This window comes from Coffea arabica, chromosome 8e, assembly GCF_036785885.1.
Source record: "Coffea arabica cultivar ET-39 chromosome 8e, Coffea Arabica ET-39 HiFi, whole genome shotgun sequence".
In the NCBI taxonomy this organism is placed as follows: domain Eukaryota; kingdom Viridiplantae; phylum Streptophyta; class Magnoliopsida; order Gentianales; family Rubiaceae; genus Coffea; species Coffea arabica.
Genome location: NC_092324.1, coordinates 36894021 through 36966109, shown reverse-complemented (window position 1 = coordinate 36966109; position 72089 = coordinate 36894021). Strand labels below are relative to the sequence as shown.

Sequence of the window (72089 nt, the reverse complement as noted above, 5' to 3'; positions counted from 1 at the left end):
AGGAGGAACAGTACCGGGCAGAATGAGGTTAATTGAAACCCTAACTCCCTAAATTTCTTTTCAATGCGGAAATTTTCCGCAAATAGCCATAACTTACACCCTCTAGCTTCATTTTAGATCATTTCCAACCATCATCCATGGCCACACCATAATAATCATATTAAAACAGAAAAATCATGAATAAATATAAAACTTCAACAATTTCAACCAAAATCATGATATAACCCACAAAATCACCTCTTAGGCTACCACAAGCCATTAATTAAACATCATTAGATAGAAAAGATAGGTTCCTTAACTACTCACCTTAGCAACCAAGGAAAAGAGACAACTTAGCACCTTAGCCTTCCAAACCACTTCACTAATCACCTCACAATCACTAACTTAAGGGTTTTTATGGAGCAAATACAATATTAAACGGTTGGTTTGTTGGATTTGAGCAAGATTGGAGCAAGAAATTTGGAGAGGTTTTCCTTTCTTTTTCCTTGAAGATGGCCGGCCACAAGAGGCTTAGAAATGAAGAGATTTTTGGTCAATTTTTTATTTATTTGGTAAAATGGTAAAAGGGTGAATAGTGGTCAAAAAGTAAGAATTAATCTCTAAGTGACACTTGTCACTTCATTAAATGCATGGCTATCTCTTTGTTCCTCTCACACCAATCCACTTGGTACCTCTAATTATCTCATAACACCTGGTAAATTAAACCCAGTATCCAAAACTTAACCTAACTGGTCGAATTTTTCCGAACTTTCCGCACTAGTGGGTCCCACGTCCGGTATACGTTCTTAATTTCTCAAAAACCACCCGATACTAGAAAAATCATCTAAAAACTATATTTACTCATAAAAATAATTTAGAAAATTTTCCTAATAAAGAAAATGCAGAAAAGCATGCCATTACATAGAATAAATCTTAGAAAATGAGAAAATTTACGGGGTCTCACAAAATAGGCATCTTGGTTCCTCTCATATGGCTTAGTGCGGCGGAACCACATTTGTGTTATTGTTCCTCTCTTGGTCCTGTGGCTTATTTGGAAGGCAAGAAATCAGGCTCAGTTTGAGGGTTTGCCTTTGTCGGCGGATCAAATCATTTATTAGGTCTGCAACTTCACTGATCAAATATGCGTGGGTTAGCTTCTACAGCCGCAATGAGTCAAAGGTGATGCAGATTGTGTATGGGCAAAGAGTATCCAGGCAAGGGGAGGAGGCCTCAACCGTAGGTGGTCACTTGGGTTAAGTCTCCACGAGACTCTTATAAATTGAACACGGATGCGAGTGTCTCATCCACAGGTGCCTCTGGTCGAGGAATCCTTTGGCTGGCCAAGAGGGATCTAATTTTTGCTTTCTACAAAGAATTTGGGCATTAGGATGTCCTCATGGTGAAGGCATTAGCATTGCTAGAAGGCTTGCTGCTTTGTCAACAAAGAAACCTTCGAAATTATGTGGCGGAGATGGACTCTAGTGTACTTGTTAGCTTGGTTTCGTTTGATGCTTCCTCTCGTTGGCCCTTATGTAACTTTATTCGGCATATTAAAGCAATGGTAACAGCCTTGGGAGCATCTATGGCCCATATTTTTTGGGAAGCAAACTCGGTGGCAGGCGCGATGGCCTCTTTGAAACTCCCTTCAGATGTTGTTTTCTTTTTTGAGGCATTTCTGCTGCCTAGGGCCTGCTTGGCCCTTCACTTGGATAGGCTCTAAGTTCATTATATCCGATTTCGTCAGGTGCGGTAGTAGTAGTATAGCTAGGGGTAACTCTTGCTTTCATCCTACACTCATTGTATCTTTCTCTTGTGTTCTCCATGATGAATAAAGAGTAATAGTCATTATTTAAAAAAAAATTAAAAAAAGTGATGATCAGTTCGCAAAACGGTAGTGACGATATTGGTGAAGTCAATTTCTTGAAACTGTTTTTGAGAAGAGGCGAATTTGAATTTTGAAAATGAAGGAAAGTGAAAGGGTGCGTTGAAGACAACGATTATTTTTGAACTAAATGAAGGAGAAAACTTCTTTGAGTATTGGACGGACGAACGAAGAGAAGCGTCTGACACTATCGTCCAATACAAGGTTTTTCTGGAAAATGGCTAGAACACTGTCAGACGTCCGTTCATCTAGTATCGAATGTCCGATAAAGTTTGACCAGAGAAATTTTAGAGATTCTTTTCCAAAATGTCTATCTTTGTTCTAAAAAATACAAACTGATCCAGTGGTAAGACTTTTATAAGTATATTAGCAATTTGATCTTTTGAACAAATATATTGTACACAAACTTCACCATTTTGGACAAAATCACGAATGAAATGATACTTTATGTCTATACGTTTTGTCCTAGAATGTTGAATGAATTTTTTTTTAAAATTTGTGCACTAGTATTATCACAATACATAGGCACACAATCATACACTAATTCAAAATCATTCAAAATATTTTTCATCCATAACAATTGAGCACAACATGCACCGGCAGCAATATATTCCGTTTCGGCTGTAGGTGACCACTCAATGAAACAATTTGTAAGAGAGCAAGATTGTTTAAGAGTAGAAGAGATAACCAATTAAGATTCACAAGATAGTAAATAATAAGGAAGGAATGGCAAACCAATTTAATTTCCAAACTCATCTTGAGTTTGAATATCACTTTATAAAATAAACTTCTTCAAGTTAATGAAATACAGCTAATCTTTGTGTACAAAGGAAGAATCACCTACTGTGACGCCCCCACTTCTCCCTAAGGCGAACCAAATGGTATCCGCGAAACACTTGCCCAACTCTCGTCAGGACTCACTACAATCCACAATTCAAAAGCTCGGAATACTTCAATAATACTTCAATAATACTTCAAATAACTTCAATACATAATAAAAGTACTCCAAAATATTTCACACTTACAATTAATCAGCTCTCAAACTTAATACAACCCAAAAGAATATTTACTACAGCCATCTGCTGTAATACAATTTAAAATCTTCAAAAGAAAGCAATCTAGTACTATTCACGAGCACTCTCGGTCTCGAACCCTGTTAAGGAAAACAAAATCGTGGAATGAGCTACACAGCCCAGTAAGGTTCCACGACACTCTATCAGTTCTAATAAATCAAGTAATTGAGCATACCACATGTATGGTTCAGGGTTGCACGTTGACATATGAACATGAGATAATTATTATTCTATGGATAATTTAAGCATATTATAGGTATAGCACATTTCCAGGAAACGGTTATCATTATGTAAAATAAACACACATTGAAGGATACGGTGTTCCACTGGAACTATGTCGGTCAATTGCACCTTATAACTTCCGAATCTCCTCGGTTTGTCTAGCCATCACCTTATCCCTCCAGTGGTAATACTCAAGTATACCGAAACGATGGTCCAGGGCTCCAACCTACCCGACCGAGCCCAGTCCTGGCTCGAGTAGGTCAGTAACCAAGGGCAGGGCCCAAGTTCAGCTTAGAACTTACAACATGCACAAGTAATCAAATAACTTGGCGAACGGTAAAAATTTATTATTTTGGTGGGTCGAGTGAGATAAAGTACACACTCGCCTTAAAATAGTGGACAATTTCATATGAGCAATTACTAGCAACAATTAACACATAAACACGTAAGCAATATTTGATAATTTCATGTGAACATGTAATTTACGGTAACCGAATAATCAAGTACCAGGTAATCAAGTAGATAGGAAAACGGTAAGTAATTACGGTAAATGATTAATGGTTGACGGTTAACGGTAGTAATCACGGTTAATTGGTAGACATTAGTCATTTTAATAGGCCGCCATTGGCCGTTTCTCACTTTTACTACTTAAGAGTTGAGGAGCTTCACTCCAACCGACTTATGCAGCCATAGCATAATTAATCATTTAAACACTTCACAAAAATATACAATTGAAGTATTTCATGTCGCGTAATTGAAGTATATGCACTTCAAGTATTTCATATCGAGTAATTCAAGTAGTCACGTAAACATGCTCTTCAAGCATTTCATGTCGAGTAATTCAAGTAGTCATGTAAATATGCTTTTCAAGCATTTCATGTCGAATAATTCAAATATACCCTACTTAAATATGCACGAGTGGTAAATACTTAACATGTAGCACTTAACACTTGACGATCATGGAATAAGCATGTCATAGACTTATTCAAATTACGTACTCCTATATGGAACACTCACCTAGTCAACACAAGAGAGTAAAGCACAATCGGGTGTCTAGGCATCTCCTGTGAGATCCTCTTGAAGGTCTCCTTGAATGACTGAGCAAATAATAACTAACTATCACACACTATCACTTAAAAACTCCTAATTATCAAGGAAGATTGTACACTTGTACAATCTAAGAAAATATCACGAGAATGAGCCTTAATTTTCTTGTAAATCGAGACTCAAGAGTGGGGGTTTTAAAACACAAGAGAAATCTGATTTTTGCCTTTGAAGTCAAATGTAAAACGGTCTAGCAATATCGGAGGAAAATGGAGAGTTCGAAACCCTCAATTTCCTTTAAGTTTGGAAATTTCAGATTTGGCAAGCAAAGTTTGAAAAATCAGATTTCACTCTTTATGAGTCCAAAATTGGAAAATTTGGTACTGTTAGAAATGTATTTCAAAGTATTAAAGTTACTAGAAGACACCTTTCCATGAATCCAAGTGGAAGACATTCAAATTTTGGCTCAAAGTTGATAACTTGAGTTATCAAAACAGATTTAGGTTGGTTTTTGGCCAACTTTGAAATTTTGGCAAAATTCGTTCAATTTGAACTAGCCTTTGAAATTTGGTACTCTAATAAAGTTACAATCCAAGTTTAAAACAAAATAATTGGAATGAGAATTAAAGTTTTGAGTACCAAGATATGGTGACCCAAAGTTACCAAAATTTCCTTGTTAAACAAGGGTTTTCAAAACTCAAATCATGAACTTTGGAAGTTTAGTTGAACCACAAAACGGGCTCGTAATAGCACCAAATTTGGTATAATTATACTACCATATAATGAATATTCCTCTGCCAATTTTCATAGAAAAATACGTACGGAAAGTTGGTTAACCAAATCACTAAAATTTCAAAGATTCCAAGGCAAATCTGCCTTGTACTTCAATTTTCCTTTTCTAAAACATTTGGCCAATGAAAACATCTCAAATATGGTTCATTTGTGTATACAAAGTCTAGGAAACATCCAAAATACATTTGGTAGGTAATTAACACCAAGAATTTCAAAACAACAAGTCCCAATCAAGATTTAGGCATTTACTAGTCAAAGAGGGTTTTTACTCACTGCATCAGTTTCAAAATATGGTCACAACTCACTCAATTCATATTGGAATTGAGCATGGTTGGTGGAGTTGAAAACTATATTCATAAAGCTACAATTTCTCAGAAGAAATTATTCTCAAAATCTGTCCACAACTAGCTCATATTTGAGCATCAATTTGCTGCTCAAAACAGAGCTTCCAGTGAACTAGTGAAACAGGACAGCCATGCTCAAATGATTGGTACGGTTTACTTGGGTGGAATCAGGATGTGCCTTTTACACCAATGGAAAGATGGGAATGTCTAGTTTCCAGTGCCAAAAACGGCACTCGATTTTGACATCGGAGCAAAACGTTATGGCCGAAACAAAAAGACTGCCTGAGCAATCCGGGAACAATTTCTAGTTTTGCTAAACTTTTGAAATCACTACATTTGGCCAACCAAATTGTAGACACCAAATTTTTTATTTTTTAACTTTATTTGTTTAATTAAATTTAATAGGTTTATTTGTTTCAATTCTAGGGTTTTTATTTTTTATTTTATTTTATTTTATTTTGTTCTAGTTCATTTTATTTTATTATTTATTTTTGTCTTCGTACTAAAAAAAAAGAGAAAAAGAAAAAGTAAAAAAAATGATGACAAGTGGGGGTCATGGATAGGGACAAGTGTCCCTTTTTGCATTTTGACAACACCTCACCTAGATGGTGAGGTGTCTAGACACTTGTAGGATAGATATTTTGAAAAGAAAAAGAAAGAGAAAAAAGGGGACGGAGCTTGAAAAAAAGGAAGACAAAGAGGGGGGCTTCGGTGGAAAGAAAAAAAAAAGGAGAGTGCTTCATAGGAAGCGGAAAAAACGCAGCCAAACTGCAAGAAAAAGGGAGAAGAAAAGGAAAAGCTCACGGCAAAGGAACCAGGGATGGCGGGGGGGAGAAAACAGAAAGAAAGAAAGAAACAAGAACGAGAAAAGAAAAGGCAACCAGGGGGAGGCAAAAGACGCAGGAGGTTTCTGGTCTGGAAGCTTGGTGGAGAGAAAAAAACAGAGGAAAGGAAGAAAGCTGCTGCAAGAAGCCGAAACCAAGTTGCGGCAAGAAATAGAAGAACCAAGTTGCGGGAAAAACATAGAGGGAAGATTCGTCTGAAAACCACCGGTTCGCATTCGCCGTTGCTGCTGTCCGCCGTCGCCGCCACCACGCGCAACCTCCATAACGGCCACCAGGCAACTGCAATCTTTCTTCTCCAGCGTGATCGACAAGTGGTCAACCGCCTGCCCAAGAACCGAAGCCGCCACCACCACTGGAACCCACCGTCATCGTTTGCAGAATTTCACTAAAACAAGAGCTCTGTAAGTCATTTTTCTTTTTCTCTTCAAGTGCAAACACTAGAAATCCCAACCCCAAGTATGTTTTTGTGGATTGGTTATTGCCATTTTTCTGTGATTGTCCACAATTGTTGAACACATATGCTTTATGTGCTGATTGGGGCTGCCTTCGTCTTTTCTTTTTTGATAATTTTTGGGGCTGATTGTTACCTTGATTGAGCACAGATTTGCTGATTTTTTTTACGCTCATGTGTTGTTTGATAAAATGCCTAACCGAAAGTCCCCCTTGAAAATGATTTTTGCTTGCGTTGTGCGTGTGAGGAAGGATGAACAGTCAGGAGGTTTCATGCTTGTCGAAATGGTTAATTTCATAAACATAGGTTTGGGAAATTTTCAGAGCACATCTGCCATGCATTTGTTCAGTGGAAGTTTCATGTTGTTTGTTCATAATTTTATATTATATGTGCCTTATGTGTTAATTTGGACTAAAAGCTTTTGCTTATTGAACAATTTTGGGGCCGATTAACTTCAATTGGAGCAAAAATCGGTAAAACTCTTTAATGCCCCTTACCTGCTCAATAAAATGCCCGGCTAAAAAATTCTGCATGAGGGATGATTGACTTGCTGAATTTTTGTCTGAACAAAAATGGTTGATTTTTCACGAAAGAAAGCAAATTTTTTGAAAGATACTGATGGGTTTGTTTTTGCATCTTTTCAGATTCTTTCTCTTAGTATTCCTTTGGAATGAATCCGAATTAATGTTTGTAATTTTCGTTGTCTGATGGGAATGGCTAGAGTTGTGGTATCACTCTGATAAGAAAAACAAAAATGCTAACTGATGTTAGCTCGTTGGAGAAGACAATTACTTGTCTAAAAATTACATTCTCAGCCCATCCATTGTCGTTTTGTTCGGTGATTTCGCCCCAAAGCTTTTAGAACTTCATGATTCGACCCCCCAAACCTTCATAATTCATTCAATTAGGTCCCTACTTTTGTTGCATTTTAATCCCTCAAGTCTCCCCCTTGTTCACCGTGGCCTCAAAGTTTGGAAAAATCAAATCCATTTTGCCTTTCTTGAGCTTAATCCTATGTTTGCCTATTTTATGTGACTTTTTTTGGGATAAATTAATTTTGGGATTTAGATCATAATTGTGGCTTAATAATTTCAGTTGATTTACTAATCTTGTTGGGTTCAGTTTTGGTTTAGGTTGGGCAATAATTTTTGCTTGAATTTGTAAAAGTGGATTTATTTTATTTTTGTTGTTGGGTTTCTGACTTGGGCTTAGGAAGATAGAGCCCAACACTTTTGGTTGGGTTTTAGGATTGGCTTTGTGATTAATTTAGTTGGATTCAATTGGTAAGAGCAATCAGGCTAGCCCATCTATTTTGCTTGGTTTTCGGTTGGGCTGGGGGAAGGTTTTGGCCCAAGTAAATAAATAAAACAGCCCATTGGCTTGATCCATTAAGAAACCAGAGAATGAATTTGCAGATCAGTCCCTGTACTTTTCTTTAATTTCACTATGGCCCTACAAACTTTCAATGCTTTCAATTAGGTTCCTAATTTAATTGCAAATAGGTCCCTAAACTTTATTTTTCTTTAATTTTGACCCCAAAGCTTTGTTAATTTTTGCAATCAAGTCCTTTCATCTTTTGACTTCTTAAATGTGGGTTGTCTACATGATTTAATTGATTCAATTTCATGTTTATTTTTATCTTTTGTGATTACTTATTAATTAAAGTGGTGCCTTGACCCCTTTCTTTGTTTTTTGGAGGCTAAATAAGTAGTTTCACTCCATTAGGGCTCCAACTCAAGGGAGGTACACTCCATCCCTTATCTTCACTTTATTTGACCCTATGTTTTTATGTGATTTATGTGCTCAATTGCATGCCCTTTTGAATGTTTTCATTCTATTTATTTATTTATCCACTTTTATTTGTTTTAGTTATTTTCAATTTCGATCATTTGAAAGGCGCTTGAATGCCAAAGTTGTAATAGCTAGGTTATTATTTTATTTATATTATTCCGTTTCCCCTCTTAGATTGTAGTAGGCTTCCCCCCGAATGTAATAGTTAGGGCTTTATTTGTTTTACTTGCCCTATGTGTGTTTTGCATGCTTACGTGCTATGTGTTACCGCTTTCTTAGGGCGTTGTATCTAGATAAGCATGCTTATGTGCTATGTGCTACGTGAAACTATGTGCTTTGCATATCTATTCGCTTTTATTATTATATCTGCTTATGTGGATGAATGCACGTTACCGTGGCTAGTCCAATGCTAGTCATGGTCTTCCCCTCGAGTCCTCACAAGTCCAATGCTTGTGAGAAAACGTTAATAAAGGGCTAGTCCAATGCTAGACCCAATAGGGCCGTCCCCTTCCTCGCTAGTTCATACTCGCATGCCTTCACTACATCTTCATTCATTTTTCTTCCTTTTTAGTTTTACATTTTTGTATGACCCTTCACTCCCTTTCCCTTGCACATTGAGGATTGCATTTTCATTTAGACTAGCTCATTTGCTTGTGTAGGTTAGGGAGTCACTCTTTTGGTAAGGGGGATGGACGAGTTTGGCTACACATAGCCTTAGCACGCTCATTCTTTTTCTAACTAAAAGAAAAAATTGAAAGTCACAATTTAGGGTCTCCCCGTACCCATCTTGCTTGCATTCCTCTAGGGTTCATGCATTTCATTTATCAACTATCACTTTGTACTCTCGCTTCATATTCTATCCCTTTTTGCACATTTTCACTTCACACAAACTCTTATTTTGCACATTTTCACTTTACCACTTGCACTTTATATACTACCACTGAGCACACATACACTTCACACTATCACTCTACATACCTCACCTTGCACACCCATTTGCACACTCCCACTTTCACACTATTGTCTTTTATTACTTTTTTCACTTCACACAAGTTCATGTTTTCACATTGCACACATTCATTCCACTCATTTTTACGTTATTAGCATTATTCGTGACCTCTTGGAGGGCTTATCCTTGGCTATCACAATTCATGTGATTTAGTCCAATCGAGCCTCTAAGAGATATTTGTCCCATTCGATCCATCATTAGCTTTAGGATTGCATTCATATTAGACGCATCCAAATGCAATACATCTTTTTGGTTAGAAATTAAGGAAAATTATGACTAAATCACGCAACTAGCTTAAGCTAGGGTAAAAGGGTGCCTTAGACTTTGTCTTTGCCTTCCTTTTTATCAACCGTGATCCCCCGAACTCGTCTCTTTGATTTTCGTAGACTAGGAGTCATCTAAAAAGGTTTTCACTTCATTTTTCAAACTACTTTTTGGGTGACTTGGTACACCCTAACTCAATACCAAGTGGCGACTCTTACTTTTTTCCAAACCTTTTTAGATTATTATTTTGGCCAAACCGTCGCATTTAAAAGTCCCATGGCCTTTTTCCTTTATTTCTCACATTCACACGCTTCACATATTTCACACACTACACATTATGATTTCAAACGACTTCCTTTTCTGATTTTCTCAAAAAATGGGGCGCGACAGATTGGTGACTCCACTGGGGACCTCCTAAGTGGGTCCGAGCACTTGATTTAGTTATTCTTTTCCTTTTCTATCCTTTTCATGTATCGCATTTTGGATGTTTAGGGTTGTATTTTTTCCTTTTTAGGATTTTTTGCATTTCGCGCGTATCAATTCACTCCTTCACCTATTGGCGTACGATTGATTTTGATGGATGGATGGTTTATTTATGTTTATCCCGCTCTTTGCATTGCATTTGGGTGGGGATACTACCCTAGAGCCTCGCATTGGTTCTCGATCCCTCCCCTCTAAACGAGCACTAGCATACGTGCATACGCTTTATTATTTATCCCTCCTTTATTTTTCTTTTAGTGGCTTGTCACGCCACTCCACCCTATTAGGATTAGGCGACCCACTTGGACATGTGATCGCGACACGACGTGTGCGTAGCATGATCCGAGGGGTCACTCAATCTTCCGCTTTTAGCTTTGGATTAATAGTCTTTACCTTTTAGTCGAAGGTTGAGGATTTTTTTAGATTCACCCAGACATGTAGCCGTGACACGACGTGTGCGTAGCAATGTCTGGGGAATCGCTCGAGCCACCGACAAGGGACCTTGGGAGTGATGACCTTTGGTCTCCAAGTCTGAAGGCTCGGGGACCTGAGTTTATCAAGTCTAGATGCATTAGTGAACCAAACCTCATGCATCCATATTAGAATTGCCTAGGGTAGGGTCGACCTTATCCTGAACTAGGGACACTAGGCATGAGGGGAGGGATCCCACCTCTTTCCTTTCTTGTTTTTTTTATCATTTGATTGCCCAAAATGGTATGTGATTATATGTTGAACTAACGTTTCTTTGTTTCTTGTCTGTTGCATTCACAAACGTTAGGAAATAAAAGGTCTGGCATGATCTTCTTTTAGAGCCTACCCTTGTAGATAAGTTATTGCACGTTTAGAAATTTTGGTATATATCATTCATAAATTAATGGCATATCATTTTAGGCCTATCCTGGCATATAAAGGGATTCCTTTAGGTCACGTTTCATTTGTGTACTGCATATTTACGCGCTTTGATAAAATGGCATCATGCATAAACCCTAGAAAGGGAATGCCATTTAGGGGATCCCGTGTTAGGAATAAGCCACCTCGTGTCTCGGATATATAATCCAATGAGACTTGCACGTTTATATTTCATGTACCATCCAAAGGGGTAGTGTACGAGGTAAGGTAGGATCCGATCTTTTCAAAAATGGCAAAGCAATTTTTGCACATTAGAATATGAGCATCTAACAATCACTTTTTGGTCATTCTATCAAAATTTGGTAAAAATCCCTTGCGTAAAGGACATTAATTTGAAGAAATTCACAAATAATTCCTCACTATCGAGACGATAAATAAATTGAGGCCAAAATTTGATTTTAGAAGGCTCATAGACTAATGCATCGCAATAAAATTTTGAAACTACCAGTGGATAGATTAAAGCTGTCAATTCCATTTAATCCATTGGACCATTTTATTCATCAATTTCATCCAGTCCATTTTATCAATTTGTTCATTTTTAGGGCATCCTAGTCGATTTTGAATTTATTTGACTAGTTTACCTATTTTAGGATAACCTAGTCGATTTTGAATAGATCACCAAATTCATTCAATTCATTTGATTAGTTTACCCATTCTTAGGGCAATCTTATCGATTTTGAATAAATCATCAATTTCGTCCGATCCACTTGACCAATTTACCTATTTTTAGGGCAATTCGGTCGTTTTTGAATAAATCATCAATTTTATCCAATCCATTTGACTCATTTATTTTCTTTTAGGGTTTGATCTAAGGTTCGCTGAATACATTAATTGAGACATGTAATCCTTTTAAGAGTAGACTCTTTCACGCGTCATTTTATGTGTTGATCAAAGCAAGCAATCTATTCGGACTTCGTCCTCGTTTTTTAGGACAAATATCTCTTCTCAATTGGCCAAAGTTTTCAAATCATTTTCACTCAATCAGTTGATCGGATTCATCAGGTATTGTATGGTGCCTACCCTAGAGGATTGCATTTTCATGCTAGGCTTACCCTTGGCATAAAAGTGTTCCCCCATAGGACATGCATACCGATTTTATGGTCTTGCTTACTAACTCATGATATTTTTTCTTTTGTTTTCCCCTTCCCCTGCATTCATAAAAAAAAATGTTTTAATAAGGCGAAAACATTTTTCTATATCTGATGATAATTTTGATCTAATAAAATTTGAAAATTACAAGTATTACTTGATTCTTGGGCAGGCCTTGCAATGAAAATATGAAAGATCTATCTGGAAGCGTTAGGCTAAAGCCTTTAAGAGATTTCATAATTGTTTTTCAAAGAAAAATTCTGTATATTTGCCTTGTTAATACATTTTTGTCCCAAAAGAAAGGAAGAAAAAAGGTGTATATATGTGGAGGTCTTTAGAAGTTTTTCTCTTCTCATTTGTATTATAATTGAACGAGAAATTTTGTTTTGTATATTCATGTACATTTCATTCTTTATTATTGCTCATTGAAGATTTCATGATGAATTTTAAGAAATAAGACCAAATTGAGATTTTTTCAACATCTAGCCTGAAAATTCACAAAGTGTATGCTTTCTAAAATCTTTGCGTACACTAGATTGGTGATCCGAACTGTACAATAAGAGTGCTCAAAAAGAAAAAGAAAAAAGAGGTGAACGGTCACTCAAAAGACCCAATGAGATACCTTTTTTCCTTCATTTAACCCCAAAATAAAATCAGTCATATTGATTGATAAATTACAAATTTGGGCAATTTTTTGCTTGAAAAATGTCCACTGCGTCTAATTATATTCAATTCACATCTAAGTGAAAGCGAAAATGTGTATTATTCTTGTTTGTTTTGAAAATTTGGAATGATACTTCGAGCGTTCGTTTCTATACCCATATAGATTTTATCATTTGCTCTCCCATTTGAGCCGATGAAAGAATAATTTTGTTTCAAATGAAAGCCTTGATGATCAATACCTTACATTGGAAAATTTTTAAATATCAAAAGGGAATGGATTCTCAATGAGCATTTCGTTATTTTGGTTGTCATGAAGTGTAAGAATGATGTTTTGGCCATCGTTTCTACAACCTAAACACTATTTATCCCTTGCATCCTCATTTGAGCTAAAATGGGTGTTTCTTTTCAAAAGCACTTACGATCGCAACCTACATTGGGGAAGGAGATTGGAGAATTTTCCAAAAAGGAGAAAAAACAAAAATGCAAAGAAAAGAGGGAATCACAAGTTGGAGAAATTTGATTCTACCTGGGCTTCAATTTTGAAAAAAAAAAAAGAAAAGAGAGAAAGAGAAAATAAGAAGGAAGAGTGTCCGGCAAATCACCTATGCTTCACGGATATGGATGAACCTGAGTCATCCTCAGTTAATTAACTCAGGTACATGCAAGAAATTTCGCATTAATGAAAGTTTCCTTTCAGAGTTAATGTAAGGAACGGAATGAAAAGTCAGGCCCTCTTCTTTTTCAGTCAAACATTCTATCCCTAGTTATCCTTTTTGAGCCTTCAGAATAAAATACTTCGTTTGGCAACCCCTGAGGATCGCAAACCCCACACTAGGGTAACTTTGAGTTGAAAAGGAAAGAAAAGTCCCAAGAGGTGAAAAGTGATAAAACAACAAAATCAAAAGACAGAAAAGAAAAAAAGAGAACCTCGGTTAAGTATAAACTGGGGCAAATTTTGAAATTTTCAAAGGAATGGCAAAAAGTCGAAGAAAAAATCAATCAAAAAGAGAAGAAATGGAAAAAGAAAAGAACCTCAGTTGAGAATAAACTGGGGCAAGTTCTGATTTAACCCTAAAAGAGGGTTGATACAATAATGCGATCTCAGATCATTTAAACCATTTTGAAAAATCCGCTTTCAAGCCTTAACTTTTCTAAGCACCCCACCAGACCCCATTACAATAGCCAAAAGTCCTGACTTTTGTTCTTTGCAATATCTTTGTCAAGAAATTTTCTAATTGGCAGGTGATGCTCCTATACTGATGCCAAGAAATTGTTTTAATGTGTTTCTGAATTGATTAGCTGTGTGGTCGACGGTGTTCATCATCTGAAAATCTGCCAGAGCACCTTTGAAAAGAAAAGAAAAGAGAAAAGCAAAAATAGATGCAAAGAAAAATGCAAAAAGATTCGATGCTGAAAGTCACTGTTGAGTGATAAAAGTCAAACAAAATTCAGGATCTTCGAGTTCAAAATAGGGGCAATTTTGGAAAAATGCGATTTTCGGTGCAATGTCCTTGAAAGTTTTATTCTTTAACTATCGTTTTCAAGTCACATTACAAGCTCATAAAGTCCATCGTTGACTTGTTGTTCATGACAAGTCAAAATGAGGATTATGCTCATAAGGAACCCATCAATCACTCAAGACCATAAGGTCATAACCAGTTTCACCTGTTCAGCTATCGTTTCTGCCTATACGTTGCAAGCCTAGAAAGCTTATATGTTGACTAAATTTTCTTAAGAAATAAAGGTGACAAACTCTTTGCTTTCACTAAGATGTGATGTTGAATGGATTACATACAATTTAGGCACAAGAGTAAGACAGACCCTAACTTCTCATTTTTCCTAGTCACCTCAAAATCAGGAATGATACACACTTGATCGATCCTGAAAGACAAGCCAATAAGGAGAGGTAACCTACTACCCTAAGCATCGACGCCAAAGTGAGGAAGAAATCTTCTGTAATTTGGGATTATTTAAGAAAATTCATCATGAAATGTTCTGTATGAGTTTAAGCAAGATATTCAATTTTTTTCACATTGTACGAGATTGTTTCTTAAATTTTAGAGAACGCAGTTTCTTATTTTGTTCAAATAAATGAAGAATCATCCAAACAATTTTTTGCAATCAAATGGGCCTATACTAGGGCAAATTTTTAATTTGTGAGATTTCGTAAAAATAAGCCTACACTGGGGCAAAATTTTTTGTGCTCAGTTGAGGATTTCGTCCAAGAGTCAAGCAAGACATTTTTAAATCAATCATGCTGCTCTTTTCATGAGTAATAGATGCATCAATAAATGTAAGCACATTTTGTACTTTGGTAAGCCCCCTGTGCAGGTACTCATGGCTGAAATCGACAAGGAAGCGTCTTGTGACGTAGAAGGTTGATACTGGAGAAGCAAAAAGAAAAAGGAAAAAGGACCTGACACTGGGGCAAATTATTTTTGAAAAGTTTCTCTCAAAAATTCAGAAAAAAAAAGAAAAAAAGTGTCAAAAATCAAATCAAATCAAATTTAATTTCTTTTTGACCGATGTCATGGCAGGCTTGGGTATGTCCCACTGACCATTAACATCCCGTTGCGCTTGGACTTTGTGCCGCCAACATCACAAACATCCCGTTGGGCCTGGATTTTGTGCCGCGAACATCACCTCGTCATGGCAGGCTCGGGTTTAATCCCACTGACCAATTCATCACACTGGGGCAAATCTTTGGATAATTTTTCAAATAAATCTTATATAGTTTCTTCATGCATACCAGCATTTCATTTGTTGCCACTAGCCGTTTGGGTCAGTCCCACTAGTGAGCATTTCATTTGCATCGCCACTAGCCGTTGGATCAGTCCCACTAGTGAACCTTTCATTTACTCTGCCACTAGCCGTTGGGTCAGTCCCACTAGTGAGCATTTCATTTGCAATCGCCACTAGCCGTTGGGTCAGTCCCACTAGTGAGCCTTTCATTTACTCTGCCACTAGCCGTTGGGTCAGTCCCACTAGTGAGCATTTTATTTGCATCGCTACTAGCCGTTGGGTCAGTCCCACTAGCGTGCCTTTCATTTACTTTGCCACTAGCCGTTGGGTCAGTCCCACTAGTGAGCATTTCATTTCCACTGCCACTACACATGGGTCAGTCCCACTAGTGTGCATTTCATTTTCATTGCCACTACACATGGGTTAATCCCACTAGTGTGCATTTTATTTTTCACCGCCACTGAACATGGGTCAGTCCCACCAGTGAGCATTTCATCATCATTGCCGCTAAACATGGGTCAGTCCCACTAGCGTGCATTTCATTTTCATCGCCGCCAAACATAGGTCAGTCCCACTAGCGTGCATTTCATTTTCATCGCCGCTAAACATGGGTGGGTCAGTCCCACTAGCGTGCATTTCATTTTCATTGCCACTAAACATGGGTCAGTCCCACTAGTGTGCATGATTTTAATTTTATTCGGGTCAGTCCCATGATTTAAATTTTATTCGGGTCAGTCCCATGATTTTAAATTTTATTCGGGTCAATCCTATGATTTTAAATTTTATTCGGGTCAGTCCCATGATTTTAAATTTTGTTTGTTCGGGTAAGTCCCATGATCTAAAGTTTGTTCGGGTCAGTCCCATGATTTAAATTTTATTCGGGTCAGTCCCCATGATTTAAATTTTATTCGGGTAAGTCTCATGATTCAAAGTTTGTTCAGGTCAGTCCCATGATTTTAAATTTTATTCGGGTCATTCCCATGATTTTAAATTTTGTTCGGGTCTGTCCCATGATTTTAATTTTATTCGGGTCAGTCCCATGATTTTAAATTTTGTTCGGGTTAGTCCCATGATCTAAAGTTTGTTCGGGTCAGTTCCATGATTTTAAATTTTGTTCGGGTCAGTCCCATGATTTTAAATTTTATTCGAGTCAGTCCCATGATTTTAAATTTTGTTCGGGTCAGTCCCATGATTTTAATTTTTGTTCGGATCAGTCCCATGATTTTAATTTTATCTGGGTCAGTCACATGATTTTAAATTTGTTCGGGTCAGTCCCATGATTTTAAATTTTGTTCGGGTCAGTCCCGATTTAAATTTCCTGTTGGGGTCAGTCCCCTTTTAAGTTTTTTGTTCGGGTCAGTCCCGTTTTAAAGTTTTTTTCGTTAAAGAGGTCAGTCCTCATTTCCTCATTTCAAAAGCGTCAGTCGTTTGAGTAGTTTGCACCGAATGACACAGGTAAGTATTTGGTGTCTATTTCTTTGTCTCAAGTTTTTCCAAAACTCAGACAAAGAGGGGCAAACTGTAGACAGCAAATTTTTGATTTTTTAACTTTATTTGTTTAATTAAATTTAATAGGTTTATTTGTTTCAATTCTAGGATTTTTATTTTTTATTTTATTTTATTTTATTTTGTTCTAGTTCATTTTATTTTATTATTTATTTTTGTCTTCGTACTAAAAAAAAGAGAAAAAGAAAAAGCAAAAAAAAATGATGACAATGGGTGTTATGGATAGGGACAAGTGTCCCTTTTTGCATTTTGACAACACCTCACCTAGATGGTGAGGTGTCTAGACACTTGTAGGATAGATATTTTGAAAAGAAAAAGAAAGAGAAAAAAGGGGACTGAGCTTGAAAAAAAGGAAGACAAAAAGGGGGGCTTCGGTGGAAAGAAAAAAAAAAGGAGAGTGCTTCATAGGAAGCGGAAAAAACGCAGCCAAACTGCAAGAAAAAGGGAGAAGAAAAGGAAAAGCTCACGGCGAAGGAACCAGGGACGGCGGGGGGAGAAAACAGAAAGAAAGAAAGAAAAAAGAACGAGAAAAGAAAAGGCAACCAGGGGGAGGCAAAAGACGCAGGAGGTTTCTGGTCTGGAAGCTTGGTGGAGAGAAAAAAACAGAGGAAAGGAAGAAAGCTGCTGCAAGAAGCCGAAGCCAAGTTGCGGCAAGAAACAGAAGAACCAAGTTGCGGGAAAAACATAGAGGGAAGATTCGTCTGAAAACCACCGGTTCGCATTCGCCGTTGCTGCTGTCCTCCATCGCCGCCACCACGCGCAACCTCCATAACGGCCACCAGGCAACCGCAATCTTTCTTCTCCAGCGTGATCGACAAGTGGTCAACCGCCTGCCCAAGAACCGAAGCCGCCACCACCACTGGAACCCACCGTCATCGTTTGCAGAATTTCACTAAAACAAGAGCTCTGTAAGTCATTTTTCTTTTTCTCTTCAAGTGCAAACACTAGAAATCCCAACCCCAAGTATGTTTCTGTGGATTGGTTATTGCCATTTTTCTGTGATTGTCCAAAATTGTTGAACACATATGCTTTATGTGCCGATTGGGGCTGCCTTCGTCTTTTGTTTTTTGATAATTTTTGGGGCTGATTGTTACCTTGATTGAGCACAGATTTGCTGATTTTTTTTTACACTCATGTATTGTTTGATAAAATGCCTAACCGAAAGTCCCGCTTGAAAATGATTTTTGCTTGCGTTGTGCGTGTGAGGAAGGATGAACAGTCAGGAGGTTTCATGCTTGTCGAAATGGTTAATTTCATAAACATAGGTTTGGGAAATTTTCAGAGCACATCTGCCATGCATTTGTTCAGTGGAAGTTTCATGTTGTTTGTTCATAATTTTAGATTATATGTGCCTTATGTGTTAATTTGGACTAAAAGCTTTTGCTTATTGAACAATTTTGGGGCCGATTAACTTCAATTGGAGCAAAAATCGGTAAAACTCTTTAATGCCCCTTACCTGCTCGATAAAATGCCCGGCTAAAAAATTCTGCTTGAGGGATGATGCTACAAAGTTATTCATTCCAAGCTAGTTTAGTTTCTCTGTTTGAATGTGTTAGAACTGTGAACTTCTTTTTTTTTTTGGTTGAATAGAGCTGCGAACTTGATGCAGAATTGTTTTTGGTAGTATAATTTTGGGTTAATCACAATTAATCCCCTTAAGGTATACCCCATTTTTCACTTTAAAACCTAACCTTTAATTTTTCTCACTTAACTCCATATAGGACAAAATTATCCTTTCATTATTTTGACTTTTCATTTATCTTTTTTCCTCTATTTTATTTCTTTTTCTCTTTCTTCTTTCTTCTCTCTTTCATCCTTCCCAATAGAAAACTCCATCCGAACGGAAATTTTTATCTTGAATTTGTAATTGCATTTCTAGGTGAAGGTTTAAAAGGCATCAAAAAATAATTTTGATTTTTTATATGATGCCACGTGTCACAATTTTCAATTAATGATTATTAATCAGGTCACAATTTCGTCTTATGATATTTTCTTGAGAATAAAATGAGAAACTAGAAAGAAAAGAGGAAAAATCAAAATTAAAAGAATTGAAAGGCTAAAAAAATTGTATTTTAGGAAAGTGGTTTGAATATTTTGTAATCCTTTAAGGAGAAAATAGATCTCAACAATTACTCTTTTTTAATTTCAATCATTAAGGTGAAAATTTTTTGTGGAAAAGAGGAAGAATTAAAGAAAGAAGAAAGAGACAAAGAAAACAAAGTAGCACAAAAAGGGAAAGGAAAAAAAATAAAAGAGAAAAATAAGAGTTTAGAATAATAGAGGGATAATTTTGTCCAATGGGGGATAAAGTGAGACAAAAAAAAATGGTTCAGGGGTAAAGTGAGCTATGATGTATATTTTAAGGGGATTAATTGTGATTAACCCTATAATTTTTTAACTAGATATATAATGTGCCAAACTGGAGATTATTCATTTAAAATTGAGTTACGATTTAAATAAAGAACATACTTATTCAGATTGAAAAGGTTCAAGGTCGAAACATTTTTTTTTTTAACATTTTGTAGATGATGTCGGGTTGACATTTTTAAAAATTTTTTTTTTTTTTTGCTACGTGACTTAGTCAACCTGGCAGCAATAGTTTCTTGCCTACCTCCTGTCAGAACAACATTTTTCCTATCTATTATTTTTTCACCAATAATCTGAATAATTAGCCTCCAAATTTACCAAAACATTTACACATTGAGGTCGATATAGGGACCATGAATCACTATTCACAAACCCAACTCCCCTTTTTTGTTACGGATTTCAAGAACTACCCTGCTGGAGTACCAAAAAGAGAATAGCAAGTCAACATTTTCAAAAACAACATACCAAGTAATCGAGATCTTGCGTTTCTTTCTAAGTTGTACTTACCAAGTTCAAAAGTAGCTTCCCCGAAAATGTCTTCAGCCATATGCTTCACACGGCATTTTGATGGCGATCTTGACATGGAACTGAGGCAAAGAACTCATTCTTCTGTTGCTAGGTCCTAAACTGGTATAATGTGCCATCTGCATGAGCGATTCTTCAAGCAATTCTAGAAGTACTCATACTTGAGAAGATCAAGTCTTGTCATAATTTAGTATCTTGCAAGCATAATTAACTTAGTGGAGCATGTTAAGTTAGTCTTTGTGCCCACATCGAGATTTTTACAAGGAAATTTCTTCTTTTAAGGATTATAAATACAATGGACTTAAAAGTGAGTTTAAGTGTGCTAAGAGTACCAATCTAAGAGAGTTTTAAGGGGCCTATGTTTCAGTCTAAAAGGAGTTTTGGTTAAATATCAAACCAAAAGAGTAAGTTCTGGGCCTTTTGACCATTAAGCATTTTGTTGTTGTAAAACTAATAAACTACTATAGTATGAATGGAGATATTAGAGAAAGAAGTAGAGAAATGGAGAATGATATTCTTAGATTCCAACAAAATACAAAAGTCATCCCAAAAGGTGTTAATGTACCTCTAGATATAGGTACTATAAGATTAAATGTACATCAATCCTACTAAACGCCCATTACTACAAGAATATGAAGAACCTTATGAAATGGTTCTTCCACTACATGAATAGATTTTATGAATTGTAACTTCTATGCATAATGTAACAATAAATCAAGAATTAATCCTCTTAGAAATACAAAGGGGCATTCACACTTTTAGTTGATTCATAACACTCTCCCTTGGATGTTTATTACACAAATAATATGCCTCGTTTAAATCTTACTAGGAAAAAATCCATCGGAACAAAAATCCTAGTGAAGAAAAAAGAGTACACTATTCCTGTGTATTAATTTCTTCCCCTGATGCAAACATCATTTGAGATCTTTTAATCGTAGCATTCTAATATTCTTCACTAATTCTCAAATGTTGCAGTGGGCAATGCCTTGGTAAATAAATCCGCCAAATTATATCTGACCAGATTTATTGCACATCAATTTCACCATTTTTTTGCAAATCATGAGTAAAAAAGAATTTTGGTGAAATGTGTTTCGTCTTATCTTCTTTAATATATCTTCCTTTCAATTGGACTATACAAGCTGCATTATCTTCATATACTATAATTAAAGGATTTTCTTTTTCGAAAGATAATTCATAATTCTTCCGGATATAATAGGTCATTGATCTTAACCAAACACATTCTCGACTGATCTCATGAATTGCTATTATTTCAGCATAATTCGATGAAGTGGTGGCTAATGATTGTTTTGTAGACTGCCAAGAAATGGTTGTACCTCTATATGTAAATAGGTAACCAGTCTGAGATCTTGTTTTATACGGGTCAAATAAATATCCAACATCAGCATAACTAACCAATTCAGGTTTGAATTTATTTGAATAAAATAAACCAAGATCAATTGTTCCTTGGAGATAGCGAAAAATATATTTAATACCATTCCAATGTCGTCTTGTGGTCGAGGAACTAAATCTTGCTAATAAATTCACTGCAAATGATATATCAGGTCTTGTACAATTAACAAGATATATTAATGCACCAATTGTACTGAGATATGGTATTTCAGAATCAAGTATCTCTTCATTTTTCTCTTATGGTCTAAAAGGATCCTTATTAGGATCTAGTGATCTGACGACCATTGGAGTATTCAATGTATGTGCCTTATCCATATAAAATCATTTTAATACCTTTCGGGTATAAGCAGTTTGGTGGACAAAAATTCCACCTTTCAAATGCTCAATTTATAAACCAAGGCTGAATTTTATTTTTTCAAAATCTTTGATCTCAAATTCCTTCTTCAAATATTCAAGACTATTTTGAATCTTTTCAGGAGTTCCAATCAGATTTAGATCATCAATATATACAGCAATTATCACAAAATTTGACCCATTTTTCTTAATAAAAACACATGGACATATTGGATAATTTGTATAACCTTCTTTGGTTAAACATTCATTGAAACGGTTATACCACATAAGCCCAGATTTTTTGATCCCACACAAAGATCTTTGTAATTTAATAGAAGAAATATTTTTAGGATTTAATTTGTATGTTTCAGGCGTATTGAATCCTTTGAAAATTCTCATATAAATATCATTTTCAAGATTTTCATATAGGTATACAGTAACGACGTCCATTAGACGCATATCAAATTTTTCATGTACTGCAAAACTCATAAGATATATAAATGTGATAGCATCCAATGTAGGTGAATCATTTCATCATAATCAAATCCAGACCTTTGTGAAAATCCTTGAGTTACAAGTCTTGCTTTATACCTCACAATTTCATTTTTTTCATTTCTTTTTCTTACAAATACCCATTTACATCCTACTGGCTTTACACCTTCAGATGTTTGGATTATAGGTCCAAAACTTTTCTTTTAGCCAATGAGTCCAATCCAGATTGGATCGCATCTTTTCACTTTGGCCAATCATTTCTACGTCGACATTCATCAACCGATCTAGGCTCATGATCCGCATCCTCTGTCATAATATCAAGTGCTACATTATATGTAAAAATATTATCAATAATTATTTCTCTTTGGTTCCAACTTTTCCTGAAATGACAAAATTTATTGAATTCTCTATAATTCATTCTCTTCAAGAATTGACTCTTTAGGAGCGACATCTTCAGGAGGTTGAATTTTATCACTAATTGTTGATTCATCTACTCCTCTTTTCTTTCAAGGATTTTTATCTTTGGAACCTAGAGGTCTTCCATGATTCAGGTACGCTTTAGACTTATTAGCACTTGTAATTTGTCCTTCAGGGACATCGATTTTAATTGGAGCATTTTCAGCAGGAATATGTGATTTAGTAACTCTTCTGGGGTCATTAAATGCATCCGATAATAGATTTGCAACTTTTTGTAAACGTATAATTCTTTGGCCTTCTAGTTCACATTCTTTAGTCCAAGAATCAAGGAAATTCAATGATATTTTTCAAGTGATTTTCTTTTTCGGTTGATTTTTATCTCCCCCTAATGTCGAAAAATGTGATTCATCAAAATGACAATCGGCAAATCTCGTAGTAAACAAAACACCTGTCAATGGTTCCACATATTTAATAATTGAAGGTGATTCATAACCGACATATATCTCCAATCTTTTTAGGGAGCCCCAATTTGCGACGTTGGGGAGGTACAATTGGAACATAAATCGCACAACTAAATATTCGCAAATGAGAAATATTGGGATCATAATCAAAAGTTAATTATAGGAGAAAATAAGTATGATAACTTGTCGGTCAAATTTTCACAAGTATTACTGCATGTAAAATAGCATATCTCCAAGCAAATAAAGAAAATTTAGATCTCATCAACAATGGTCTAGCAATTAATTATAGCCGTTTAATAAATAATTCGGCTAAACCATTTTGTGTGTGAACATAAGTTACAGGATGTTCAACAGTTATTTCAATGGACATACAATAATCGTCAAAACCATGTGACGAATATTCACCAGCATTATCTAGATGAATTTTCTTTATTGGATAATTTAAAAATTATACTCACAATTTAATTATTTGAACAAGCAATCTCGCAAACGCTAGGTTGCGAGTAGATAATAATCATACATGTGATCATCTAATTGATGCATTAATTAGCTCTATAAAATATCGAAACGGGCCAAATGGTTGATCTACAGGCTCACATATATCACCTTGAATTCGTTCTTGAAATGTAGGGGATTCAGTCCCAATTTTAGTTTGTGATGGTCTAATAATTAATTTCCCTTGAGAACAAGTAACACAAGAGAATTCATTGGTTTTTAATACTTTTTTATTTTTCAATGAGTGGCTATGTGAATTCTCAATTATTCGTCTCATTATTATAGGTCCGGGATGTCCGAAACGATCATGCCAAATTATAAAATCATTTGGATGAGTAAACTTCTGGTCTACTAGGTGATAAATTTCAATTACACTAACTTGTGCATAAAATAAACCAGAAGAAAAAGAAGGTAATTTTTTTACTACGCATTTTTGTCCAAAAATGATACTTGTGATTAATAAAATTCACCATTTGTCTCAATAATTGTCTCGATATGATATTCAATTTCGCGAATATCTTTAAAATTTAATAAATTTCTCTGAGACTTGGGAGAGAGTAGTGCATTATTTACGACAATTTTAGTCCATTCTGGGAGAAATAAAGTAGCTCTTCTAGAGCCTTCAATCAATTTTGCACTATCACTGATGGCATTAACATTTGTCTCTCTCATTTTTAAATAAGAAAAATATTTTTTTTTTCAATATGGTGTGCGTAGTAGCACTATCAATGAGACAAATATCATCATCACCATTATTTAATCCCAAATACTTAGCATCCATTTCTTCTTCAGGAAGAAAATTTTAAACAAAATAAATATTAATAAAGATGCGAAAATAAATATTAAATAGAAAGAAAATTACATGAAAGATATAAAGCATTATAAAAATATCTAAACAATCATGAGATATTTGTTGACATCTTCAGGATGCTAAAAAAAATTAGCTATATCGAGGTGTGTCATATCAGCATCATCACCATCATCATAATTATTTTTTCGATCAATGAAATTTGTCTCAACACGTTTGTCTTTCTTTTTCAATGATACTTGATAGAGGTCAACAAGATATTCAGCTGTACGACAGGTACCGGAAGTATTTTTCTTTATAAACTTTCTTTTTTCTATTTTTCTGATCGTAGTTATTTTCTCTCTTTTGAAAAATATTTTGTTATTTGTCACAGTTATAATTTTCACGGGGCACAAATTTACTATGATAACGTCCACGATCTCATTCACGGCCACCTCTGCGGCCACATCCACGTCCACGACCTCAACCAAAATTTTGAAATTGAGTTGCATTCATTTCAGGGAATGGACTTGCCCCAGTTGGTTGGGACTTATGATTTTTCAGCAATAGTTCATTATTTTGTTCAAGCAAGAAAAGACATACGATAAGTTCAGAATATTTTTTAAATCCCTTCTCTCGATATTGCTGCTACAGGAGCATGTTAAAAACATGAAAAGTAGAAAATATTTTTTCTAATATATCTTCATCGGTAACTTTTTCACTATATAATGATAATTGAGAAGTGATTTTAAATATGACTGAATTATATTCGTTGACAGATTTGAAATCTTGTAGCCGTAAGTAAAGCCAATCGTATTGGACTTTTGGAAGAATGACTGGATTCAGGTGGTCAAATCTTTCTTTCAAATCTTGCCAAAGGACAAGAGGATCTTTGACATTAAGATACTCTATTTTTAATCCTTTATCTAAATGATGACGAAGGAAAATCATAACTTTGGCACGGTCTTGGTTTGAGGATTTATTTTTTTCTACAATAGTATTACTAAGATCCATTGCCTCAAGATGAATTTCAACATTCAATACCCATGTTAAATAATTTTTTCCAGAAATATCAAGAGGTACGAACTCTTGTTTTGTGAGATTAGCTATAAGAAATTAAAATAAGTTTTTGAGTTAGAAATTTACCGTAGAAGTTACTTGAAGAAATACGGGCAGAATTTCGGCAAAATCTTGCATTGCACTTTTGTTCAAGGTAGATGCTTCATTTTCACCTTTTGCTCAAAAGTAGATACTCGTGCTGATAACGTGTTGTAAAACTAATAAATTACGATAGTATGAATGGAGATATTAGAGAAAAAAGTAAAGAAATAGAGAATGATATTCTTAAATTCCAACAAAATATCAAAAGTCATCCCAAAAGGTGTCAATGTACCTCTATATATAGGTACTAGAAGATTAAATGTACATCAATCCTATTAAGTACCCATTACTACAAGAATATGAAGAACCTTATAAAACGATTCTTCCACTACATGAATAGATTTTATGGATTGAAACTTCTATACATAATGTAGTAATAAATCAAGAATTAATCCTCTTGAGAATACAAAGGGACATCCACACTTTTAGTTGTTTCATAACATTGGTGTTATTTAAACTCTTTCGTGTATTCAATTTTAGGTGTCTTTGAACTTTGGAATTATTTCTTAGAGTTTCGTACTCTCTCTTTTATACTCTCTTTTTGTTATAGTAAATATGATATCCTTTTGCCCGTGGGCGCAGGTCAATTCGATCGAATCATGTAAAATTTTGTGTTTTTCTATTTCTTTTATTTGTTTTGTTATTGCCGTTATTGAGTTGCAAAGAACTCTATTATTCTCATTGATGAATATCTTGTGATCAGACCTAACAAACGTATCAGAATTTTAGGTTTCGAGTTCTTGATGACATAGCACAAGTTTAGGCTTAGGCCCAATGAAACTCAACACCCATGTCAAATCATAAAATAACTCTTTCAATTCAAGTGCTGAAGCCCAATGGAGTGCTTCATTAATGTGTCAATGGTTGAAAAAATTATTATAGCAAGCCATTATTGCACTTGTCACATATGTTAGGTTATAGTCATTTTAGGATAATGTAGCTCGCAAAGTGGTAAATGAGAATTAACTAATTAAATTTGTTGTACCCACTCTAAAATTGGGTACCTAGCTACTAGCGTAAAGTTTAAAAGCTATATACATTACATAACAAGCATTTTTTCTATTAATAGAATAATATTTAATTTATAAAAAAAAAAAATAGTCCTTGTTTCGATTTTTCTACCCCAAAAAAATTAAGATTTAAAGTCAAATGTGCTTTTTAACTCAATTGTTCCACTAATTTCACAAACTAACAAAGAAGAACTGAGACATGAGTTCCCGCTTGCTTTAGTTTCTCAAAAAATTTGAGCAGTAGGTGGATCCTTATGTTCCTTTTTAACTCTCAAAGTTAAACCATTGTTTCGAAACTCAGTTGGTGATTGCGAACTGACCATGACTTTGGTCTGGTTCATACTTTTGGTTGATTGCACTTAAGAATCAATGTGAATCATGAGAACCATTCGAATTGGAACGAATCGTTGAGTCGGAGATTTTTTTTTTTTTTTGTCTATTAAACTGAAGAAAAAGAAGTACGTTCTTCTTAATTCTAAAGACTAATTATTAAGTGTCACACCACTCAATTTCTTCTCACCTTTTGCGTTTTATCAAGTTTTCATTATTACTTTCTAGTTTCTTGACTTCCTCCGGGCTTCAAGTTTCTTTTCTTTTCTCTTTTTTTTTTTAACAAAGTTGCAACCTTTGATTCCCAAAGACGTGGTTTAAAGTTTAAACTCACAATATCTAATTCCAAAAGACATGAATTTTTTTAATTTCAGAATATTGTGGTGTTTTTGGGTAGGATTTAAAATTATATTTTGGTAGATACAATTGAGATAAAATTTATTTGTTTGAACTTATAATATAAAAATTTTATTTGTGAAAGCCTAAGTTCTATGAAAATGTTAAACTTTTTACCCATTGAACCTTATTCTATGTACATATATTTATATAATTTATTTTTAAAAAAATTCATTGGATCAAGGTTGAACTGGTTCAATTGGTTGGACCACGACCGAAAAACCTCGCCAGTTCAATTAATGATTTGTGTTTCAACACATTGAGTTAAACATACGTTTTGGGGAACTGCTTGGAGAAGAAAGGTGGAACGCCAACAATAAGAATTGGCAGGCATGCTTGTATGCCTATTCAATGATTTGGTTTATGGCCAATCAGCTCTAATTTTTTGGTTCATGTAATCCTTCTTTTTTCACTTCAAAGATAATTTAGCAAAATTTAAGTTTTTTGAGTTCTCCGATAAAATAAGCCACGTGACTAACTAGAATTCTCTAATTATATTCCACCTAACTATTGTGATCGGTTCTCTAGTTTTATAAACAACTAAAAAAATTGTGTTTTGGAGTTGCATTACTAATTGAATTGGAGTTTAAGCCCCCATTCTCATCGCCAGAAGCCCTTTGCCCCCTGCACAGCCTGATGTTCATTGAATGTTTGAGCATATGTAGTGTAGGCAGTGATTGAATGTTTGAACGTATGCAATGATTGAGCCTTTCACTCATCCTCCAGTACCATTTATTTTTGTCAAAATTCCTCAAGTTTGTCAGTGTGCTCATAGCTGTTAATCAAGTCATTGCAGTAATTGGCAAAGAAAACATTTCCGGTCCATGCAAGACCTTCCAACTTCTATAGCTACATGAAAATGGCGTCATTCCAAAAGAACTACAATTTTTCGGCTAGATGTAAATCCGAGAGCGCATATGCACATTTGCTATCCGTGTGGTCTCAAGTAGAAACAAAAGCAAAAAAGAATAATTCTGGCACAAATTGCCAGTGTCAAGAAAATTACGCAAAGACGATCTTCAGTTAAAAGGAGTTTATTTGGATGATTTATTTGAGATAATTACTATAGTACTTTTGTGATATGATATATGCGAAACAAAAAAGTGATTGAATTTTATGAAACAAATTATTTTATTTCAAATTATCTCAATCCAAACACAGTACAATCTTCAGTTAAAAGGACGCTTTATATCTTATCTAAATAACAAGGCAGCTTCAAAAACAACTTAAACTTCAGTAAGAGGCCTATAGCTGGGTTGCAGTGAGTGATCATTGTTAGTATAGGAGCAGAATAGTATGAAGCAGATCAGCACCCCGCAAAACCTTCAATCAACAACGCTGGGACAGCAAGCTCTTGTATTCTAGAACAGGCAAGGCTGGTGCAGAATAGGAAGCATACCGATAGACAATAACTCCAAGACAAGACAGATATATAGCAGCTGACATGTACATTTCTCCACCCATGGTATAAATGAGAACTTGCATGAGTAGTCCCAGCAATGTGTCCAATGCACTGATATCGTATGCCACATGCATAAACTGGACAAAGCCATGAAGGACAATAGTGGATCCTATCAACAGAATAAGGTTGTTGATATTATACCCCACAAATTGCCGTAGCGCCAAAGCAACAGAGACACTAATCACCTCAACCATAGACTTTACAAGTCTCCCAATACACCGATATGGAGAATGCCTTCTATAGTAGTATAGACAAAACATCAGTATTTGCTGACAATAACCAATCACAGAACCCAAGATAGGTTCAACTATCCGATCGTTGACCACGATGTGTACACTATACACAACCCCATAAAGAAGTACCAACATACCCAATGAACTGAAGCAATACCACAAACTATGAACCACTCCTGTCAGGTTGGGAAACAAAACGGAACAATTGAATCAGTTCAACAGCATATGATTGAAGGACATTTAACTCAATTTCCAGTCAAGAGGAGACAGGAAAATTCTTAATGTTTGTTCAATAGATAAACAACAGCTTTAGAGTGTCTACCAACAATATATTAACCACCTACCATATTTACACAACCTTCCAGTCAGGCGTGTGTAATTACTTTCATTCTCAGTCCATTCTATTGCTTATGTCCCTCGACATGTTTGTAGTGCATTAACATAGATTGACAAGAAAAGGGCACAAAGGAAAAACCAGAGAGTTGTGAAAGTGGGGAAAAATATTTCCTCACAGCAGATAATTATTAATCACATAATTAGCTGAACCTACCTGATGGTTTTGTCTTTGTTCAATTTCAAACATCTAGCTCAATATTAGTTCCTACCTCTTGGCACAATGTCAAGTTTTTAGGCAGCAGAGTAGGGCGGGCAGTACACACCTAAAGAAGTTTCGACTGGTGTGGGTGATGGAGGGTTACCAGCATGCGAAACTTCAACTGCAAGTGCAGGGGGAACGAGGGGTTTAGTGTCAGGAGGGGAAGAAGCTGATGACTCCATGATGGTGGAGATAGGTGCGGCAGCTAGAAGAAAGCACCAAAAAAAATGAATAAGAAATTAGTGATCATACAAGGGCCTTAAAAATGGAGTAATTTCATGATAGTTACAAAAGTAAATCAATCTCAGATAAGATTATAAGAATTGCCCAATAGCAACGTATGCATAATCGTAATTGTATATAAACCAACAGCATCAACGAATTCTCCAATTAAAAGATAAGCTTAAAGATACCGAGATTATCCAAAATCATGATTATTGCAAAAATGGAGGGACATTGGGGGGTAGGGGGTGGTACAATAATCAAATTGAACATAATCTAGAACTTACAAATTCCTTGGAAAGAGGTCTTAAAAGATGGACCCTAGAAAGGAAGTAGTGAGAAGTGATGATAGAGATAAGTGGCAAAAATCTACTAAGGTTTATAGAAGGCGTGGAAGGATGTGTCGAATGCCCAAGCATTGATTTGGCATGCTTTTGATGATAAGGAACCAACTTGAGAGTTGGTTTGAATCCTATTGAGTTTGTTTTCTGATTTTCACCATCAAGGGTATTTTAGTTATTTGGTTAGCTGCAGGAATTTTATGTTTATGGTAATTTTCTGTTTAGTAATTAATTTTGGTAATTAATATTTTAGTTGTTATGGGGAATAAAAAAGCTTAGTTTTCTAGCATTCTACTAGAATTCTATTCTAGTTAGGAGTCCTAATTAGGATTGGAGTTGGTTTTGTTCTAATATCTATAAATAACCACTTCTGCACAAAGAGAAGGCAGATTTTTCGTCCATAAAATTTTCCTGCAGACTCAACGTCTTTCTTAGGACTGTGTGATACATCCTAACTTTAGGTGTGATGCCCAAAGATTCCTAGGAGTGATTCCTAGAATTACTAATAAGTTTTTCATCTTCTTAAGCATATTTTCTCATCCTATTCCAAGTTGCTATTTTAAATTCAAGTGAAATTCAATATCTGGGTTTTTCTATCAAGTTGTTGTGCCTACCAAGTGTTCGTGCTGCGTCAAGTGATCTTTGCTCGGAACAAGAACTTCTAACTTAACTTGATTGATAGGCATCCCACTAGAAAATCAAGGAGATAAATACACCAAACACCAGCAATTGTGTTGTGTGCAGTTTTCCAATTACAATGAGAATATTGACAAAGCTAATGAGCAGTACAATCCTTTCAACCTTCTCTTCTTCTCATTCATGAGTGAGGACAATTTGAGAGCAAGACAATGAACTAGTAACTACAAATTTAAAAGCACCAGCCCTACATACCGTACCATTGTGACAATAGCTTGCAATGAAAAGCAGCTGATGCATGACAACAGACACTTACTACTTTGGTTCAACTGATGGTTATAAAAAAAAATTGCAATTTACAAACAATAGTCCTATTCTGTCTTTAATACTACTAATTTTCACTTAATTACCATGGTATTTGTCATCTTCTTTCTTTATTTTTCAAATTCTTGGCAACCAAAATGGAAAATTTCTCAGAAGTGTACCCCCTAAAATCAGTCCTCAGACCTAGTCACCTCTTAACATAAGTACTGCCTCCTCTTGAATAAGGCCAGCAATTTGGCACTCCACTACAAGCTTTAGGCACTTCACAACTATAATTCCTCAACCAATACGATAAAAACACTTATAGAGTGTATTCTCAATGAATTTAAATGTCAAATCCACGCCTAATTACATAATAAACAAGGCAACTTGCATGGTTATGACAAAACTTTAACTAGATATCTACATGACTAACAAGGGGACAAGTAAAATTAGAACTACAGCAAGGTGCCGACTCAAACAAATATCTATATTGGGTTTCTTCTCATTAAATTAAAAAAAATCTAAAAAACAAAGCACAAGAAATTGTTGGACAAATACTCGTAAATAACTAGTTTAAAATTTCTACAAGGCAGTTAACATGAAGTAAAATAGCACTTAATGACAAAAAATGCAGTAAGCTAAAATGTAAAACATTTTTTGAATAATCTAATCAATTACTGTTCATGAAGACAAATATATGGGAACGAAGCTGACCAAACTGCATGGTCACAGAGAAAGCAAAAAGACGATAGCTATTTCAATGAAAGGGTTTTGGTTTGGACTAACTGGGGATAGTTTTTCTTAGAATTGATGAACAATTCACTTGCATAAATTGCTCATCAGACCTAAGTTGAAAGATGAGAATACATGGGATTCACAGCTTTTCAGCAGGCCTTGTTTTGCTAACTTTTGAATAACAACTTGCTTTAGAGAGGGAGAGAAATTGAAGTACCCTTGAATTTCAAGCAGCCAAAAGTCAATATCTGACCAAAAACACACTAAACAACAAATCATCAAGTGAGTATTCGTTTATTCTAACCACTTTTCTACCTGCAACATGTCAACACACAGGCCTTTTAAGCCCATTCACAATATGTAACTCACTTCCATAAATTAGTCAGCAGACCTAAGTTGAAAGACGAGAATAAATGGGATTCACAGCTTTTCAACAGGCCTCGTTTTGCTAACTTTTGAATAACAACTTGCTTTAGAGAGGGAGAGAAATTGAGGTATCCTTGAATTTCAAGCAGCCAAAAGTCAACATCTGACGGAAAACACACTAAACAACAAATCATCAAGTAAATATTCATTTATTCTAACCACTTTTTAACCCGCAATGTGTCAACAGACAGGCCTTTTAAACTCATTCACAATATGTCAATATAGTTGGAAATCAACCTCTCTTACAAAACCCTAGTAATCTATCTAGAAAATCTACCATAAGGATTCACCAATTGAAAATTTCAATTCAGACCACGAAACGAGTGGATATCTGAAGATTAGAACTTTATGGGGCTAGGATGCCTTTTAGGCCTTTCAAGTCCTAAGGTAAAGAGTCGGACTTTTGTGGCTACCCACCTTGCAATTAAAAACCTAAATCTTCAGAGGCAACTTCTAATCAATAAACAGAGACCACATGGTTGATGGAAAAATGCCACATGTGGGAGTATGGGAGTCAAACCTGATACACATGTGACCATTGGTAATTACAATAGCAGATGTGCAATGGCTTCTTGAAAGCAACATCAGTGTTTGACACAGACTTCCACATTTAAGACCCTTCCATTAACTCCTAAAATCTCCATGAAATATGATAACAGAGACAGCTAGAGAGCGAGAGAGAGAGGGTGTGCATGTGTGTGTTAGTTTAAGACACTGTTTCTGGGTAATTAATTGTTCTTAAAGATGCAGTGACTATCCAAATTCCAATGTATCATTTGCTAAAAGATAAAAAAAATAACAAATTGCAGATAGCCTCATTTCAATATGAAGGCATACTGATGTTGCTTTAAATGCTAACTCATGAAATTTTCAATATCTTACACTCTTTCAGTTTACTAAAAATGGAAATTATGTGAGTCCTCTTAGCTGTATGAAAAACATTATAAGTTCGTCTCAGGCTGCGGCATTTCAACATCATTCTTGACCTTTTATTCTAGACCCCATAGCATTTATGAATATATTAGAATTGATATCAGAAAGTAAGTGCAAGCCTTTTATCCTTCAATTAACTGGAACACATTCCACAGACCGGAACGTAGGTATCTGTTAATCAGCTTGGATATGATGGGATGAGTCCACAATCTTCTAGCGTCATCAATCACAGTAAAAAAAAAAGCAGAAGCAAAGCACCAAGGAAGATTCTTTAAACAAAATCTCAAAACAACTGACTTAATTGGGAGCAATAATGGAGTGACCGATGTTCCAATTGATGCTGCAACGTGACAGAAGGGAGAGAAGAGGGAATGCTGCTTACCTTAGACCCTAGATGAATTCAGAGGCAGAGAAGAAAGGGGCGAGCAATTTCAAGCTATGGAGAGGCTTGAGAGACGACGTCAATGAGATTTTGAGGTGATTCCTAGGAATGGCCAAACGGTGGAGAAAGGCGGACGATGGGACTGCAAGAAGGAAGGGGCTTCGGTCCGGGGAGCATAGCAATTATGAAATTTGGGGATCGGTCAAAATTTTAAGAGAAAAATGCAGTTTTGGTACCTAAACTATGATGCATGAGCGGTTTTAATCCCCAAATTTTGCATGAAAGTAAATGTGGTACACAATCTTTCAAATTTTGAGCACATTAAGTACCCTTGGCGATTTTTTCTCAAATTGCTATCGAAAAAAGTCATGTGACAGTCACATGTCCGGCCACAATTGTATAAAAAACGGCCAAAAAAATGTCAAATGTCATTCTAATACTAAATATTAAATTTAAGGACTAATAGCATAATAAGCAAAAAACCCAAGGACCCAAGGACTAAATAACATCATGAGTCAATTAAAAAATAAAAGAAGAAAACAACATCACATAGTATCTGTTTCTTTCCTCTTGCTTCGCATTCCAATAGAAAACCCAAGAACCGAACTTCAACAAAAATTCAAGTTGGCTCCAAAAATTCGAAAAAACTCGGCAGATTCCGGGGAGCATCAAACAATTGTGAACCGATATGTCAATCAAAAGCGAAGAATTGAATAATGAGCCACCCCCAAATGATGGTAAGTAAATACGGCTGTCCTCGTGTAATTTTTACAGCAATATTGAGTTTAGGGTGAAATTAGAAGTAACAAAATATCATTTATCATCTGAAAAAACTAATCTTTGGGAGTGTTAAAGCAAATGGACAATGGATTCTCCTAGAAATTACAAAAATAGTTTTAATTCAGAGTATAATCTATTGTATATCCCATTTTTATGTTTCAATATTTGTTAGTTGTAGCTAAAATATCAAATTTTTTTGCATTGCAATCGGCATTTTATAAGTGGTTTTGTTGGAGTATTAAACCCTTAGTATTAATTTGAATGTTGAGCAATATGTCTTAATTTTCTTACATACATAATAGTGATATGTGCTCTCGTTTAACTGTTTGAACTATTCTTCTTAAAATATAGGAAACGGTAGCACTAAAATCACCATGAGATGCTATATTTGGGGAAAATGTATAAATGGGCCTGATGCACATTATGAGGGAGGGGAAATATGTGTGTTTGATTATGTAGAAGTGACTGGGATTAGTCTGTTTGAGATGGATAGAATGCTTGAAAATGAAGCAAGGGTCTATGGCGATAAAAGGTACCATATTCTTGTAGAAGAGTATGGATTTCGCAGGCTTTGGCATGATAAGGAATTATATGCTTATTGTGCAGATTATCTAGATTATGGTAGGCATGTTGACTTGTACATTGAGGTTTCTTTTGCTGAAATTTTGAGGTTACAAATGGGGTCTGATTATGAGGAGGATGATTATGATGATGATTATGTTTTAGAGGGAGGTATAAATGGTGAATCTGAAGAACACAATGGTTGCAATTCAGATGCTAGCTCAGGGGAATTTTCTGGTAAGGACTCGGACTATGAGATGGAGGAAGAGGATGATGATGATTATGAAGATAATGTAGATCAGAATGTAGAATGGTTGGGGATTGAGAATCAAGTAGAAGAGGAAAGAAAAATGATTGCTAAAGGCAAAATGATTGCTGCAGCTCAGAGGGATATAGGAAGTGATTCTGAGAGTGATGTTGATAATTCTGATGTAGATGCTGCACCAGATTCTGAATATGATTTTGAAAGTCTACATGGAAGTGGTGATGAACAATGTAGGAAACCACCAATGTTTAATCCCAAGGACATGCATAATCCTAAAATTAAACTTAAACAATATTTTAGCAACTTCAAGGAGTTTAAGGAAGCGGTCAGAACCTGGAATATAAAGAGAGAAAGGCCATTTAAGTTTGTTAAACATGACAAAGTTAAAGTGATTGCCAAGTGTCCTAGAGAAGGTTGTGATTGGTACATCTATGCTAGAAAGTTGAGCGGGGAAGGCAGTGTGCAAGTTAGAACCTTTCAAAAGAAACACAAGTGTGGGTTCTCTTACCATAATGAAAGTCTAAGATCAAGTTGGGTGGCAAAAAATTACCATGAGACAGTTAGAGAAAATCCGAGGCTAGATCTTAAGAGCTTTACAAATAAGGTAATGAAGGAAAATAAATGCTTTTTAAGTAAGTATCAAGGCTATAGAGCAAAAAGAGCTGCCACAAAAATTGTGCAAGGGGATGAGACTGATCACTATAAGAAACTGCCTGATTATATCAATGAAATAAAGAGGAGTAACCCTGGAACTACTGTGATTATGAAAGTAGTAGATGGGTATTGTGATGCTGTCACAAGACAACAAAAGTTTCAAAGATTGTACATGTGTTTTGTTGGGGTTAAACAGGGATTCTTAGCTGCTTGTAGACCTATTTTTGGCTTGGATGGGACATTCTTAAAGGGTCCAGCAGGAGGGGTATTGCTAACTGCTGTGGGAGTTGATCCTAACAATGGATTTTATCCCATTGCTTATGCTGCAACTGAGGGGGAAACCAAAGATTCGTGGATGTGGTTTCTAACATTGTTGAGAGAGGATCTTCAAATGGAGAGAGACTATGAATGGACTATAATGAGTGACAAACAAAAAGGCATCATACAAGCATGTGAGGCAATGTTTCCAAATTGTGACCATAGATTTTGTGTTAAACATCTACACAGTAATTTTTCAGTTGCTGGATTTAAAGGAACAACTTTGAGACATGCACTATGGAAAGCTGCTAAGGCAACCACACTTGCAAAATTCAGTACAAAAATGAGGGAATTGGCAGAAATTGACATTGAGGCTGCGAAATGGTTGGGTACAAAGCAGCCTATTGAGTGGACTAGATCACACTTTAGAATCTTTTCCAAGTGTGACATGTTGCTAAACAACATATGTGAGTCATTTAACAGCAAGATTCTACATGCTAGAGAGGAGCATATTGTGGGGCTGATGGAATCTTTGAGGCACTACGTAATGACCAGATTGCAGCAAAACAGAGATATGGCTAAGAGCAAGTGGAAGAAATTGAAATTCTGCCCAAGAATCATGAAAAGAGTGAAGAAAAACATGGATATGGCTACTCAATGTTTCCCTATTAAATCAAATGATGATGATTATGTGGTTGGCTGCCCTTATGGAGAAACATATTGTGTTAATATTAAAGAGAGAATGTGCACTTGTAGGAAATGGGATCTTACCGGGATTCCATGCAGCCATGCAATTTCAGCAATCTGGATAGCTCGTAAAGACCCTATGGACTTTATTGATCAATGTTATAGTGTTGAAGCCTATCTCAAGTGCTATGCTAATTGCATTTTCCCTGTCAATGGGGAGCATGATTGGACACATACTCATGTTACACCTCCACTTCCACCAACATATGGAAGAGCACCAGGAAGGCCCAAAAAGCTGAGGAAAAAGGGTGAAGATGGAATACAACAGAAAAAAGAGAAAGGGAATAAAATGAGTAGAGTTGGGCAAGTGATTAAGTGTAACTACTGTGGTGAGAAAGGGCATAACAAAAGGTCTTGTAATATTCGGAAGGAGCAACTTGAAAATGCTGCAACTGAAGGCACTCAAGCTACTCAAAGTGCAAGCCAACAAGTAGGATCTTGCACTGAGCTATTTGAAATATCTCTTAATGAAGCCTCATCTCAAACTGGTGCTGATACAACGGTAGACAATCAATGCGTAAGTAAAATTAAACTAAGTTTCATTAGTTATAATATTCATTATGTTATCCATATTAAGTTAGTTAATAATCTGTGTGCAGGTAAACACATGTAGTGGACCTGCTAAGACGATTGCAAGAAAAGGAGCAAAAAGAACTTCTGTACTCTCTCTTGTAGTATTTCTTATACTTGTGGCACTGGTTTTCTCTTACTTTATTTAAAGTGACAAATATCTCTTTTGGTTGATGTAGGAAAACATTGTGCTACCAAATCTGAGGAAAACAAAGCCACAGAGATCTCAACGACAAAACATGGCAGCTACTGAAGATATAATTTCGTCTGCTCCAACTCCAGAACTTAACTTGCATCAAGTGTCCAACATTCCATTGCCTCAGATGCCATATATGAGTCAACCTGATCCAGTCCAAGTTCCCAATTTTCATATAAGAGATACAAAGTCTTGTACAATAACAAATATTACTGGTGGTCAATCTGCTGGGGGATCTTCCAATGGCTAATGAAATTGAGGCTGCGTGAAGTGAATCTATCTTAATGAACATTATCTCTTGTAACAATGCTTTTGTACAACTGCATCATATTTGGTACCTTATGTAACATCACCATGTTACTGGAAAGTCATCTTTTGTTGGATTAACCAGTTGGATTGGACATATATTTTCTAGTGGTTTTGACTCTGCAATTGTTTGTAAGATTTTAGTTCACTGGAACTTGATGAGTTTACTTATTGTGGTAACTTTGTGAGCCCTACTAGAGTTGAACTTGCTGCAGAAATTGCTATTGATTTTCCAGAAAAGAAGGTTGTTTAGGTGCATGATGGACCTAGGTTGCTAGAGTTTATTGGACCCAAAGCTTCCAACAAGACTTTAGGCTGGTTGAAAAATAAAAATGTAGAAGTGAAATTGCAGCAATCTGTTCAGTTGGTTAGAAGATCAGATGGAAGCAACGCTTACATAACTTCATCTCGCGAAACAATTAAAGCAGGCTGCCATTTTCTGTGCACTGGAAAACCAGTGGGTTTGGCGTTTTCTCTTAGTATAAAAAACCATGTTAAAACAGGGCATGATCTTTTGTTTAGCATAATCACGTAATATCCATGCTTGAACAAGGCATGTACTTGACTAATTCCAGTACATAATCAAGTCACAAATCAGCTCCAATTCCAGTACATTAATCCCAAAGAATTCTTTTTTTTCCCCATCCATAGTGCAGAAATTAATCTGCTGAATAACATTAAAAACATCCATAAAAAGAGTCCAATAACATTCATTTCATAACAACAAAATTAAAGGGGTAAATCCAAAAAAGTGCCAAATTATAATACTACTAATAGAACCTCAGACTTAGTAAATCCAAGAAACAAAGCAACCTAAGCAGTGAGAACAACAGCCCTACCAGCTTCCTTAATCTTCTTCTCAGCAGTCTTGGAAACTGGCTTGACCTTAACAACAACAGGTTGATTTTCAGGCAAAACTCCCTCACCCAAAACCTTAAAGTATCCGAACTGGGTGACATCAATCAAAGGGACGTTGTCCTTGGTAGCTTTGTCCTTAGCTTCTTGAGGAACCTTAAAGTATCGTAGCTTTGTTCGGTTCTTGGGTTTTCTATTGGAAAGCGAAGCAAGAGAAACGAAACAGATACTATGTGATGTTGTCTTCTTCTTTTATTTTTTAATTGACTCGTGATGTTATTTAGTCCTTGGGTCCTTAAATTTTTTGTTTATTATGCTATTAGTCCTTAAATTTAATATTTAGTATTAGAATGGCATTTGACATTTTTTTGGCCATATTTTATACAATTGTGGCCGGACATGTGACTATCATGACTTTTTCCAGTAGCAATTTGAGAAAAAATCGCCAAGGGTACTTAATGTGCTCAAAATTTGAAAGATCGGGTACCACATTTGCTTTCGTCCAAAATTTGGGGACTAAAACCGCTCATGCGTCATAGTTTAGGTACCAAAACTGCATTTTTCTCAAATTTTAAGGAGTGGATTCACAGAGACTGAGTTGGTATCAAACTTTTTGGGTAGGGATGGCAAGGGGGCGGTTTTGGCCCCTGCCCCATTGTCAAAAAATACCCCCGGTCAGTTAGCTAAGTACACATAACAAAATAAAGGCATACGCAAGGTTTGTAAAATCGGGATTCCACGTAGGATCGGTTTTAGTTTCACAGAATCGGATCGTAGGATCGTAAGAGGACCAAAGTAGCTCATCTAACCTCCTTCAAGAGGACCAAAGTAGTTCTCAATGAAGTACGTCCAACTGGACATAAAAATCACATTTCCAAATCCACTTTAACTCACTCAAATTACAAGAAAATAAACGGGCAGCATTTCCCCCTAAATTCTTCACTTTCACCCTACAATCAACAACCAATTCTCATAGCAATTAACCACAATCACACATACGGGTCATAAACAATAAAACGCATCCAATTAGGACCACAATTCCCTTCAATCAAAGCCAATTAGGGACTGTACAACCAATCAAAGCAAAGCCCTAAATTTGAAACCCTAGGACGAAAATTACACCCACAAGAGGAAATTTTCTGCAAACCATCACAACTAATGGACACAAGCTTCATTTTACACCATCTCAATCCATCAATCCAAGGCCAACCCATAATTATCATATAAAATCAGAAAAATCCCCAATAAATCAGAAATTGGACCAACTCTACTTAAAATCATGAAATCATCCACAAAATAGCATATTTAACCTCTACCAAACACCAATTAACCAATATTAGAACAAAAAGGAAAAATCGAAAACGGTCAAAATAATAAAAAATGGTCAAAACGCCATTAAGGTCAAAAGAATGTCGAAATTGGCCGAAACGGCCGGAATGGTAACAAAATAACAAAAATAGTCCTAAACAGTCCAAAACGGCAAAAATGGTTAAGAAATGCACGTACGCGTGCGCGTAAATGAAAACGGTCGTGCGTTTGCACCCAAAGGCGCAAACGGAAATTTCACAGTTTTGACATTTTTTACGGTTTTAATTATAACAAAAGTTGTGGTTGTCAATTTAAGGTGTACGAGATACTGTTTCGAAGCTAAGATAAAGGCCCATAACTTTGATGAAGACCACTCAGTCCAGTTCATAGTATATCTAGGTTAAAATTTCAAATTACAGAACCAGAATCTCACATTCGGGCTAGTTAACCGCACTATACGTAACCGACAATAACTCAGGCTACCGAAGTCCGATTAAGGTATTTTCAGGGTTGTTGGAAAGCTAAGACATAGTAATACAACTTCTATGTTTTGGGCAAATGCTAATTCAGTACGGATCAGGGTGAACTGACAAGGTCAGATTGGTGAAATGTCAAAACTGTCCACAGAGCTCTACCTATGGCAGTCAAGGGTATTTTTGTCTTTTTATGAGCTACAGTGCTCAGATTGAGTCGAAATTTCGCAGGCAACTATAAAACATCATTCTCAAAACTTTCATGTTTTATGCTAAGCCTAATTCGGCTTCCATCATGGTCGAATAGGACCGGGCAGAACAGGGTATCTTCAAAACCGAAAACTGGAATTCATGCAGTCTAATGCTAATTTTCTTATTTCTAGCTTGATTCACTACCTCAACTTCCTATACAAGGTTATAACCATCATATACCATCTAACCAACAAGAAATACAGTTGAAAACCTCAACCCTAACTCAAGAACATGCACCATATCCATCATAACAGAAATTTAAAGCATCAAAACTGGAAATTTGTATCACTTGCTGGAATTTTCTCAAACCACCATAGAAATCACCAAATCTTCCATACAAACCCACAAAAGTGATATATAAACCATCATTAACCATTATTAGCATCTTACAATATCAAAATCAACATTTCTATTCAATTGCTACAAGTTTTTACAAGAGTTCAAGGCTGCTTTACCTTCCAAAGGTTGGTTCACAATGTTGCACTTCAAGAACCAAGTTCCTTAGCTTCTTTTTGCTCTAACTTCCAAGCTTGTTGGATGAGTTGCGCACAATCCAAATTTTTCTCTTGTTCTTTCTCTTATTTCTCTCGGTTTTTTCCTTTCTTCTTTTCTCCCACAAGCTGGCCGAAACTTTGCTTGTTTCTTTTGGCTTTTGTCTTGCTAAGTAGATTAATACTAAGTCCCTTAGTCAAAATTCACTACCTTTTTGATTGGCCAATCACAATTAAGTTTAGGAATCTCATGGAACCTTTAGGAAGCCTAGCAACTTGTGATTAACAAAAAGTCACACTATGGCCCAATTAAATTCAAAATCCTACCAATTTACTCCACAAATTACATACTTGATACATACTGTCACACGTTCACTCATATGCAATGAAAACCCTCCTTAGAAATGGATAGCAAATTCTTTCATTTTTCAAAAGGAAAGTGAGAATAAACAAAATGTTGAGAAAATGTGAAAATTTTAGGGTTCTCACAACTTGGTTATATTATGCTCTTATTTGGTTGCGTTCTTACTTGTTTACTTGGAACCTCATTGAGTCTTAACTCACCCCACTCCCTTTGTTTTCCTTAACAGATCGGGGATGGACTTGTAGTCAAGAGCTTTCTTAGCTTTATTTTGCTTTGACTTGTATTTAGGAATTGTAACCTTTTGTTAAGAAGACCTTACTTTTGACTTTTGTAAGATTGAATTTATAAGTTTGACTTATGTTATGTAAATTAAGTGTAGAGTGGTAAGTCGACATTTAGCTTTATATTTTAAGTTTGGATAGTTGGTGTAGTGATTATGTTTCAATTAGGGTTACACTTCTTGCTTGGGAGATAATTTATCAATTTCAATTGAGTTGCTAGTTCTTTGATCGACTGAGTCCCGGTGAGAGTTGGGCAGGCAGCCCGCTAATACCCTAGGGTTTGCCTTGGTATCGGATGTCCGGTATCTCTGATGCTTATGTTCAAAAGCAGACAGTGAGTTTAAAAAATCTTCTTCAATTCTTTTGGACGTCCGGTGCCTCTAATGCATTACGTCCGAAAGCAGATAATAAGTTAGAGGAAATTTCTTAATTCGTTTGGATGTTCGATAATGGAGTTCTTCATGCATCCAAAGTGCTGCAATGTTTATCGGACGTCTGGTGAAGCCTTCACGAGCGTCTGACAGCTTTCAACTTCCTTTATCTCTTTCAGTTGCTCTTGTTCTTTGAATCAAGTTTGCTTCATGATTGAAAGTATTTCTTGAATAGATATTAGTATTATCCAATTGTTTTGTAAACATCAAAAGATAGAGACCAAGATTAACACCTCATTTATTATAGGAATCTTTTGTATTAGCGATAAACTCATCAAATCTCCTAAAAAAATGGGTATTTTTTCATACTATTTCATTTTATATGTAGGTAAATATATTTGTGACATCATCATTATGTTATTTAGTTTTTTCCACCCCAGATCAAATCAATTATATCCTTTGACGGTGATTCCTAAATTCAATCCAGTCACTACGGGTTTAAGCATTAAAATATCAAAAGAAGAAGTGGATCTATTTTGAAGATATCGAGGGACTATCAACATCGTTTTATCATACGTCCGTGTAGAATTGGAAAACACGACCTCCCTTGTAATTGGAAACATCACAGCCACTGAGCAATCTGAATGGTTCACCATTTACACTGTTAGCAATTATTGTAACTTTTTCACCATTTGGACATACGGCAACAAAACCAAAAAACATATCTGCCATATAGAAAGATCTAGTTATAGGATCAAAACTGATTCCTAGAATTCTTTCGCAAGTTGGCCCCAAATTTACATCTGTTACTCCATCACAAAATTGCTTATTCCTAAGGTAAAAAAGGAGAATTAAATTTCACATGCATGTTATCAAATGCGAAGTTCAAATACATTAACAGGCCTACCTAGAAACCAAATGAAAAAATTGATTACACTGTGCTAAGAATAATTGAACTTAATGAAACAATTCCACATGCACGTTTTTTAATCACAATAAATAAATAAATAAATGTGTGTGTGTGTGTGTTTTCTTTTTGAGGTATTTGACTAAGTTTACAAGATTCTAACATTAGAATTACATAGTTTCAAACCTCAGTTAAATGGAGAGTACTAAAAATAAATCCAGTATAAATCAGCAAGCTAAGTTTAATAAAGATTCCACACAATCTTTTTTTGACTTTAATCACATATTAAACTAATTGTTATATATATCTCTAACTTGTGTCAATGTATGTTTTCATCATTCCGACGAAATAGTAAAAGTTTGAAATAAATTTTTACTAACTGTGGTCAAGTGATTAAATTGTATCCCAATTTTCAATCACATAACTTGGTATAATAATTTAAATATGCTAAACATTGGTGTCAAAGTTAAGTTGGATGATAAGTTGCCAAATGATAAGTGCATATTTTGTGTGTTTTTAGTATATTTTATTAGTTAGTTTTGGAGTGTTTTATTTAGTTTTATAGCTAATTGACTAAGATTCTACTGAAAATATGTATTTTGTGGTTTTAAATGTGAAAATTGAATTCTATGAATTTTAATGGTGAAAACTTCATGTTTCTGTAGGTTTAATGATTCAATTATCAAATGCAGTGATTTGAGAAGATATTTGGATAATTATTGATGATTTAAAGTGATTTAAAGAAAACATGAAGTACAAAATACTCAAAAGATGAAATGCAAGTTAGACAGTTTCGGCACTTAGTGATATTTTGGCAATATCTTGAGATGCAAGTATTGGATTGAGGTGATTTTGAGCATTTTGAAGGTAAGAGATAGATCAACAATTATTATGAAGACCTTGAAATCTAATTTAGTCGTTTTCATTGTCAAAAAGTTGAAATACAAAAGTGCATTTTCATTGTTGAAAGCTGAAATAGGGGATTGACCAGTTGAGAGTATTTGATCATTTCTCAGTCCACAGAGCTCCAAATTGGATGATTCTTGAGGCATTGAAAATCCAACTCAAAGGGATACAACTTTTATATTTTGTAAAAGATCTAGTTCAGCCTCTAACATCAAATTGGACAAAAAATAAAGCAAAATGAAGACTTGACCAAAAATAAGCAAACCTATAAAAAGGATAAAATGGGGGGGGTTCAAAACGTGACCTAAGGTGCGTTTTCTTGCCCGTGTTTTTGTGGATTTCGGCTCTAACTTGTTTTGCAACTTGTACTCTATTCATACAAGCTTTTGACCTATTTTTCTACAAGATTCCAGCTGGAAATGATCAAACAAATATAGAATCTTGGAGAAACAACCTTTGGGAGTTTCAAGAGCCAAAAAATGACAACTAAAAAAACTCATTTGGCTCTTGAATTCTCTATAAATAGCAGCCTTGAAGGAATATTTTCACAACTTTGGAAGGCTAGAAAAACTCCACAAAAATGTAGTCTTCACTAGTTTTTCTTAGCTCATTAGTATAATATAGTTAGTGTAGTGTTTCCATCTTATATTTGTAGTTAGATTTGGATGAAGATTTGAGTAAAAATGGAGAGGTTGATCTCATGTGACAAGAGTAACTTCTCTCCTATCACTTTCTCTTTTGTATTTAATTTAATGTTTAGTTATAATACAAGTTTGGTGTTTGTTTTCATGATTAGCTAAAGTTTATGCCTAGAGTTAATGATGAACTTTCTATATTATGCTTGTGATATTTGCTTGGTTATTTGATGATATTACTCTGAGCAAGTTATTTATCACTTTTGCTTAGCTGATCATAATTAATTGGCCACTAATTGTGATAATCTTAAGGTGTTAAATTTGCAATGAGAATTGGGATTTAACACTAGTTTAACGAAGTGATAAACTTAGAGAGTTCACTCACGAGAGTAGAGGAGCACCTTTGTGGCTTTAGTGACTTGTTTCATGTAATTTCATAAAAGAAATGAGCTTATAGTTAATTTCATAAGCACAGGAGTAGGTATGACTTAGTTACAAGTATAGTTGATTTACTACGAGAGTAGGTTTCACATACATGAGGAAATTACGCCATAACTAATCAAAATAATACCATTCGATTAACAAGTAATTTCATTTGCAAGAGTAGTAAGGAATTCCATACCTCTAGAAGGTTTCTATTGTTATTTTTATTACTTTTACTCCATGTTTTAATTTCTTGCGCCTATGGTAGTCTAAATAATAAAGGAGTTTAAAAACCACTGGTAATTAACAATCCTTCTTGTGGGATCGGCACTTAATACCCTCATGCTCAATAAATGACCGGTATACTTGCAGAAAAATTGCGTGTGGGGTATTTAGGATTTTTTAAATGTAAAACTTGACTGTGGATTGAGTTTAATTGTTATATGTATACCTTGCGCTTGTCACCAAATGTCCAAGTTCTGATTCAAATAAATATATGAGTCCCACAATAAGATGTAGAGCTAATTAGAAAAACATTCCAATTACACCCTAAAATTTAAGAAGATCTTTACTCATGGATAAATAATTTCTCATCAATGGTTAGACTTACATTATTTGGGAGCATAACCAGAAAGCTGTATAATAAAGAATTTGATACCTATTCGGAGCAACAAAAGCAAATTCACTAAAACCAATCATGGGACCTTGTTATTTTAGAATTCTTCTAGGACTGACACCAACGTAAGGTCCTTGATTAAATCTATCCAAAGCAACTAACTCAGAGTCTATTGGTCCTCCAAGAGGGAGATTGATTTGGGTAAATTTTTTATATGCATCAATGACATTGGCATATGTATGAGAAAGGTAAAGCAAAAGGGCAGAGGCGGGCAGAGATAAAAAGCATTGCCAAAGTTCGAGTTGTACTGCTGGAAAATTGTTATGCTTAAGAATTGGCATGACTAATATAGTTGTACTATGGCTGTTGATGGCAAAAGATCAGAATGGTTGCTAGCCACCTGTCCTCTTCCACCACTCATCTCGTGGACTTCGTGATATTACAACACTCAAAACATTCTTATGTTAGTTTGTGTACATCCAATAATAATACTGGTTACTTTTAACTTCACGCTTGTAATTAGGGAAAATTTCAGAAACCCACCTTGAGGGTTTTGACAATTACACTGGTTCCTTTGAGATTTTAAAAACTATACATGCTTTCCTTAAAGTTACCATTTTGGTAACAAAAGCTATTTAATGGTCAAAATTTTGAATGAATAATTCAAAATGCCCTCATCAAATTGTGAAGTTCATTTTACTTTCCCATAAAATTCTTTAAAATTTTGGAACATGGATAACATCACAAACCCACTTTTAACTCTCATTACTACTAGTCTAAACCTTTCATAGTCCTGTATCCCAAGTCAGTACCACTATCTCCATGACCACCATCACCATCTGTCCCTCAATTCTAAAACATCAATCCAATATAACATCAATTGCATTTTCCCTCAAATGTTGGAAGTCCAATACCAACTGCATTAATATAATACCTTATTGTTCAAATGTTGGAGTACTAATACCAACCCTGTCCTTCTTAAACCTTCAACCCTCATCCTTTTCTATTTGTCTCCAAATCTCCAAGCAAAGCTAAAATTAGTTTGTAGTATATTAAAATTATATTTATGACATAATTAGTTATTGTATAAGTGAATGCTGTTTTTTTTCGTTTAACGTCTAATTATGTAAAATGCCTTCATATGCACAAGATGAGAAGCACATTGTCTAATTGCATGAAACATATCGATATGCTCAAGGTTAATATGGTCATTTTATAGGACCAAGAAAGATAAGTGCAATGTAAAAATTTCGAGGTATTAGGTGAAATTATCAAAAACTTCCGTAATTAATAGCACATTTTTCTAGTTATAGGGTGCCCTAAGGTTCATCAGGTATCACTTTGTCTTTGACTCTACATGTTAACATCCATTCATTATTTTATCTTTAGTTCTTCTACTTCTTCTATTTCTATTTTCGTCAAATTGGCTCCAATCAAGTTTCTTTCAATGTGATCATCTTTTTTGATAAAGGAAAAATTCATAAACCTCCCCTAAGGTTTCTGACTATTTCACTAGCCTCCCTTTAGATTTTAAAATTGCACTAACCTCTTTTGAGATTTATTATTTTTGGAACATTTAGGCCCAACCAATAATTAAAAAGTGATATTAGGAAAGAGAAAATAATATGATTCCACCATTGCCTCTCTTCTACTAAATTATTTAATTAATCTAATACCCACCCAAACATTAAAAAAAATATTAGAATTTGCTATTTATCATTAGGGATTAAATCAACATGGCATCAAAAATAGTATATCATTATATATATTTTATTTAATGTAAGATTTAAATTGTTCTTTTCAGTTATAAACTCATCGTTAAAATTGATTAACAACAAATAATTAAAAAATCTATAACAAAAATATTACAAAGAGTGAAATTTAATACCATAAAATTCTCAACAATTAACCATCATATGTTCATAAGAATATTTATGATATTAAAGTTTGTTTTTTGTAATATTTGATTGCAAATTTTTTGATTATTTGCTATTGATAATGCTTGACAATAGATATGTAAGTAAAAAGAGTAATTTGGATCTTATATTAAGTGAAAAATATAACATGATATACTATTTTTCGATACTATATTTGATTTGGTCCCTAATTTAAACAGAAATTTTTTGTATTTTTCTTTAATGTTTGGGTTGGTATTAAATAAATTAAATAATGTAGTAGATGAGAAGCAATGTTGGAATCATATTATTTTTTCTCTCCTAATTTTACTTTTTAATTATCAATTGGATCTAAATGTTACAAGATAATTAACCTTAGGGGAGGTTAGTGTTAATTTTGAAACTTGGAGGGAGGTCAGTGAAATAGTTAGAAACCTTAGGGGAGGTTTTTGAAATTATACCTTTTGATAAGCTACTAAGCTAAAGTTAGGATAATCGATCATTTAATGTAATGTGGAAAAATTGCTACCTGCCAGAGGTCCAGTTAAAAATTAAAATTGGCTCAAAAGCAAATAACTGCATAGTGGGCTTTCAAGAAACTGTGGCCCTGTTTGATGCCGAGTTCGGCCTAAAACTAGGCGCGAGTTACAGGCTTGGGTCATATTTGATGTCGAGCGTGGTTTTGACTTCGAGAAGCATCCAAATTTCAATGTAGTTAATATTTTAGAAAAGCAAAATTAGATGCAAATGTGTATAAATACATGTCATGAAAGATACGATGTGTACTATTTCACATAATGGGTTTGATTTAAGTGTACTAACAAGAGCCTATTAAATATCTATTACTAGGCACCTACTAGAAAAAAACTAATTTCTAATAATAAATGTTTGAGGATTTGCGATATTAGTGCACTGGTTAAGTGGGTTATAAGCACTGCATTAAAATTTTCAAACAGTCAAGTCAAATAACAAAACTGAGATTCAAAGGAAGCAATGAATGTGTTGCATTTTAAGTGCTTTAATTTGAAATTAAAAAACATCGTGGTCTTTATCTTTCCAAACTTGGAGGGCGGTTGTTGAAGACATTAAATGTTTTATCCTCCAACTTTCTTCAATAATCAGTAGTTTTCATTTGGATTTAACTTTTGTCAGATGATAATCTTGAAAGATTTTTGTGAAAAGTCTGCTTCTTGCAACCCCTAAAATTTTGGGGATAATTTTAAAATCATCGTTGAAATTTCTGACAATTGCACTGACCTTCCCTAAAATTTTGAAAAATTACAGTAACCTCCCCTATCAGAATTTTGGGGCCTATTACTTACATTGTTCGAGGTGAAATTACTGCTCTACCCTAACACTTTAGGGTTTATGACAAACATTTCTTTAGGAAAAATATCTTTGCAATAATTAAAAGAAAGAAACTAATTAAACGTGCATTTTATTGAGTTTCAAAGCATAAATGCACAACTGATAGACAAGATGTTTTTCAATTATGGGTGCAACAAATTATTAGACCACATAAGTTGTTCAAACTAGATAATGCGATTGGAATTGGAATTTGAACCATCATGTGCCAAGGTTTAGTTCAAATTTTTAGGATTTCTTTAGTCATGAACAATTCTAACATTTAGAGAATTTTAAAATTTGAGACTTAATGACAATTATAATGTCGCGAAACAAAATTGATTGTCTAGTGAATATGTAAGTATTTTTTTTCCTTTTTCCTTTAAAGGGTCTATGACACTCTAAATAATTGTAATGTTTGTTTTGCTGGAGGTTAAAGGAAAGAACAAAAAATCAAGGGTAAATTACACTAAACCCTATTGTGGTTTGGGTTATTGTCATAAAACCTCCTCATTGTTTAAAAACACACATTGCACCTCCTTACACTATGGACTAATCTGGAATTTGGATGAAAAACATCCAAATTAATGGAGAGTGAGTCACACTCGCCTAATACATGAGTAAAATTGATCACGTTGATTTTTCTGCATAAAAACTGATTTCTTCTTCCAATTATACCCTCCTTCTTTTCTTTCTTTCTTTTTCACTTTCTTTTGCTTTCCTTCTCCCAAAATCAAAGGTTGCTTTTTATTCTTTTTTCTTTTCTTTCGTTTCATCTCCTTCCTCCTCCCGCAATCAAAATAGAGACAGCAGATGTACCAAAACACCAACTCCCCTCACAACCACCACCACTGCGAGCACTCTTTCTCCTTCTTATATTTATCTTCTGTTGTAGCACTAGGGGATACTTCAGAAAGTTCATGTCAAACTTTGGCTTCTTCTCCAATAAAACTCTCCTTACAGCAACACCTTTAATCTCTTAAGTAATTGCCCTTAACCCGTTCTTTGGTAACCAGATTTGATGCCATCACCATTGCCATCGTGGTCACCAACTGATACGTAAGCAGGCAGAAATCCAAATGGATTTGAGATATGAATCAAGGTAGCCTTACAATTTTTCTTTTAATCCATGCAAATATCTGACTTTTTGTGTATAATTGGTGTCATAGAACCATTTTACTGGTGCAAAGGATTGTTTTTATATAGTAGTTTGTTGGTTTTGCTTTGTTTTTGGACTGAAATTTATAGTTTTATCTATCACTGTTCATGCCTATGTTTGTTACTTTTTGCTTGTTTTTGGTCAAATCTGATATCATAATCATGATCTACGCTGAAATTGGATTTGAGGGTGTAATTTTTGTTAAGCTACTGGCGGTGCTGTTCCTACTGTCGCTGCCGCAAGATCTATAAATGATAATAATAGGTAGCGAAGAAGAGAAACTTTGAAAATTTTCACCTTGACTCATAAAATCTGTTTGTAAACCCACAAAGACGATGATGGATGTGGCGGTAGCGGTAGAAAAATAATGAAAGCTGCTTTATTGTCGAAGAAGATGACAAATGTTTTGAAATTTTAGTTTGGCCCCTTAATTTTTTTTCTTAGACAATTCAAGATTCATGAATTTAGATGAAATCTGAGACCCAATGGTGCTGAAGATAATGATGAAGGTAATGACCACGACAATCATAGTGACAGCGATGATGGCGGTGATGGCAAGGTGACAATTGCTGGACTGAAGAAAGGAAGAAAAGGAGAAGAAAATGAAAGGGAAAGGAAAACAGAAAAAGGAAAAAACAAGAACAAAAAGAAAGGAGATGGGTTCTGAAATCGAAACAACGTCCAGTTAGAGAAGACAATAAATTTTTAGAATTTGTTGAATTAACCCCTGAATTTTACTTTTTTCTTAAATGAAGCAAGAAAGTTTTTAAAATCCTAAGTAAAACCCAAACTAACTTTTGGTATAGTTTGAAAACAAGGTTAATATAGGAATTTTATATTATTTCGTCAAATTGGATGATTTCCGTTTGTTGGCCAAATTAGTCCAAACCATGAAGGGGCTCTTTGGAAGTTTTTAAACAATGAGGAGCTTTTATGATAATAACCCAAACCACAAGGGGGTTTAGTGTATTTTACCCAAAAATCAAAGATGTAAAAGAAGAAAAAGACATAACAAAGAAGAAAAATAAAGAAACCAGAGAAACCCCCTATGATTTACCTATTGTACATAAAACTTCATCATTATTTAAGAATCCCCGCATAGCCTCCCTATACTTTGGACTTATTTGAAGCTTGGGTGAAAAGTATTCAAAATAATAGAGTTTGAGTTGCACTCGCGTATTAAAGGGAGTTATGAAAGGGAGTTGCACTCGCGTATTAAACGAGTTCCAAGTGACATTGTCAGGGACAATTCAGTATTTTCCAGTTTTTTGTCCACTGCATTTTTTATCCTTTCCTTTTCATTTTTTTTTTGTTTCTTTTTCCTTCTCCATTTCTTCCTTGTTCACAAGTAGGGCTGTACACACATCAGATCGCGAGCGGCTCGAATACGAGCTTGACTCGAGCTGGGTTAATATCGAACCCGAGTTGAGCTCGAACTAATCAAGTCGAGTTCGAACTAAAAAACATTAAGCTCATTGACTTACGAGCAGCTCGCGAGCTCAACTATATATATTTTTTCATTTTTTATTTTAATAGTAAAATTACATATATAACCCTAATATTTTATTATTTATTAAGCAAAATTATTATTTTATTCATTTTTAAAAATAAAATATTTATTTTTTATTTTTAAAAAATAAAAATAATTATTTTTTAATTTTTAAGCTCGAGCTCGAGCTTGATATTTTGAGTTCGTCAAGCTCTAGCTCGAGTTTGAGCTTCATAAAATTAACTGGAGGCTCGACTCGATTAGACCAAAATTCGACTCGTTTGCACTCCTACTTACAACCAAACTAGTCAATAACACCAAAATGGTCACTAACACCAGTGGACACCTACTACCACCGATCACTAGTAGCTCCACATCACCACAGATCACCACTATTTTCAACGCTCAATGTTCCAAAAATAACACCAAAAACTTTTCAATCAGATAGAGCACAAAATAAAAATAAAAATTCTCAATATAATAGTCTCAAAATATTAACAAAAAATTCTCAATCAATGATCCCAACGTAACACCAAAGGCCTTCAATATATCAATCACATCGTGGCTCTATTATCAATTTCAAATTAATCCCAAATTGAAGAGAAACATGGATAGCAAAATTAGATTTAACGATGGACAACTATTGGTGATGTCAGTCGAAGGATGGATGGAAGGAAAGGAAAAAAGAAGCAAAAAAAGAAAAATCAACCGTTGGGCAAGGAGGAGAAATCGAGATCCATTGCCTTCATGCAATTAGAGACCCTCTTAGCTTGCTTGGAATACAGACATGATAGAGCCTCCTAATCAACTGAGACGAGACCAAACCTTCTAACAACTGGTGATGGAAATGGAGGGGAAAGAGTGCTAGGATCCAAGCGCGGAATATACAACTATTGAAATATCAAGTGCATAACAATTTAATGACCAACAAACTACAAGCATGAAAGATAGACAACACACAATATTTAACATGATTCGACTCCACCATTGAGCCTATGTCCACGGAGAGAAATCCGTTCTTTATTATGCGAGGAAAACCCTATACAAGAATATAAATTGAACCCAAGTCCAATCCTTGTATACCATCTCTCATCTCCCAAGAAGCCTCTCTTACCCCATGTATAAGGCTACATGATGCCCTCTTGTGTGCCCTTGTGTGTCTTTGTGTAGTATGCCAACCCACCTATTTATATGGAATATTATTTGGCCAAAATCTAAATAACAATAGGAACAATTCTAATTCCTACACTTGTAGAAAATAACTTCTAATCCTAAACTAAATAGAATACTCCTTGGCTACTACTTCAAGTAACTAAAACCAATTAGAAAACTATTTATTTCCACACAAAACAAAAATTCTACTCAAAAGCAATTAAGCCAATTTCCTAACAAATCTCCACCTTGGCAAAAATTTCTTTTAGCAAGCATTTGCCTTCATCTACCAAATAATATGGTACCAAACTACACACCCAAATCAATATAGTTCTGACACCAAATTGATTCAATCGACAAATGAACATGTGTAGTTACCCCGAGTCCAACCTCTAATTGACTCGTGAGAAGGTACCTCAATTCACCATCTCCTTTTGCAGGATTTCTTCTCACCACCACTTGTAATTTGGGATTCCCTTCTGTAAGCTCTAACCTTAACCATTGAGGCAATCGAGTGGTAAAATCACCATACTTCTTCCTATCCTCAGGTCTGTTTCACCACGTGTGGTTTCCAAGACTCTACCTAAAACGAAAAACTCGTAATTGTAAAAGTCTTCTGACGTATGGAATTTAGATCTCTTTGTTTCTTCGGGACACGTGCCACACCACCCAAAGAACATAACCAAAATTTAAAATCCACCGAGATGAAGTATCAACCATTGTAGATGTGAGAAAGTATCCATCGATTCACGTCCAAAATTAACATTGGATTCCACCTTTTCCTTGACCCTTGAATCATCTACCTAAATTCATTGTCAAATATCTCCATGCTTTTTGACTTCCCATCCTTCACCATCAATGGTTTTTGCCAAGCCATTGAGACAAGAATACCACTCATTAAATTGTTCAATTAGTTACAACTACCAATCCACTTGATGTCAATAATTAACTAAGATCCAACTACGAATTTTGCTCTATTGCCCAGTCTCGCAACCTGAAATTCTGATACCACGTGTTAGGGAGAAACATCTCAAGAAAGTCAACCAAAAAACCCAATATGTAAGTCGGAAACCCAACTCCGACCCAAAAGTTTAAGCTATTAGGTCTAGAGCCCTTACTTACATATTAACCGCTCTTTTCTATCTCTCGAACCAATGTGAGACACAACTCTTCACTTATGAACCTAACAAATCTCCCCCTTCACGAGTAACCCCCACATTAAACTCAAATTTACAAACCCTTCCTCGAGCCTACTTTAATAATTAATACAAGCCCACCTTTATCACTAAGGTCAGCTCTTCTCCCAAATACGGACCCACTCTTTTTCAATATCCAAACTGCATTCTGGACTCCTGCCAAAACTTGGCTCTTTGGTCTAACATTAATCGGACCTCTGCCAAACCCATGGTGCACCTGATCCAATACCAACCAAACTCCTTGGCACTTCGGTCCATTATCAAGAAGAAAATTTTTTACCGGTCCAACTCCGAGAAGAATTCACTTGCCCATGAGTAGCCCAGTCTCACAACTTGAAACTCTGATTCCAATTTGTTAGGATCCAAGCGCAGAATATACAACTATTGAGATATCAAATGCATAGCAATTTAATAAAAAACAAGCTACAAGTATGAAAGATAGACAACACACAATATTTAACGTGGTTCGGCTCCACCATTGAGCTTACGTCCATGGAGAGAAACCTGTTCTTTATTATAAGAGAAAAATCTTATACAAGAATACAATTTGAACTTAAGCCCAACCCTTATATACCATCTCTCATCTCCCAAGAACCCTCTCTCACCTCATGTATAAGGCTATATGATGCTCTCTTATGTGTCCTTATGTGTCTTTATGTTGTGTGCCAACCCACTTATTTATAAGGAATATTATTTGGCCAAAATCCAAATAACAATAGGAAGCCAATTCTAATTCCTACACTTGTAGGAAATAACTTCTAATCCTAAACTAAATAGAATACTCCTTAGCTACTACTTCAAGTAGCTAAAACTAATTAGAAAACTAGTTACTTCCACACAAAATAAGAATTCAATCTAAACGAAATTAAGCCAATTTCCTAACAAAAAGGTGATTTTGTTGCCTAAGAAAACAATGATTTAGAGGACAAAGAGACTAAGTAGCCCAAGTCTCCAAAGAAAGTTGCTGCTTAGATTTGGGTCCTTAATTTTGCACAAGAACACATGAAAAAAAAATCATGAATTTAGATTGACGGTGATAGAGATGCCGTTGAAAATGAAGACGGCGAGATAGTGATATTGAGATAATGGTAGCAATGAAAGGGTGGTATTGGCTGGATTGATGGTGTGACGCCCCACTTCTCCCTAAGGTGAACCAAAGGGTATCTGCGAGGCGCCTGCCTAACTCTTGTCAGGATTCGGTACAAATTCCGTTCAAACTTAATACAATATTAGCCATCACAACAAGATAAAGTAAGGGAGAGAATTCGCTCCCATAAATAACATTCAAACTTACAACACGAGTTTCAAAATACATCAAGTTTCCAAAATATACAACTGCCAAAAGTCTAATCGATTACATTTGAAACCCTAATACAAAAGTTCATCCCAAGGGTTTCTTCGAGTTTCACTCCAAGACCGTTCCTATTAAGGAAAACAAATCTACGGGGTGAGCAAATTGCTCGTGAGGCCAAGAAACACACATACAAGCACATTGTCCAAATAACAATCCCAATTAACAAGAAAAATGATAATAATCGAATAATTAACAATTCAAGTGAAATATAAATAGAAACAATTCAAGGATATGGTAGCTCTCAGGAGCTAAGTTCCACTTGCTCTGCCAGGTCTCAATCGTATACCTTCCCGTGATGACTCTCCGTCATACGAGTCGGTATTTCCAATCTGTAGACTCCATTTTACTTCACAAGTCCTTCTACCTTACAACCCCCCACGGGCCCGAACTGCAATAAAGGCGCTACTGCACGAGTAGGCCAAGCAAGACCTCTTCAATAGATCAAGCTTATCATTTCATTCCCACGGCTCACCGAGGTTCCCAATCAAACCCATGCCAGTTCGAGTCCCAAGATCGGCCAATGAGTTTGGGCGTCCCCCATTTAATATGTATGTGTCGAGAAGATTCACTTCAACGACGTATGCAGCCATAGGATACCATTTCATTTCATTCAATCCATTCAATCACGTTCAATCAATTCAATCATTTTCAATCAAGTCAGTCATGATTCATTTAAGTGAAAACGAGTGCGATAAAGTACACACTCGATTCAACATTTTAAAATCTCCAATCATTAATAACAGTTAAGCATGTATCAAGTTTTCATGCATTTGACACTCACCAAATAAAATAAGGAAGAAATGTCCACTCGAGGGTTTAGGCATTCACCGTGGGATCCTCTCGAAGGTTCTCTTGTGTGCCTGAGCAATCAATGATTAACTTTTACACACTATTGCTTAAAACCCCTAATTATCGAAGAAGATTGTACTAGTGTACAATCTAAAAAGATGTCATGAAAATGAGCCTTAAATTACTCGTAAATCGAGACTCAAAAGTGGGATTTTAAAACACAAGAGAAATTTGATTTTCATTTTTGAAATCAAGTGTAAAACGATCAAGCAATATCGAAAGAAAATAGTGAGTTCTAAAAACTCAATTTCCTTTAAGTTAGAAAATATTAGATTTGACAAGCAATATTTGAAAATCATATCTCACTCTTTGTAGGTCCGAAATTGGAAAACTTAGTACTGTTAGAAACTACTTCCAAAGTACTAAAAGTTCCTAGAAATCACTTCTCCATGATTCCATATGGATGATATCCAAAATTTGGCTTAAAGTCGCTGATTTAACTATCAAGATAGTTTCGGGATTGGTTTTTGGCCAATTTTAGAAATTTGGCAAAATTCACACAATGTGAACTAGCCTCTAGAATTTGGAAATTAATTAGAGTTACAATCCAAGTTTAAAACACAACAAGCGTAACAAGAATCGAAGTTTTGTGCACCAAGATACAGCAGCTCAAAGTTGCTGAAATTTCCTCACTGGACAACGGTTTTCCAGGTTTAAAACATGAATTTGGGATTTTAGTTGAGCATCGAAATGGATTTCGAATGGAACCAAATTTGGTAGTATTATCCTACCATATAAGAGCTATCCCTCTGTCAAATTTCATACAAAAATTCATATGGAAAGTCACCTAACAAAGCCACTAAAATTCGAAGAATTTCCATGGCAAATCTGCCTGGTACTTCCATTTTCGATTTTCAAACATTTGGCCAAGAAAATCTTCTCAAACATGGTTCATTTATGAAGTCAAGGTTTAATAAACATCCAAGATGTATTTGATAGTGCCTAACAACCAAGAGTTTCAAAATAAGTCCCAAACAAGATTAGCCATTGATCAGCCCAAAATTTAGGGTTTCAAACAATGAGACAGGTCTGCAATTTGGCTATAACTCACTCAAATCAAATTGGAATTAAGCATGGTTGGTGGCGTTGGAAACTAAATTCATAAGGCTACAATTTCTCAGAAGAAATTGTTTTGAAATTCTATCCATAGCTAGCTCAAATTCTAGCAACAACTCGTAGCATTTAACCTGCTCTCCAGCATATCAGTGAAATAGGGCAGGCAGTTTTAAACGATTGGTACGATTCACTCAGGTGAAATCAGGGGATGCATTTTATACCGTTGGAAAATTGGAAGTGTCTAGTTTCTAATGCCACTAATGACACTCGATTTCGAAGTCGAAACAAAGAGTTATGGTCATTTCAAAATCGCTGTCAGAACAACTCTGGACACGTTTTCTAGTTGTAAAGAAATTTCGAAATCTCAACTTTTGGCCAACCAAATCAAGTGATTTTTGATGAAAACTTTCCACATAACCTATACAACATATCTACATCAAAATCAAGTCAATTGGACTGCAAAACTATGCTCCAACAGGTGCGGCAAAGCAAGGGCAGAACCGGCACTTTTCTTCCTTTTGTTTCCTTTGAGTCTTCTCTCCACCATTCAACTTATAATCACTTGTTTAAGCACTAAATCATCATAAACAACACCCAACAACATCACATCAGTCCATTAAGTTCATTGTGCGATTTCAAAGAGCCCACTCACAAGATTTCCAACAATATAGGGATACTCACATGAATCTATAAGTTTAGAAGTGCAATATAACTTACATTAACTAAGATCCAAGGGTTTGATCGTTAGTTACCTCCTTAGATGATTAAACCAGAAATTTTCGGTCATTTGAAGCTCAAGAAAATGGTTTTGATCTCCGAGTTATTTGCAAGGTGTAGTGTGATTTTGAGGTGATTTGACGCAAGAAAGTGAGGTGAAATGAAGAAATTTTTTGGTCTTCTTCTCCAAGGTGATGCACGGCTGTTTGAGTGAGAAAGAGAGAGTGTTGCAGCTGCAAAAGCTTCTTGAGGAAGCTTAAGAATGTGTGGCCAATAATGCTCCAAAAGTCAACTTGGCATAGTGCGCGTACGCGGGCGTTTCGTGTTCGTTTCCTTTCGGGTTTGTTTCACTTGTGCACTAAACCTCCAATGCACTTCCATTCATACTATTATTATTTACTCTTAATAGTCTAAAAATAAAGATCTAAAGTTTCTCGTTTAATCGCGCGCGCAAAAACGCGTACTTCCGATTTCTACGCGATAGAGTGAAATTTCTAAGAATTCTTACAACGATAATATCATTAACTAATACTTGAGTATTTAAACATAACAATACCTATTTTGAGACTAATGTATGAGTCTTCACTCTCCAAACTCACTGTATTCTCAAATCGATTATTGTCTCTAAATACGTATTCACTATTCTCACTAAACGATCTTCCAAAAATTAATTTTTGAAATAAGTCATTCTAAAAATACATGTAAGCCATAGTTACATGTAATTGGGTATAAAAGATTGGAAAAAAATATTTGGAGAAAATGGGTAAATAATTATTTAAATAAACTAGTAATAGGAGTTTAAAATAGATAAATTTACGAGTTCTCACATCCTCTCCCCTTTAAGAAAATTTCGTACTCGAAATTATACCTTGATTGATGAACAGGTTTGGGTATTCTCCTCGAATTGCTTCTTCCACTTCATGGTTCCTCCAAAGAACTTTTACCAAAGGAATTTGTTTATTCCTCAATTCTTTCATCTTATGATCCAGAAGCTTTACTGGTTTCTTCTCATAAGTCAAAATCTCATCAATTTTAATACTTCCGGTTGCAAGATATGAGAAAGGTCTGGATGATATTTCTTAAACATGGATACGTGGAAAATATTATGAATCCGAGACAGACCCGGTGGTAGTTCCAACTTATACGCTACATTTCTCACGCGTTGGACAACTTTATAAAGTCCTACAAATTTCGGTTGTAACTTTTTTCCCCTTCCTACCATCAAACTTGCTTTCAAAGATGTAATCTTAAGAAATATTAGATCTCCAACCGCAAATTCCAAATACTTTTTTCGATTATCTGTATAACTCTTCTAACGATTTTGGGCTGTCTGAATTCTCTGGCGTACCAACTTTACTTTTTCATTAGCCTCCTCAATCCAAGGTACTATAGTCGGGCCTAAAATTTTTCGTTCACCTATTTCATCCCAACAAATCGGAGATCTACACTTCCGACTATAAAGTGCTTTGTACGGAACAATTTGAATAGAAGAGTGGAAGCTATTGTTATAAGCAAATTCCACCAATGTCAAATACTTACTCCAACTCTTCCCAAAATCCAAAACACAAGTTCTCAACATGTTCTCAAGGGTTTGAATTGTCCTCTCAGACTATCCATCGGTCTGGGGATGGTAAGTAGTACTAAAATTCAATCTAGTCCCCAATATTTCTTGCATCTTTTGCCAGAATCTCGAAACAAATCTTGGGTCTCTATCGGATACAATACTTACATGTATACTATGTAACCTGATAATCTCATCCAAGTACAACCTAGCCAACTTCTCTAATGGGTACTTCATATTAATCAGTAGAAAATGAGCCGATTTGATCAATCTATCTACTATTAGCCAAATGGCATCATGATCTTTTTGCGTCCTCGATAATCCTGATACAAAATTCATAGTGATATTTTCCTATTTCTACTCAGGTATCTCTAAAGGTTGCAAAAGTTCGAACGATTTTTAATGTTCAGCCTTAACCTGTTGACAAATCAAACAGGTCTGAACAAATTGAGCAATCTCCTTTTTCATGCTCTCTCACCAATATAGAGTCTTCAAATTTTGATACATTTTATTTCCTCCAGGGTGTACCGTAAATTTCGATCGGTGTGCTTCTTCCAAAATTTCCTTTTTAAGCTCTTCATCCTTTGGTACTACTATCCGATTCCGAAACCTCAATATACCATTTACTCCCAGGTTAAAATCCGTCTTTTCTCCCTTTTTGACTTTTTCCAACCATTTTTGCACTTCAGTGCTCTTTTCCTGAAATTCTTTGATGCATTCCAACAAAGTGAAATTCACTACAATATTTCTAAGAATTACTTTTCTCGACTCAAGTCGAGGATTCCAATAACTAACTTTCTCTAACAAGTGTAATTCCTTGATCATCAATCTGCCCACTTGTACTTAACGACTCAAAGTATCAGCCACTACATTGGCCTTCCCTGGATGGTATTTTATTGTGCAATCATAATCTTCCAAGAATTCCATCCATCTACGTTGCTCAAATTCAGCTCTTTTTGAGAAAAACAAATATTTAAGCCTTTTGTGGTCTGTAAAAACCTCAAATGTTACTCCATACAGGTAATGTCTCCATTTCTTTAAAGCAAACACTACAGCCGCTAACTCTAAGTCATTTGTCAGGTAGTTTCCTTCATGCGGTTTCAATTTTCTAGAGGCATACGCTATCACTTTATCATTTTGCATTAAAAAACACCCCAAGCCTTCCTTGGAAGCATCTGTGTAAACCACAAAACTATTCTTTCCATTTGGTAAAGCTAATACAGGCGCTTTTGTCAAACGTCTTTTCAATTCTTGGAAACTCTCTTCACACTTAGGGCTCCATATAAACTTTTCACTTTTCTTGGTTAGCTCAGTTATAGTTCCAGCAATTCTAGAAAAATTTTGGATAAATCTCCGGTAATACCCTGCTAGCCCTATAAAACTTCAAACTTCAATAGGATTTTCCGGTCGTTTCCACTTTGAAACAGCTTCAACTTTGGTTGGATCCACTTTTATCCCTTCCTTAGAAATTATGTGACCCAAGAATGTCACTTCTTTCAACCAAAATTCACACTTACCAAACTTAGCATACATTTGATGTTCCCTCAAGGTTTACAAAACGATTCTCAAGTGCTTCTCATGATCCTCCACATTCTTAGAGTACATCAAAATATCATCCATAAAGACCACCACGAATTGGTCCAAATAAGCCTTAAAGACCTTGTACATTAAATCCATAAAAACAGCAGGTGCATTGGTCAATCCAAATGGCATTACTGCAAACTCAAAATGTCTGTATCTCGAGTTAAAAGCAGTTTTGGATATATCTTTCTCCAAAATCCTCAATTGGTAATAACCCTGTTTCAAATCCAACTTCGAGAATACTACCGTTCCTTGCAATTGGTCAAACAATTCATCGATGTGAGGCAACGGGTACTTATTCTTAATAGTGACATCTTCAAGTCTCGGTAGTCTATACATAATCTTAAACTCCATCTTTTTTTTTTAACAAACAAGACCGGGGCTATTCACGGTGAGTCACTCTCTTTTGTAAAATTCCGTTCCAACAAGTCTTGCAATTGTAACTTCAACTCTTTTAGTTCAGTTGGAGCCATTCTATATGACGTCTTAGAGATAGGTGCTACTCCCGGAGTTACATCGATTTTAAAAGCTATTTCCCTTTCCAGGAGTAAAAACTCTACCTCCTCAGGAAAAACATCTGGATATTCTTTCACTACAGATACATCTTCCAATCTTATCTGATCGCTAGGAGTGTCAATAAGAAGAGCAAAATATCCCTGAACTCCTTTACTTAACATTTTTCTAGCTTGAATCCCTGAGATAAGTGCAGATGAGGCCAATCTACCCCTTACATCTAATTTCAGGGTTGCCTCTCCCGGAATGGATAATTCTACTATTTTCGTCTTACAGTTCAATTGAGCATTGTAACAGGCTAACCAGTCCATTCCTAGGATCACATCATATTCCTTAATCGCTAAGCTTATTAGATCGACCAGTAATTTTCGTTCTCCAACCCAGATTTCACAATCTCTATATACCAAGTTAGCGATTAGACTTTGATCTCCAGTAAGTTCTTAACCTTCAAATCATAAGGTAACTTAATTGGTTTCAAGTCTATCCCACTCATGAAATTAGTATTTATAAACGAATGTGTTGCATCTGAATCAATTAAAACCCTACCTAAGCGGTGGAAAATAGGAATCATACCTTCAACCACCTCGATCATATCAGGTATCTGTTGATGGTCTAGTGCATAAACCCTAGCCGGTACTTTCGGTCGGTTCCCTCCAGCACTAGCCTGCTTAGAGGTTGACTTTTCTGACCCGTAGGTGCTACCTCCTACCTTCAGCTTATTTGGACAAGTCGCGAGCTGGTGTTCAGTATTACCACAAAATAAATATTTTCCAGACTTCCTCCAACAATTATTCTCAGAGTGGTTAGGTTTACCATAGTACCCACAAGTAACTTGAGGGGTCACAGCCGAATCACTAGAAGGTGCTCCCCTTGCTTGAACCGGCCCACTACGACCTCTTCTGGATAAAGCTTCTCTTGAAGCTCTAGCGGTTCTCATTCCTCCCGTTCCTCTTTTCATTTTGAAAGGCTGTGTATTCTTACTAGTTTGCCCAGAAGTATGACTAGAAAAGTTCCTTTTCCTATTATGAAAGTCCCTAACTTGTATACTTGCATTCTCGACCCTTTGCGCTTTCTCTAGAGTCTCAGTAAATGTAGAGATTTGGGCTGCGACCAAGCCCTCCTGGATTTCTACATTAAACCCCTGTATAAGCCGTCTTATCCTGTTCCACTCATTGATCACCAATTCAGGAGCGTACTTAGAAAGTTTAGTAAATTTTCTTTCATACTCCGCTACACTAAGGGTTCCTTGTTTCAACTTGATGAATTCATCCTCTCTCTTCTCTTGGATCAAAGGTGAAAGAAATTTCTCATTAAATTTCCTCGTGAAATTCTCCCAAATCCAAGGGGTTTGGGCTCTCTCCCACTTTCCCTTTATCATGTTCCTCCAAGCCTGTGCCACTCCTTCAAATTTGAAAACAGCAGAATTTACTCGCCTATCTTCGGTATAGTCTAAGGCGGCGAATATATTGATCATCCTCTCCAACCAATTCTCCGCTACCTCAAGGTCGGGTTCACCAATAAATTTAGGCGGGTTAAATTTCAGGAACCTCTCCAAAACTCTCTCCTTCCCTCTATCCTGTCCCCCAGTTTGGTTAAGTGGTCCAGGACTTTGTCTTTCAACTAAACGTTCTAGGATATCGGTCTTCCTATTAATGGCAGTAGCCACTTGATTACTCTCTATGTTCTCTTGCCCTTGGGTCGGTCCAATTGCCGATCCCTGGTCATCCCCATGAGGTTGGGCCTATCTAATCCCTCACCACGGCCTCGACTACTCCTTCGTTCTTTTATTATCCTAATTGTGCCTAGTACAAGAAATAAATCAATTAAGCGGAAAAAATGTTGAAAACAGGAACCAATCAAGGAATATTGGAAATAACAATAATTTATATTCATTAACACTTCACAGTTCATTCAATTAGCAAGTCATAGGGAAAATCACAAAATATAACATGCAGGTGCCACAAGACTACTTTTAATCACATATGACTAAAGTAAAATCAAGTGCCTCAAAAGTAGGCCACACAGTCATACAAAAGACAATGGTCTCGACACTAGCATCACCCTAAATAATTCTAACTATACCAGTCAAAAGGGTCAACCACTCTAAACCTAGTCCGCAGTAGGACTATCAGGGGGAATCTCCTCCTCAGGATCCTCCTCCGGATCCTCCTCCTGATCTGGGCTCTGGATGATATCCATCACCTTATCGACCAACCTACCAGTATCTTCTAGGATCCTATTAGCCCGATCTCAGACCTCCTCACCTATCCTAGTAAGTCAAGCCCTAACCCTCTGGAGCTCAGCCGTAGCCACCTCACTAGCTAGTACCTCTTCAATCTCAGCGACCTCTCACCCTGAGTACTAACCATCTATCTCAACTCGTCTACCTCCTCCTGTAAATCTCCGTTGGCGTTCACCAACTGATGACGCTAGTTATCCAAAACTAGTACAAGGTGGTTCGGGTAGGCACACGTCAACCTACACGAACATCGAGGATACCAAATAGAGGGCGAGTAGCGCACTCGAGCTCCCTCACCTAGAGTTCAGTAGTAAATAGACCTAGGAAGCTCTACATGGCCATTAGCATGGCCATTCCCATTAGCTGCAGGGGTCCCGTTTCCATTCTCTATTCCTGCAAAACAATCGCACTTTTCAGGTTAGAAACTTACTCACTAACTTGCTCAAATGTCACTTAAAGTATGACTAAGCCATTCTATCTCAAATCTTAAGGATAAGGTTTCTAGTATAACTCCCAAATAGATCTCTAACCTAATGCTCTGATACCAACTGTGACGCCCCACTTCTCCCTAAGGCGAACAAAAGGGTATCCACGGGACGCCTGCCTAGCTCTCACCAGGACTCGATACAAATCCCGTTCAAGCTTAATACAATACTATCCATCACAACAAGATAAAGTAAGGGAGAGAATTCGCTTCCATAAATAACATTCAAACCTATAACACGAGTTCCAAAATATATCAAGTTTCCAAAATATACAACTGCCAAAAGTCTAGTCGATTACATTTCAAACCCTAATACAAAAATTTATCCTAAGGGTTTCTTCGAGTTTCACTCTAAGACCGTTCCTGTTAAGGAAAACAAATCTACGGGGTAAGCAAATTGCTCGTGAGGCCAAGAAACACATATGCAAGCACATTGCCCAAATAACAAGCCTAATTAACAAGAAAAACGATAATAATCGAGTAATTAACAATTCAAGTGAAATATAAATAGAAACAATTCAAGGATATGGTAGCTCTCAAGAGCTAAGTTCCACTTGCTTTGCCAGGTCTTAATCGTATACCTTCTAGTGATGACTTTCCGTCAACCGAGTCGGTATTTCTAATTCGTAAACCCCACTTTGCTTCACAAGTCCTTCCACCTTACAACCCCCCATCGGGCCCGAACTGCAATAAAGGCGCTACTGTATGAGTAGGCCAAGCAAGATCTCTTCAAAAGATCAAACTTATCATTTCATTACCATGGCTCACCGAGATTCCCGACCAAACCCATGCTGGCTCGAGTTCCTAGGTCGGCCTATGAGTTTGGGCGTCCCCCATTTAACATTTATGTGTCGAGGAGATTCACTCCAACGACGTATACAGTTATAGCATACCATTTCATTTCATTCAATCCATTGAACACATTTCAATCCATTCAATCAATTTTAATCAATTCAATCATTTTCAATCAAGTCAATCATGATTCATTTAAGTGAGAATGAGTGCGGTAAAGTACACACTCGACTCAACATTTCAAAATCTCCAATCATTAATAACAGTTAAGCATGTATCAAGTTTTCATATACTTGACACTCACCAAATAAAATAAGGAAGAAATGTCCACTCGAGGGTTCAAACGTCCACCGTGGGATCCTCTCGAAGATCCTCTTGTGTGCCTGAGCAATCAATGATTAACTTTTACACACTATTGCTTAAAATCCCTAATTATCGAAGAAGATTGTACTAGTGTACAATCTAAAAAGATATCATGAAAATGAGCCTTAAATTACTCGTAAATCGAGTCTCAAAAGTGGGGTTTTAAAACACAAGAGAAATCTGATTTTCATCTTTGAAATCAAATGTAAAACGGTCAAGCAATATCGAAGGAAAATGGTGAGTTCTAAAAACTCAATTTCCTTTAAGTTAGAAAATTTTAGATTTGACAAGCAACATTTGAAAATTGTATCTCACTCTTTGTAGGTCCGAAATTGAAAAACTTTGTACCGTTGGAAACTACTTCCAAAGTACTAAAAATTCCTAGAAGGCACTTTTCCATGATTCCATATGGATGATATCCAAAATTTGGCTTAAAGTCGCCGATTTAACTATCAAGACAGTTTTGGGGTTGGTTTTTGGCCAAATTTAGAAATTCGGCAAAATTCACACAACGTGAACTAGGCCCTAGAATTTGGAACTCAATTAGAGTTACAACCCAAGTTTATAACACAACAAGCAGAACAAGAATCGGAGTTTTGAGCATCAAGATATAGCAGCTCAAATTTGCTGAAATTTCCTCACTAGACATGGATTTTCCAAGTTTGAAACATGAACTTTGAGATTTCAGTTGAGCACCGAAATGGAGTTGGAATGGCGCCAAATTTGGTAGTATTATCCTACCATATAAGGGCTATTCCTCTGTCAAATTTCATACAAAAATTCATATGGAAAGTCACCTAACAAAGCCACTAAATTTCCAAGAATTTCCAAGGCAAATCTGCCTGGTACTTCCGTTTTCCATTTTCAAACATTTGGCCAAAGAAATCTTCTCAAACATGGTTCATTTATGAAGTAAAGGTTTAATAAACATCCAAGATATGTTTGATAGTGCCTAACACCAAGAGTTTCAAAATAACAAGTCCCAAACAAGATTAGCCATTGATCAGCCCAAAATTTAGGGTTTTCAAACAATGAGGCAGGTCTGCAATTTGGCTATAAATCACTCAATTAAACTTGGAATTGAGCGTGGTTGGTGGCGTTGGAAACTACATTCATAAAGCTACAATTTCTTAGAAGAAATCATTCTAAAATTCTATCCATAGCTAGCTCAAATTCTAGCAACAACTCACAGCACTTAACCTGCTCTCCAGCATATCAGTGAAACAGGGCAGGCAGTTTTAAACGATTGGTACGGTTCACTCAGGTGGAATCAGGGGATACATTTTATACCGTTAGAAAATTGGAAGTGTATAGTTTCTAATGCCACTAATGACACTCGATTTCGAAGTCGAAGCAAAGAGTTATGGTCATTTCAAAATCGTTGCCAGAACAACTCTGGACACGTTTTCCAGTTGTAAACAAATTTCAAAATCTCAAGGGTTTGATCGATAGTTACCTCCTTAGATGATTAAACCAGAAATTTTCGGTCGTTTGAAGCTCAAGAAAACCGTAAGAATGGAGTTCCTTTCCTAGCTTAAGTTGATCTCTGAGTTATTTGCAAGGTGTAATGTGATTTTGAGGTGATTTGATGCAAGAAAGTGAGGTGAGATGAAGGAAATTTTTGGTCTTCTTCTCCAAGGTGATGCACAGCTGTTTGAGTGAGAAAGAGAGAGTTGTTGCAGCTGCAAAAGCTTCTCAAGGAAGCTTAAGAATGTGTGGCCAATAATGCTCCAAAAGTCAACTAGACATAGTGCGCGTACGCACGCGTTTCATGCTCATTTCCTCTCGGGTATGTTTCACTTGTGCACTAAACCTCCAATGCACTTCCACTCATACTATTATTATTTACTCTTAATAGTCTAAAAATAAAGGTGTAAAGTCCCTAGTTTAATCGCGCGCGAAAACGCGTACTTCCGATTTATGTGCAATAAAGTAAAATTTCTAAGAAATTCTTATAACGATAATATCACTAACTAATACTTGAGTACTTAAACATAACAATGCCTATTTTGAGACTAATGTATGAGTCTTCACTCTCCAAGCTCACTGTATTCTCAAATCAATTATTGTCTCCAAACGCGTATTCATTATTTTCACTAAACGAGTTTCCAAAAATTAATTTTTGAAATAAATCATTTTAAAAATACATGTAAGCCATAGTTCCATATAATTGGGTATAAAAGATTGGGAAAAAAATATTCGGAGCAAACGGGTAAATAATTATTTAAATAAGATAGTAATAAGAGTTTAAAATAGGTAAATTTGCGAGTCCTCACAGATAGGGGAAGAAAAAGAAAGGAAAATCAAATAGGAAAGGAAAAACAGGACAAATGTTAAAAAAAAAAGGAAGAAGCATGAAGCCCAGAACGTTCTGATGTTTTACCTTGAGCGAAGAAGATGTTACTTCTTATAAAATTTCAAATGAGCCCCCTTAGTTTTACCTTTGTTTTAAATGAAGGAAGAAAATTTTTAAAACTTTAATTAAGCCCTGAGTTAACTTTTGATTCAGTTTGGGAATAGGGTTAATATAGGAAATTTACATCCTTTCGTCAATTTGGATGATTTCTGTCCATCTTCCAAATTGTCTAAAAGCACAAGGAGGTTAACTGGATGTTTTTAAACAATGAGAGAGTTTCATATACAATAGGCAAACCACGAGAGGATTTTATGTAGTTTACCCCATATTTTTTTTTCTCACAATGGATCACATGAAATCCAATTTTGAAAAAAAATATGAAGGAAAGTGGGACTGAGGTCATTAAGGATTGATGAGCTTACTAAGGGAGAATTTCAACTAAATCATCAAGCTGGAACAACTTATGTGGCTTAATAATTTGTTGCACCTATGGATTACAAAAAAAAAAAGCTTGTCTAAATAAGTTGTGGAATAAAATTAAAGGAAAGAAGGAAAGTTCATTTATGGAATAAAAATATCACCTCACTCATCGAAATACTTTTTTAATGGTGCGTTTTTTGACTTGGGCTGATTTGTTACCAAAAATTAAAAAGCAAGGGAGATTAGTGAAAATTTTCAAACCTCAAGGAAAGTCGGTGCAATTGTCAGAAAACTGAACGAAGGTTTCTGAAATTGTCCCAAAATTTCGATCAAATGTTCCAATTGCCTTAGCTTTTGCTTTAAGTTTTAACTTCTACTTCTTTTAAGAAATTTTTTATTTGCATATCAGATGTAGTGCTCTAAATACCGTAGTTTCTTAGAAATTTAAAACCAAATTTATAAAATGTCTATGTTCCAACTTGTTCGAGCATTTAGATAATAAATTGTGCTTCAATCAATATTAATTGGACACCGTGTTAGGAAATGCAAGTGTTGAACCAATACCTAATTGGGCTAAACGTGTGAGTTTAGGTTGTAAACAGTACTTTTAACCAATCCTTGTCATAAACCCACTAGAAAATGGGCTTGTTTGGAAGCTCAGTTTTTTTACGAGTTTGTATGCTACTAGTTTTTTAACAACTTTAGCTACAGGAACCCAAAAAAGTTATTAAAGTTTTTAACCTACGCACTCCAAAATACCCAAAACTTACAAAAAAAAAAAAAATTTTCCTTCCCTTTTTCTTCTTCTTCCTCCCCCATCCCAACCCACCACCACCTCCGACACCGGAGTCTTTTTTTTTTTTTTTTGCCTTTCTCCCTCTCCCCCTCATCTTCCCCCACCATCCTCCCCCTTTACCAAGTTTGTATGGCCCCTTTTTTCCCTCCCTCTCCCTTCCCCCACTTCTCCCCCACCACCCTTCCCTTTCTACTCTGGCCAATCTGGTAGCGAGACTAGATCGCATCGGGGCCATTTCCTTACACCAGATTGTGTGGGGGGAGAGGGGGGAGGGTGGCGGGAGGGAGGGGGAGGAGAGGGAAAGGCTAAAAATTGCAAAAAAAAAAAAAGTTTCTGCTGGGCCTTGACTGCCGGGCGAGGAAAGAGGGAGGGGGAAGGGTAGAGGGGAGGAGATGGGGAGAGAAAATGCAAAAAAAAAAAAAATTCTGCTGGGCATTGATTGTCGGGCAAGAAAGAGGGAGGGGGTAGGGCAGAGGGGAGGAGAGGGGTGGCGGGTAGGAGATGGGGAGAGAAAATGCACAAAAATTTTTTTTTCTACTGCAGACTACTTGATGCAGTTTCGGGAGAGGAACATGGGAGGGAAAGGGAGAAGAAGCGGGAAGGGAGAAAAGAAAAAGAAAAAAGAAAAAGAAAGAAAGAAAATGAAAAGGGAAAAAAATTTTCATCTTACAAAAATTTTTCTACAATTTTTACAGTGATCTATAGTAAAATTTTAGACAAACTTCCAAAAAACTCAGATTCCAAATAGGGCCATATTTCCAAAAATGAGTTTACGAAGTACTCCCTCTGTTTTCTTTTATATGTCTTGAATTTTAATTGTATGTTCCAAAATATTTTTCATATTTAAAGACGGAAATAAAATGTTATGGATCATCTTCGTATCTTGAAAGATGTGCCTTTTTCAAATTTTCAAATTCAATTGACAAAATGTTGAACATCAGTTGAGGGATAATAGTGGAAAATGTTACTTTAATAGCTAATATATCTTATTTAAATTTTACTTTTCTAAAATTGTATACAATGTAAGATGTGCCTTTTTCAAATTTTCAAATTCAAATTTTCAAATTTTCTAAAATTGTAAGATGTGCCTTTTTAGCGGAAAAAGTTACTTTAATAGCTAATATATCTTATTCAAATTTTACTTTTCTAAAATTGTATACAAAGTTAAACATGACATATGAAATGACTCGAACTAGAAATTTCTGGTTATTGCATTGGTTACGACTCTAACTTCTGCAGTTTGAATAAATGAGTAGTCACAGGTCAAGCATTAGATTTATTCTTCCAAAAAAAAAAGAGTAGTCACATGTTAAACTCACAGTGGCTAATGTTGCTTCTAATTCTGCTAAATTAGCCCCCATAAAGACCTTTTTAGGTCCTTACTACTTAATCTATCCTTTCCACATCTCAGCACTTATGGTCGTCACTTATTTCTCCAGTTATTTGGGTTTGGTAAATCAAATGGCATTTCAACATGACAAAACTTCTTGTTGTCCGCAAGGAATATTAAGACTCGAATAGAAAAAAAAAAGCATATTTATGAGCATTCTATTGCCCAAGATTATTTTTTTAAAGAAAAACTTGATCTTAAAGAAAGAAAGCTGCTTTCAAATCACAAAATTGTACTAAGCGACACAAAGTTTTTTTTTTTTTTTTTTATGGAGTTGCAAAAGGGCTTAACATATACCTTAATTAGAAGATTTAACCACATTTTCCCTTCTTTTCCTTTATAATCACGTCAATCATGGGAACTAATTTCGGTAATTTACCTTAAGAATAATGACTATTCTATTAAATTCAACATTAATTTGTTATTCTTTTAGTATGGTAAATTCAATCTCATTGTATGTTGGTATCTTTTCTAGTTTGCCAGCGTGTAATGGATTATGGCCTTTCATGAGAAATTTTTTTAATTGAATACTTGTTAGCACATTTAAAGTATATCCAACTTACTATGCAAAGACACAGAATTACAATTATTGCATCCCCAATACTTGAACACTTTTTAAATTAAATTACAATTTAAAAAACTAATACCTGAGACCCTCTTAACCACTACACATTAGGTGCCTGCAAACCAAACAGTTTCATAAGATAGGGTAGTGGACGTCCTTTCTCTTTCCCGAGGCTACAATCATTACTTTGCTGTCAAAATTTCCCGGACTTGAGAGTTGAGAGTCATTATAGCGTGTGCCTGATTTCTGTCAATATCACAGCTTTAAACTTTGAAGAGTAGAGGACAAAACTAACAACTAGAGGCATTATTGAGAATATGAAATTGGCAACAACTAGAGATACCAAAATCAAGATGAGCACTCTCAACCTCTCACCCATATTCCTGCGGCATATGATGAAGCGTTCTGCAATGGCTGTGATAATAATTTTGATGATGGGCAAGTGGCTTTTTAATGCACAAAGTGCAGCTATTGTCGTTGTGCAGATTGTGCTTGCAAAGGGAAGTTCTAAATCCTTAAGTGCTTACTTGACATTACATAGAAGAAGGTTTGCAGCTTGCACGTGTACAACCAAATGCTATTGATAACTCAATAGAACACTGTCTAATTTAGCTTTATATGCAATATGAAGCATATATTTTCCGGTCCAATACTGATTTACATTATCTTTCGGGAAACTTGATTCATTTTGGGGGCTGGACCTGTTCATCTCGTGTAAATAAGTGAGTTGAGATATACAGGCCTCGTTGATAAATTATTCAAATTTCATTCAGCAATTGGAAACCATTAAACATTGAACAGTTCAGCAACTCGATAATAGCGCACATGAATTCATGATCATATTTATTCTATTCAAAATAATCTTATCAAACAGAGAATGGAAACTCATCTGTTTATTACTATTAATTGAAGCATTTAATCAAATTAAGCAGGAAAAATACTTCAGCAAATCCTTGTGACCCAAACCAAAATATTGAGTGGGAAAAGCCTAAAATGAATACAATTTGACGTCTAACCGGATTTTCGATCTGCTGATATTCTATGGGTTTCTCTGAGCAG

The 72089-nt window shown here is 35.6% G+C and overlaps 2 protein-coding genes across 2 annotated transcripts; one reads left to right on the top strand and one right to left on the bottom strand.

The window, feature by feature from the left end:
- Positions 1 to 28381: 28381 nt before the first annotated feature.
- LOC113702705 (uncharacterized) lies at positions 28382 to 33735 on the bottom strand. Its single transcript, XM_027223834.2, has 3 exons — positions 33541 to 33735; positions 29624 to 29764; positions 28382 to 29140 (listed from the first exon to the last, which is right to left on the bottom strand). The coding sequence occupies exons 2-3, from the start codon at positions 29739 to 29741 to the stop codon at positions 28599 to 28601; spliced, it is 660 nt and encodes a 219-aa protein (XP_027079635.1). The 5' UTR covers positions 29742 to 29764; positions 33541 to 33735; the 3' UTR covers positions 28382 to 28598.
- Positions 33736 to 34112: 377 nt separating this feature from the next.
- On the top strand, positions 34113 to 37994 carry LOC140013039 (uncharacterized). The gene is made up of 4 exons (XM_072062017.1): positions 34113 to 34277; positions 34672 to 37322; positions 37405 to 37464; positions 37555 to 37994. The coding sequence occupies exons 1-4, from the start codon at positions 34229 to 34231 to the stop codon at positions 37819 to 37821; spliced, it is 3027 nt and encodes a 1008-aa protein (XP_071918118.1). The 5' UTR covers positions 34113 to 34228; the 3' UTR covers positions 37822 to 37994.
- Positions 37995 to 72089: the final 34095 nt, after the last annotated feature.

Bases quoted from the DNA above. Each gene is read 5' to 3' on its own strand.
- LOC113702705 (XM_027223834.2), bottom strand. From the start codon at position 29,741: ATGGAGTCATCAGCTTCTTCCCCTCCTGACACTAAACCCCTCGTTCCC. The intron at 29,141-29,623 runs GTGTGTACTGCC...CCAACCTGACAG, and splicing joins ACCAGTCGAAACTTCTTTAG to GAGTGGTTCATAGTTTGTGG.
- LOC140013039 (XM_072062017.1), top strand. From the start codon at position 34,229: ATGTCAATCAAAAGCGAAGAATTGAATAATGAGCCACCCCCAAATGAT. The intron at 37,323-37,404 runs GTAAGTAAAATT...ATCTGTGTGCAG, and splicing joins CAACGGTAGACAATCAATGC to GTAAACACATGTAGTGGACC. The intron at 37,465-37,554 runs GTACTCTCTCTT...TGGTTGATGTAG, and splicing joins AAGGAGCAAAAAGAACTTCT to GAAAACATTGTGCTACCAAA.